Source organism: Plectropomus leopardus, chromosome 11, assembly GCF_008729295.1.
Source record: "Plectropomus leopardus isolate mb chromosome 11, YSFRI_Pleo_2.0, whole genome shotgun sequence".
NCBI lineage: Eukaryota > Metazoa > Chordata > Actinopteri > Perciformes > Serranidae > Plectropomus > Plectropomus leopardus.
Window position 1 is genome coordinate 26194748 of NC_056473.1, and position 72089 is coordinate 26266836.

A 72089-nucleotide genomic window follows, 5' to 3' on the forward strand; every position below is an offset into this window, starting at 1 on the left:
CTCGAAGCTTTTGGACATCCGCTCGTACCTGGAGAGAGTGGCAGCGGGAAAACTTCCCATCAACCACCAGATCATCTACCAGCTGCAGGATGTCTTCAACTTGCTGCCAGACGTTAATCTACTGGTAAGTTGTTTGTGTTTTAGGGGCGTTTACTCTGTATTTAATTAGAATAATCAGGGAAATTAGTGTCTTTTGAATTGTAGAGCTTCTAATTACACTTATTTTTAAGCGATATCTGGTTTATTTTCCTTTATCAAAGGTGACTGAGAGCTGGATTTTTACAATGAATCAAAGCAATTACTCATTATTAGTTATATTAAAATTTCCTGATAGAATTGTAAACACACGCCCTCCGTTTCCATCTTCGGTCTGACATTGCGATGTCAGTGAGAGAAGGGGGATTCGATCTTTCCTAACCAATCAAAAGAGACCTGTGCATCCACCTCATTTTAAGTCTTCACTGATGTTTCGTCATGTCAGCTTTCTTATTGTGACCCAGTTCTGAGAGTGGAGGGGAGTGAAGTCAAACTGCATTGTCAGGCGACATTGAGAAGACGATGTGTGTCGTCGTAGAGCAGCCTTGACAGCAGCGTCAGTGTTGTCTGTAGCGCTCGTCGTCGTTTTTTTCTCCTCATTGGTTCTGGCACCATGTTTGACAATGGCGCTCGTCCCGCCCATAGCACTGATTGGCTAGTTGTTTCCCCATGCAGCGCTCATTGATAGTCTTTCATGTAACTCATTAATTTAGTGAACAAGAGAGATTGTAATTAAAAACTTGATCTGAAAATATAAAATCTAGATCTAGTGAGAGTCAAGCAGCTTACAGCTTCAACTGACGAAATTCATCAAGTCTTTGTATGGATTTATTTGGGTGTTGGAAAGGGTTAAAAGCTAACTGGTTGTCCAAATTAAATATTATAATGAAATTTGAACTTTTCACTTTCATATGAAAATTGGAGTTCAGCCGTATCAAGTCGATTAACTGATAAAATAATCATCCACCAAAATGATTAATTAAATTAATTTGATTTTGACATTTTTCTGGTACAGGATGCAAATCCTCCACACCAGACTCACTTATTACAACAACAAAAAAGCATACAAAGAAACAATATCACTATTATATTATTATTATACAAGTATTCTTGGTTGCAGTCCACATAATTACAGAAGTTGTTGGAGATAAATACTAAGGCTGCCCCTTAAACGTCAGAGATTCGAATCATCAGTTGGAGACGTCTCAGTCCACTGAGACTGCTTTGAGTCATGCAGTCAGGTTTTTTTGTTATTTAGTGTGCTGTGCAGTGTGGGTATGTTTTGGTCTCCACATTTTGAAGGGGAGTGAGAAAACACTGTTTTCTCTCTTCTGCTGAGATGAGGTGAATTTACATCTCACAACAAGCTCAGACGTGACAGATGCTGGCTTTTGTTTAATATCAGGTGTCAGTGTAAGATGTTGCACACTGCTGATCCACCATTAGCTTGTTTACCGCATTACATGAATAAGATAAGATAATCCTTTATTCGTCCCACAACAGGGAAATTTGCATTGTTACAGCAGCAAAGGGAAATCAAAGCAGGCGTGTACAAGATAAATAGAGCAAAAAGAACAATATAAATAGTAGAAAAACAAGACGTAAAACTGAAAATAGAAAAAAAAGAAATAGAAAAAAGAAATAGAGAGAGCAAAAATAACAGTATAAATAGTAAAAAAAAAAAACATGCAACACTCAGTAAAAATACATATATACACCGTTGCACATTGTTATAAATGCTGCTGTTTCACTGAACGTCCCACTTAACGTTACACTGAACCCCGTTCAAACTTTTAAAATTTAAATGAAAAACAAAACAAATTGTGGAATATTTGTATTGAACAGACAAATCTGATTGGACGAACATAATTCTGCGTCGGGTGCAGCTCTAACAGATACCTGCTTTTTTCATATCTGGATAAGATTCCAGCTATGTGTTTGAAATATGGCTCATCTTTTTATCTTTAACACTTTTTTGGTAAAGTTTCTACATCCCTGCCTAAAATTGAATCACATAAATCATTTTACCTCTCATCTCACTTTTTTAAAAATTATTGACCCACCCAACTCTTGTGCATTTCACATTATTTTAGACGCGGTTTGTGTTGCTGAATATCCCGTTTCTGTCTTCGCAGGAGTTCACAAAAGCCTTCTACCTGAAGACCAACGACCAGATGCTGGTGGTCTACCTGGCCTCGCTCATACGCTCCGTGGTGGCTCTGCACAACCTGATCAACAACAAGATTTCCAACCGAGACGCAGAGAAGAAGGAAGGACAGGAGAAGGAGGAGGGCAAGAAAGAGAAGAAAGACGACAAAGAGAAAAAAGACGATAAGGACAAAGACAAGGAGAAGGAGAAAGCGGACGGTGCCAAGAAAGACGAAAAGAAGAAAAAATGAGGCTTCTTCCTTTAAGGTCTTTTCTCAGATCGCGCCATCTTCATCCGCATGGTGCTCCACTTTCTGCCCGCTGTTGCAGCTCTGTATGTGGGTCTCAGGCTAAAAGTAGGACTCTATATGGGGAATGGTGTCATTTGAGATTTGGCCTCACGGTCGCAAGTGGCGCTCTTAAAGACTGTTATTATCGTACAGAGATGATGATGTTTGCGTCTTTGGTTTTCTGAACTGTGAGAACATGTTCACTCTGTTTTCATGGTCGCCGTGCTCCTGGTGCTATACGACACCTGGGGTTGATTTTTTTGTAAGATGGAAAAAATGTTTTGTTTCTGTATCACTCATTAAATTGGGATCATATTAAAAACGGGTTGTTTTTGCAGTTTTCACACTGTTAATATTTCATCTTTATAGATTTACTGTTAAATGTTATGCAGTAGACGTGGCTGTAGGCAAATGTTTTGATAATGATTGTTTTTAGTTTGTTCTTAACATGGAGTTATGGAGAGAGGGCAAACTTTGTCTCACACAGCCTGTGCCACTTCACTGCTGTGTTTTTGTCCAGAGACTGAGTGGATTTTCGTCACGGGGCGGTTTGAACTCAGTCAGATTGCCAAATTGAAGACTGAAATAAAAAGAGGACGCGTTATGTTACTGAGACTCTGCTTTAGACGGAGCTATTAAAAGTGATACAGCACTAACACTGACAATATTACAGACTTTAAATAAAAGCAAACAACATCAAAATGCAACAAAACGTAAAATACTGCAATACCACTTTATAAAAAGCTGAAAATCAGTTAGAATCTAACTCAAATTTGCAATTGGTTTATTGGTATGACAGTTAAGTAAAGGATTAAAAAAAAATTTAATATAAAATTTAAAAAAGGAAATTTGAATGTTTTAATACGACTGAAAGCTCCAGAACATACATCGACCTGAGATTAACAACAAATAAAATGCTTACAGCTCAATAGAAAACAACAATCTCTTGAAAAAAAATACAGGATGATTGAATAGTGATGTCCAAGGAACATTTACACTTTATAATATTATTTGTCAGTAATAATATACAAGCCTTATAAGAATCTTCTAAACTTTTTCTATTTGGAGATAGATCAGAGTTACCATCGGTAATATTTACCAGAATTTACAGACAGTGTTATGCTGATGATTGATAATGTTTTCTTTGAAATAATAATAATAATAAGGTTCAGTGAAAACAAAAAAAATGTTACCTGATCGTGGATCATTTTAAGATTTATGTATCACTGCATCTTGTGTGTGTATTTATTTATTTATTAGGGCCCCCGAGCACCCAAAACGGTGCGAGGACCCTCTTGAAATCATTAAAATTGTTATTATTTATTTAGATTAAATTAAATATTAAAAATCCAGTGCAGTTAAAAACTCACTACAACAGATGCAATTTTAATGAAAATTTATTTTTAAAAAATTAGATATAAAGATAAAATATTAAATAATCATCATGAATTATCTAATTTTTTTGGTAGATTCCCTTTGCGGATGACCCTGATTATGACCATACAAAGGTTCATGTGATATTACTGTACAATTTTTTCCTCAAATTACATTATAACACATTACATTTTTAATGACTTTTTTCAACATACTATGACAATTTTTTCCATAATCTCTTTTTGTTATACTTTACTAGGACATTTTTCTTTCAACTTACTACCCAATGACATTTTTATAACTGTTTTTTGACATACTATACAATGACATTTTTATGATGTTTTTTCATCATGCATAATGACATACATACATTATGACACTATCATATATTTCCATAATCTTTTTTCGACATACTACACTAGGACATTTTTGTGTTGTTTGTTTTTCAACATACTATGCTACAACGTTTTTATGATTATTTTTCGACATACTATACTATGACACTTTTTTCATAACCTTTTTTTGACAGACAATACTTTGACATTTAATTTTTTTACTTACTATATGCTGACATTTGTTATGATTTTGTAAAAATATACTATACAATGACATTTTTATGATGTTTTTTCAACATGCATTATGACACTATAATTTTTTTCCATAATCTTTCTTCGACACGAGGACATTTTTGTGTTGTTTTTCAACATACCATCCTACGACATTTTTATGACTATTTTTTATACATACTATACTATGACATTTTTTCATAACCTTTTTTTGACAGGCAATACTATGACATTTAATGATATTTGTTTGACATACTATACTATGACATTTGTTATGAATTTTGTAAAAATATACTATACAATGACATTTTTATGATGTTTTTCAACATGCATTATGACACTGTGATTTTTCCATAATCTTTCTTCGACATTCTACACTAGGACATTTTTGTGTAGATTGTTTTCAACATACCATCCTACGACATTTTTATGACTATTTTTTCGACATACTATACTATGACATTTTTTCCATAACCTTTTTTTGACAGACAATACTATGACATTTAATGGTATTTTTTGCAACATACTATACTATGACATTTTTTATGATGTTTTTGTACGACTATGACATTGCTGTTTTATGTGCCCCTTTTAAACTTGGCGCACCAGCCCCCTTAAATCTCTCTGCACGGCCCTGCCACAGATGCACACAGGGAGCAGTGTGGTGCTTTCAGAGAGGAGAGGCGGAACTGTCCTCCGTTACATTTTTAAAACTGCGTCATCTGCGGCTCCTCCACACCGCTCGCGATCGCATCGCTGCCACAGTCACCAAAACACACTGTAGTAGTAGTAGTGACTAATATAGCGCATTTTAATCTCAGGTTGTGCCTCGCAAATCAGATTATTGGGAAGGTAAACTGGATTCTGACGTCAAGGGCTTAAACACCGTCAGAGGAGCATCGCATGTGCTGCTCGCGCCCGCTCAGCAGCAGTCGGTGAAGAGGAGAGCAGCGCGTGCCACCTCCAGTCAACAAACCCTCCTCCTCCTCCTCCTCCTCCTCCTCCTCTTTCTCCTCCTCTCTCTCTCTCCGGACCTGAGCATGACTTCTCAGACATTTCACTGCGACTGAAAGGGACGGACGGCAACATGGCTTCTTATCTGGAGGTGAGGCTGGAAACTGGTCGCTGCTGCCATGTTATTTGGTATTTTTGGATAACTTATGCACTTGTCGGGGTGTGGTTGTGCCGCGTGCACTGTAGGCCTGTTTTGAGAGACGGCAGGTGGCGCGAGCTTTCCAATCAATATTTGAGTGTTTGAATTTTGCTCCGCCACATGAGCGTTTGATGTCCAAAATCTCAATGGTGTGCATGTGCGCGGGGATAAACAGGTGGTTGACAGGCTCAGTGTTGCCAGGGGCGCGAGGAACGGCGTGACTTTGACTTATCTTTGGCGCACGTTATCTGTCAGTGCCAACCGGTTTGTGCTGAGTTGAAGAGAGATGGCTTCTTGTTGTTCCAGATCGCTGATGATGAGAAAGGCCACGAGTTGGATCTTTTCTGTGTCCCCAGACATTATGAGAATGATTTGGACAAGGTGATCATCCCTCATGGACTCATCATGGACAGGTAAAAACAGCCAATGAAAATGAAACATATTTTTGTCGAGTCATAAAAATGAACAAAAAAAAAGCCATAGTATTTTATGTTATAAAACATGTCATAGGATAGTATGCCATAGAAATAATAGAAAAAGCCATAGCATTGTATGTTATAAAAATGTCATAGTATAGTATATTGAAAAGTCATAGTATTGCATGTCATCTAAATGAAAAAAAACAAACATTGTCAGTCATTTAAAAATCATAGTAGCCTATAATATTTCAAAAAAAGTCACTATCAGTATTGCATTGCATCTGAATGAAAAAAAATTATACTATAGTATGTCAGAAAAAATGTCATAGTAAACAATGTTGAAAAAAGTCACAGAATGTTGTAGAAATGAAAGGAAAAGTCATAGTATTGCATTTAATCTACTGAAAAAAAACCCAAACCATACTATAGTATGTCCTAAAAAAATGTCATAGTATAGCATGTCAAAATAAAGTCATGTTATAGTATGACATAAAAATGAAATCGTATAGTATGTCAAAATAAAGTTATAGTATAGTATGACAAAAAATGTAATAAGTACAGTATGTTAAAAAGACTCAAAGTATAGTATATAAAAATGACAAAAAGTCAAATAATGTCATAGTACAATATGTCCAAAAGAAAAGTCAGTATAGTGTGTCATAAAATACGTTATAGTGTAGTATGTTAAAGAAACCCTCGTGGTATAATATGTCGTAAAAATGACAGTAACGTCGGAGTATAGTGAGTCGGAATAAAGTCATAGAATCTTTCTGTTTTCACTGTCTCTGACACACACATTCAAACTGGGTTGTGCTATTTTAGTTGTGCACTGCGCTGCATTTGGTTGACAAATCACTGTTGGCCACATCCTACAGTGCATTTGAATGTGGATTTGTGAGGCAGGGGTTAAATGTCCGGCGCTGTGAAATGCATCGTAAGCAATTACGCTTAAGTGCAATATCATGTAAACCATCCCCTCCCTTCTGGGAAGAACTGCACTGCATCTGCACCGTTTAGTTTTATTTGCACCTACATGAGTAATGAAAAGACATCGGGGGAAGAGACATTGACTGTCTTGGATAGAAATGTCCCACAAATTGCAAATATTAGGTAAAAGGTGACAAGAAAATGACCTGAAAATGTGTTGATTTATGAGAAAATTATCAAAAACAAGGGAACATTTTTGAGAAAAATATTTTTAAAATTTGTATAATTGTATATTCAAAAATTATGATACAGAAAAATGTAGGATAGATATTTTTTTTTTTATTTTCCTTTTTAACTTTCCTCAAGTTAAATAACTATAATCATTCATAAAAAGAAAAGGATAAAAACAAAGATTACATAATTGATCCAAATTTGAAGTCTAAGCAGTAATACAAAGTTGCTAAAAAAACATTTGTATATGCAAAGTAAAATGTGTTACAAATGAATCAGTGAAGTACTGCGAATCTTTTGCATATTAGAGTCCTTTCAGATGCTTTTTGAATAACGATGATGTAAATGCTGGTTGTAGTAATTTCAAGATCCAAGATAATTTTATTTGTCCCAAGGGAGTTTTATTCTTGAATATAAAAAAAACACACACACACAGTGCAGACACAGATGTAAAGTGCGCAGCTCAGACAAGTGCAGACATAAAGTGCATTCAAATACATGCGACACCGTCCGTCATTTTACACCCTCCTTATTTCCTGAGTTCATCTGATAGATGTATGAAAGAATTTTTATACCTACTCAGACGTCTCCTCCTGTTTTTTAATTGCGACCACATAACGTCCACCTAATGGAAGCAGTTTGTATTGTGAATACAGATCATGGGAGGGGTCTGCGATGATTATCGTAGCCGTAGCCTGACGATGCATCGGTTTCTCTTTCTCTCTGCTCCAGGACAGAGCGTCTAGCCCGGGACATAATCCGGGACATGGGGGGACACCACATTGTGGCTTTGTGTGTGCTAAAAGGTGGCTACAAATTCTTCGCAGACCTCCTGGACTACATTAAAGCACTGAACCAGAACAGCGATAAATCAGTCCCCCTGACAGTGGATTTCATTAGGGTGAAGAGCTACTGTGTAAGCTTCCTTTTCTCATTTAATTTCCAGGAACCACTTGTGCTAATGTGAGGTCTGTGATATGGGGTTAGGAATAAGAGCAGCCGTCTTCAGTCAGAAATGGGCCACTGCAGTATTCACAGTGTGCAGAGTGTGCAAGAAATGCACAGACATTTGGAAATGTAATGTAGATTTGTGGTGAGAATTTTCCTGTGGTTCTCTAAACAGAAACTAATCCAAACTTATTCTGTAACCACACTGAGGTAATGTCTCCTCTTTGTGTCCCCCAGAATGACAAGTCCACAAACAACGTCAAAGTCATAGGAGGGGATGAGCTGTCCAATCTCTCAGGCAAGGTTAGTCCACTGGTGTTTGTCGGGCAGGCACACTAAGCACTCTTGTGTGGCTGAATATTTCATAAAATGTCCAGAGTTACCACGGTCATGGAAAACCTGGAAAAGTAGAAAAAAAATCAATGAAAATTTGGGAAAAATCAAAGAAATTTGTTGTGTGTAATAAATTAAATTATATTAATGTAACATAACAGTGAATTTATTTTCTGTGCCTAACGACATAACGTAGCTTTAATTTGCGTCGACGTCTGACACCATTTTCGTTATGTTTTTTTAAATTTGTTCATCACGTACATTTCCTCATCTTCTCTGCGTGCTCCGTCTTGCCCCTCATGTATCCCCACCAGGCAGGTCAAATAATTTTTTAAGCACTTTTGGCTTCAGGGGAGCGGCATGTAACTTGAAATGGCTGTTTTTTGTATTTATTTTATTGTAATGTGTTTTTAAAAGAAAACACGTCAAAGGCTTTTTTGATTGTTCTCCTGTATTTTTTTGCGATTTGTACAGAAAACCATGGATTTGAAAGGCATTTTTATCTATTTTTTTGTCTTTTGATATCTGTACAGCCAAAAACTATAAAAACAGAAATAATTATTGTTGGATATTTACATTTCTGACAATCCTTGAACAAATTATGTTTAAATAGAGTTAGAATCTTGTATGTTTGAAAAAATGCTGGGTGAGTGGGACAAGGAAAAAACTATTTTGGGTCATTGAAAAGTCATGGAAAAATTTGCCCATGAAAATGTGTTGCAACCCTGACTGTCCTTTTATTTTCTTCCGCAGAATGTTTTGATTGTCGAGGTAAAACCTATTTTCTTTATTCTGTATTATGTTTGGGCAATATGGATAAAACTAGTATGTGTACATTTGTATATTAAATCAATATATCTCATGGTATTCAGTAAATTATATAGTTGACAAATCAAGTTGCTTTATAAAAACAATGCAGAAATACTCATTTAACTCCAATCTGATATTGTATTACATGAGTCCTGCTCACTGATTTGCAATATTGTTCATGTTGATATTAATACCTTGGCGTAAACAATATGAATTAATCTCTTTATGGTTGAAAAATTCACGTAATCTCACTGTACACGTCGTCATGCATGTGTCTGCACCAGTTAAGCCTCAGACATAATAATAATAATAATTTTAGATACAATATCAAAGTCTGTTGTGTAAATGTCATATTTTAAGTCATGCCTCTTTTTGTTTATGCTTCCTCTTTAATGTGACTGTTTCCTGTGTCCTGCATTGTAAAAAGGATATCGTAGAGACTGGAAGGACGATGCAGACGCTACTTTCCCTGCTGAGTGAATGCAATCCCAAAATGGTTAAAGTTGTAAGGTAAGCACCATCGTCTGCAGTCTGCAGGAGGCTGAATTATAGACCTGTGCTGTAAATGACTGGTATGTCTGCAGAGAAAGTGCATGTAACCGTGCTCTTAGCTAATGGACAGTCTCCTTTAGGACTGTATTAGAGATGTAATGTGATGGAGGAAGGGAGCAGCTTAAGAGTTAATCTGCTGCACCATTAACTGCACTGTGGAGATAGTGGCCATCTCTCTGGTGTAGGCTTGAAACAGGAAATGTGTTGAGGCAATGTGGGTTTCCTTTGATGCTTGCATAAAAGAGACATATGTGAAATACAATCACATTTATATTTGACCCTTTGAAACCTGGGCAAATCGAGTTTTCTTTTGGTTTTGTTTTGTTTTTTTTTTTCAAAAACATGGGGGGAAAGTAATGAACAACAAAAGAAGAAATGATCCAGAAGTAAGAAATGTTTACATCTCGCGCTGTCACAAGCGCGAGACGCACGCTTCCCTCTGTGCAGTGACGCCGTTGGCGGGTGTAGTTCGGTAGAAAGGAAATAGTTCCTGCACAAAACTGCTCACGACAGGATCTGTGGATTATCTTTAATAACCAGGTCGTGGTTTCTGGAAAGAGACATTGCTGTTGAAGGCAGGCATCTCTGCGGCCGATATCTCCAACACTCAGAAACTCACACCAAAACAATCTAGAGAAATAAACAGCTCTACAGGTAAAAGGAAGAAAATGCATTTTTTTTTGTTTTGGGGTGAACTTTCCCTTTATGAGGAAATAAAGGTAACGCTTGCGCACTTCGTGCCACGCAACTTTATTCAAGACAGTGTTTCGATCCTCCTCGGATCTTCGTCTGGACAAAATGTTTTGAGGAAAAATATATAAAAATATATTTGTCAGGTCAAACAAAAAAGATCCAAATAGGATCGAAACTTGTGTGACATGGAGTAAGTGTGCAGGCGTTACCTTTTTTCCTCATGCAAGTGGATGTGCGTATATGCCCCCTGTTTGAACTTCCCCTTAAACCATTGCATCACCCACAAAAAGTTGATGATTTTTTTTTTCATTCTGTGAATTAAGCTTTCAGACAGCTTTTCATTTGCATCACTTAGCCTGTACTCTAATATTACATCCATGTATGTAAAAAAGGCTTGAAGCACAGAAGTTGGTCTTAAATGGTGAACAGGCATTTGTTTGGCCACGTTGTTGTGCGGGTGTACCAAGACAATCGTCGCCATCTGTCAGGATTAAAACCTGCACGGAAAAGGTCGCAGCGACAACTGCTCTTTATCTTCGACGTGTTAATTTCTCTTTGAAGGCTTTGTTTAATTTCTCCTGTATTTTCTGCATTTGTAATTCTAGCCTCCTGGTGAAGAGGACACCAAGGAGTTCAGGATACAGACCAGACTGTGAGTGCTTCTTTACTCACTTCACGCTCAGACATGTTATCTATGGAGTGCAGTCATGTGTAGTGCCAGTCACTCTCATGTGCGTCCTTGAAGAGCTGATAAAGAGTTATTTAATAAAGCTTGTGTTTTTCATGCAGGATTAACAGTCATATCAGAAAAATGTACTCTAGATGTTGCAGAGCCTACCACTTACGCTCTAACGCATGCTGGGTAACCCCTTGCTCACACTGTCTCCGATTATGTAACGCTTTTAGTTGGATAATCTCTTTAAGATTGTCCCTCAAGGACAGCTGTTACTGTAAGCAGTCTGACTTCCCACTGCAGCGTGGACGGCTTTAGTACAACCTCACACAGACAGTAAAAGAGCATCAATTAGTTCACTACAGAGCTTAACAGGAAATGTTCCCACATGTCATTTCAGGTCCGCCTGAGAGTTTTACTTCCACCGTACTCAAAAGAGGTTGTTTGTTTTCTTTATATGACTCACAGTGCTGGTTTCTATATTTATTTCAGACATTGGTTTTGAGGTGCCTGATGCCTTTCTCGTGGGCTACGCTTTGGACTACAATGAGTACTTCAGAGATCTCAGTGTAAGTTTGCTGCACTTGAGTACTCCAGATCAAGTATGGAGTCAGAAATCCTATCAAATATCTGCGTTCCATTTTCATGCTTGTTATTATGTCAAAACATAAAAATAATGTGGAAAAAAAACTATTTTGGTGGCAAAATCCTTATTCCTTCAGTTACTATTAAATATTACTATTTTCATAGTAAAGGTCCAATTTAACCATGCTAATTTTAAAAAAAGGAGAAGCTTATAAAATATCTAACCTATTTTTTTTTTAAATTAAATCTGTCACATTTATCTTTCAATACAGAAGACATGACCTCCGTCAGCGCTAGTTATTCAAAATGTTGAATTTAAGCAGGAAATCAAATTCCTGGACAACAGAAATGCATTAAACATGAATTGCTTGTCCTTTGTGTATTTTCATTTGTTTCACAGCACATCTGTATACTGAATGATCAAGCCAAGGAGAAGTACAAAGTGTGAGCAGACGAAGTGCTGCAGAGGCGATGACTGAAATCAATGACGACTAGGACCACTGTGATGCTCCTTCTTAGCTTTACTGTGTTTTGAATCTTATTTATTTTTCTACATAAGAATCCACAAAATGTGAATTGTGGGTTGTAAATAACTTAAAGAACATGTAATTTCTCCCCTGTTGAAGATGTGGGATCAATTCTGTATATTCTGAATATTTTGGTTGTTACATTTTAATTTATTAATTTTACATGTATAGACTTTACCTGTAAATTGCAGTTTTATCTCTGAGATAGAAAAAAAAATGTCATTTGTTCAGATCACACGTCTCAGGCTACTTCATGTTCAGTGAGCTGTCAGTCATATTTAAGTAGCCTTCAGTTTGTTTCTGTTTCGACTTAAATGCGGATATATCCTTTCATTATGCCATAAAATGACTGACTTGGAATGTACTGTATGTTTTATTTCATATCTGATGTTTTCACCGAAGACCTGTTTACAGCAATATAAATCTTGTTGAAACCTTGAATGCTGTTGTTTTTTTCTCTTTCTTTTGCACTTTTGCAGTTTTCCCAGAAGAGGGAGTAACGCTAATAATATTATAGCAATATATGTTCAAGTAAAATAGCATTCATTTTCTGTCAACTTGTGATAATCTTTACAGTCACATTCAAGAAAAGCAAATATAAAATTGGCTTTAACTCTTTAACACCTGAAAAGACATCAGTTTTGTTGTGCTGCATTCAGAAACCTTTTACAAACATTTTAAACCTATAACACCTGAGAAAATTAATTTCGTTCAAAAATACGGGGAAAGCATATTTAGCAACTTGGCAAGAAATGTTCTGCAAACTGTAAACAATTCATAAAAACAAAATAAAAAGTAAATAATCTGTAAATGTATATTAGTACTGCACAAAAGCCCTAGGCCATCATAGATTTGTTGTTTTTGTTGCAGTGAAGATACTTAGTGTGACTACCTCCCATTACTTTTTTTAATGCTATTTTGGAAAACATACTATACTACACAGATGCTGAAAATTTTACATTATTTGGGGAAAATGTGGCGTTTGGCTTTCTCAATTACCCAAGAAAAGATTTTTTTAAATAATTTATTTGTTAATGATTTTAGGAAAATAAACATAAATGTAAGTTATGTGATTAAAAAACCCTAATAATGTCGATTTTCTGAAGGATATGTAATACATAAAATTACTCACTGATTAAAACAAAAAGTCTTCAAGGCACTTTTACATTTTTATGTCTCATAATATTATGTTTTTTTAATTTAATATCCCTTTGGCTTTTTGTTGCTTTGTAAATTGGATTTTTGTTAAACTCTGTTGTTTAAATAAAGAATTGAGGGGAAAAAAAACGTGTGACGTCAAATATGCGGGACAGCTCGAGCTCCCTCGGTTTAATAACAAAGCAGTAAACTGAATAGTTCACAGGTGTGCCGCAGAGTTACCGGATAACACAAACTGTGAGCTAATTAAGACTCAGCCTGACTTTAACCCCACAGTTTAATGCTCTACACGCGTGTCTCACACTCGTGGGACAAGTTGTCTTTCAGTTTGTTTATGTTTAAAGTCCAAACGGTGCGTTTGTTGTTGTTTTTTTAGTAGCTGTCGTGAATTTTTCTGCTTTTGTTTTGAAACCGGACACCTGCCATGAATATTAAAGAGGAGACGATAGCCACTTTAAAGCAGTTTGACGCTGGGGACAAGTCCTCCTCTCTGTCGGTGCTTCCCAAAGCGTCGGTGCTGATCCCGCTGTTTGTGAGGAGAGGACAGCTGTGCACCCTGATGACCCTGCGCGCAAAACAGGTAAGTCCAGCGGAGGACAACTGTGGGGGAAGGACAAGAAAAGGGACATTCACTTTGCTTTGCTTGGGGGCAGTGTTGGACAGTAACGAAGTATATTTACTTCAGCTGCACTTTTTCAGTTATTCCAGAAGAGGGAGTAACGCTAATAACATATTTCATGTTTTCTAATAAAGAAAAAATATCTAATTCATAGTTATATATATATATTCAAGTGAAATAGTATAATCTTTAAAAATCCCAATAACGAGAAACTAGATCTTATTGTTAGAAGCGATTGTATATATATATTTATCATGCTCTTTATTAAGATACAAAGAACACAGAGAACAAGTACAATGCATTAAAACTCCAAAAAGTCATTACAAACTGGTTTCTTCAGACTGAAGTTAATATTTAGTGGGACCTCCCTCCTAAGTTAAGCGTCACTGGGCTAACCTGTCTCTTTTTTCTAACTCACCTTTTCACTGACCTGTGTGTCTCTGCAGCTGAGGACCAGTGGCGGTGAGGTGTGTTTCCCGGGTGGGAAGAGAGACCTCAGTGACAGAGATGATGTGGACACAGCTCTGAGAGAGGCAGAGGAGGAGATAGGTCTACCTCCTAATGATGTCCAGGTGGTCTGCAGACTGGTCCCTATCATCGCTAAGGTAGGACAGCACAAATGATTCTTCTGTTTCAAGGCATCGGCTCCATCAGTGCATTCACGTCGTCTGGTTTGAATATTTAATTTAATTTAATTCAATTTTATACTCCTTTTAGAAGACTTACTATACTATGAATTTATTACATTATTACATTATTAATGCTATTTTTGAAGTCATTATGCTATGACTTTTTCATGTTATTTTGGATGACATGTTATACTATGACTTTTTTCAATGCTGTTTTGTGTAAGATTTTATTTTATGAATTTTTCACGCTATTTTGGACACACATACTATACTATGACTTTTTTATTCTATTTTGGATAACATGATACTGTGACTTTTTATGCTCTTTTAGATGATAGTATAGTATGTCTTCCAAAAAAAGCATAAAAAAATCAAAGTATAATACAAATGAGCATAAAAAGTCATAGTATACTATGTCGTCCAAAATAGCAAAAAAATTATAGTATAGTATGTTGTCCAAAATACCATATTGAAAAAAACCCAAAGTATAGTATCTTGTCAAAAATAGCCTAAAAATCATAGTATTATATCTTTTACAAAGGAGCATCAAATAGTCATAGTATAGTATATGTCGTCTAAAATAGCATAAAAATGTCATACTATAAAATGTGGTCCAAAATAACAAGAAAAACAACAACCAAAAAAAACCTTCGTAGTATACTATGTCGTCCAGAATGTTAAAAAAAAAAAAGTCATAGCATAATGACGTAAATGACATATAATGTAAAGCCCTCTGAGGCAAATTGTGTTTTGTGATAATGGGCTTTATAAATAAAATTGATATTGAATTGAATACTATGTTGTCCAAAATAACAAAAAAAACATCCAAGTATAGTATGTCACCAAGAAAAACATGAAATAGCAATACTGTAATATTTGATAAAAAATAGCAAAACAAACAAAAACAAAAAAATCATAGTCCAGTTTGCTTAAAAATTGCAATAAAAAAACATAGTATAGTATGCCATCCCAAAAAAAAAACGTGAAGTAGGCATACTATAATAAATAGCATAAAAAATTAATTGTACAATATCTTACACAAAGGAGCATAAAAAATTCATAGTATAGTATGTCGTCCAAAAAAACATAGTAAAGTCATAAATAGTTGTAGTTCAAAATTGTGTTGTTGAATTCTCTGCCCATATCTGATATGTCAGTATTTAACAAGTCATTTGGCAGATAAGCAATACTGATACTGACGTAACCATTTTCCCCACACCTAATTTTAGTGATCATCAAGTCTCCTCTTTAGTGGAATTAACGTCATATTGTGCATACTTGTATCATGACGGCCCACCAGCAGTTAAAAACATAAAATACATTGCTTTTCAATGTACGTAAAAATCAGTTATTGTACAAAAAAAGAAAGACACTTCGACTTGGGGTTGATGTTTTGTTCACTATCTCAATAAAAAAAGGATATGTCATTTTAAAACCAATATTGGCTGAACTGATGGTGTACAGATGTTACCGTCATATGAATAATGTTTTGCTTGATTCTCACACTTTGCTCCCTTCTGTCTCCCTTGACAGAATAACCTGTTGGTGACCCCGGTGGTCGGCTTCATCGATGAATCATTTCGTCCCTCTCCGAACCCATCTGAGGTTAGTGCCGTGTTCACAGTCCCTCTGGACTTCTTCACCTGTGACAAAGACCACTACGCTACCCATGATGCTGCTTGGAGGAAGGGGACAGAACACTCTTTTTATTTTGTGGACCCTGATTCAGGAAACCAGTATCACATATGGGGCCTGACTGCCGTAATTGCCATACTAGTCGCTGCCCTCGCTCTGAGGAAAAAACCTGAATTTGATGTTGTTTTTGACCCCGAGGATCCATTATCTGTCTTCCAAAAGATTCTACATAGAAGAATTAGTAAACTATGAGCGGCTGATGATGCCAGAATGGTTATACACCTGTAGTATATTAATTTACAGCATTAATTGTGAGGATAAAAGTAAAATGTGTAACTTTACTTACAGGAAGGATTTGTGTAATAAGGTTAATATAAAAACCTCTCAGCTATTTAAAAAAAAGATATATAATAAGTGCATTTAAAACGAATAGTGGGTAGAAAATAAGCAGATAAAGACGTTTAAATTTTTATTAATTCATTTAATGTAGCAGCAGGATTACAGATATAAACAGAAGAGTATACAAATGTCCAGACCAAGGCAAAGTACATGTTAATAATAGTTCAGATGTATGATAACACACTGGGGTTGACCTTTATCCCAACTGCAGGGTCTTAAGGCTAGATACTAAAGCTCAAGCTACACAGAACGGATACAACAGAACTGTTGGAGAATGTGAAATAGAAAGCGAACTAGGAAAAAGTGAGCAAACTGATAACACACAAGATACAGCTCACACTATTGGCAATTAACAGTTAATTTATCATGGTTGCTCCTTTTGATCAAGCATTTCACAGCAACAATAGTAATGTTGACAAGCACATCAACACAAGAAAGCTCTCCATAAAACAATCTCCACGGTCTCGTCCCTTTTACCTCACATGTACAAATCTCATGAGGCGTGAAAAACATTTTCAACATAAAGTAACAAACAAGTTGACAATTCACCGGTGAAGCTGCACAGTATTATGTTGAAAGTACTCAGTCCTGCGATGGATTTCCAAAGAGAAAATGCGGAAACTAAAATATATCTGAATGGGCTATGGTTATGCTTGTGTTTTGAAATAAAAATTCAATCACTGAAAAGTGTCCTGATGTTCAACAGTCCTAGAGAATAAAAAGGACAAGGAGCCAAATGGCAATGACACAAAAGGGACACCAGTAAACACAGCAGAGTAACAGTTAAGTTATCAAGGCACACAAAGTTCTGTTGAAAGCATCACAATTGAAATTCAAGATACCCCTGCAGTATATTTCACATTTAAATATACATGGATATTCATTTACATGACTGAAGGACAAAACTGATATTTTGTAAAGATTTGTGTGCTATCTTCACCACCGTTAAATTCACGTTTCACGTGGGTTTTTTCAGGTGGAAGTGGCTATTCGGAGAGTCAGACTGAGCATCCCGGATTGCTCAAAATGAAATGACTGGACGTGAAATGCACGAAATTACACCACAGTCCAAGACAAAACAATCTGACAAATGTACAGTGATACAAATGACAGTTGGTGCCACCCCACCCTCTCTGCCTCAAAATATATGTTCTCTAAAACTGTAATTGGTCCGATGTTAGATGTAGAGCAAGCTCTATGTCCACACCATGAGGTAAAATTTACATTCATGAAACTGAAGTCACAGGTTGGCTTTCTGTGTTGGTATGGCTTTAAGAGGCATTACTGTTCCGCACTTCTTCCCGCAACGTCATGTGCTCTTAAACTCCCCAAGAGGAATGGAATGCTTGGAAAACATCACTACTGCGCTCTAACCTGATCTACAGTCAATGGATGAGTCAAAGTGCCATTTGAGATGCATGACATAAAATAAAATAAGAAAAACAAAACACGCACACGCACACGCACACACACAAGAAAAACCTAGCCCATGTATTTTGTTATACAGGTTGGGTAAAGTCAATGTTAACAGTAGAATTAAGCTCCAACATATCTGCTTGATGTCCACTCGTTTTGCAGTCACACACTTCACAATGAACCTGCGCTTCATTTCAGGAAAACATACCAGCAATGATATTCTGTGCTATGAGCATAAACCAAAAAAAAAAAAAAAAAAAAAAAAAAAGTTTAGTTTTACAAAAATACTCTACATTTTTGATACATGGATACAAAATTCTAGAAAAGATAAGTTACTTTAAAATGGATCACTAACAGCTGCAGGACAAAATAGTATGACTATGAAAATGTAAACAAATGCATATGTGAGCAACACTATTCTAACATTTGAATTATTCTCAAAAAATTGGCTTTTTGATAGACGCCAAATTGGCTACGGTTGTAGATATGGAAAGTACAGCAGTGTTATTTTGCATTTTAAAAAAAAATAGAGCAATGTATCAAATCGGTGGAAATGTTAATGAGAGGTTAAACTGATCCATGAAGCAAAGTACCTTTACATATCTTTTATAAATCTTGTACTGAAAACAACATGCTGAATTACTATCCATGTTAAGAGCTGCATAATTTAAACGAGTAAGTACAAATGAGTAAACATTATGAGGGCATTTGCAAAGACAAGTATGAGACAAGATGACGGCGATTCACAACAGGAGCTTTGGTATGCCTGGGTGCACTCCAGTCTGACCCCACAACAACAGCCAGCTCTCTAGACTCCGCTTCAAAACTAACAATTAATGTCAGTGCTATTGATATATGTATAAACTTGTTAACATCACATCAGAAGTGCCCATCACTCCTGCACATAGCACCATAGATAGAATCAAAATGGCGGCCTCTATGTAACAGAGATTTCATTTACCAGTGAGCCCCCTGTTCACAACACAAGGGACGGGTACTGGGTGCCAACTTCACATGGCGCCGACCTGCACGCGGTACCAACACTGAGACAAAAACTTAAATATCTAACACAACACAAGGTAAAACAGTCTCAAGTGACAGATTGAACAGTAAATAGTACAAATAGCAATACGATGAAAAATCCTTCATTTCAATGCACAAACTAAATGACTCTGTATTTTAGGTGTTTTGTCAGTGAGTAAAACACAAAGGCCTGCTTACCACTCCAACACTGACAAACGACAATGCTTTTGTGGGAATGGCTGTTTTTGTTTTTTCGTTAGACAGACTTGACTGGACCACTGAGACTGAATACAAAGAGGAATTCAACAGTGAGTCGACATTCTGTACAAAGATGTCCAAGACCTCAAAAATATTCAGACATGAGAAAAATGTAAAAATGCTTGGTTAAGATGTGTTTACCTTTACAAAGACAACTGCTGTGTTTGTTCTCTTATTTTTTTTTTTTCAAACTGGACGTTTCAGAGTATAAATTCAGCTGGGTCAGTAGAGAGCTGTGGACGGATATAAGGATTAGCTAGAGGTTATAAAGTGCTTGAGATAAAATGTTTATAAAACCACACAACACTCCGTTTTCACTAGTGGAAATTTTTGCTTTCTATCCACATTAAATTTGGTAAAGGTTACCAACTTCTTCAAAACAAAACAAAAGATACACACACTACATAGTTGAATGCTTTTTAGAATTTCACCAAGAAAGCTTCTGAAAACCCAGTGACGACGATTAACCTTTGAAAACACTGGGAGGTGCCAAAACAAAGTCACATTATTCACCAGGGTGAATCTCATTTGCGAGTGTTTAACAGTCGCTCCTCTTTCTGCACGTGGGAGAAATCCCCTGCACGACCAGAATGTAATAATACCCATTTTAATGAGTTTCCTGATAACAATATTTTAAACTCTCCTCCTCCTGACAGAGTCTGCTCGTGTGCATACTCCAGCCGTGCCAGCAAATATGACGGAGGCGGAACATTCTACAAATGTACTTAATTTAATCGTTTTTACTCTTAGAGTAGATTTTGGTCAAATTGATGACAATTGCAAACAAATCTCGCAATATCCATGTCAAAAATTGAGTGGTGACATTAATTTGTTTTCAGGCCAGATAAGTGCCCCTCTATTTCCACATGATGGAAAGACAAAAACACATCTCACAGACTCTCAGAGTGAAATTGGAGTTTCCACACTCACAAAATGAGATTCAGCCTAAATCTAACACTTTAGTGCAATCTGATATTCACTCCATGGCCGGCTGGTTTATCATAGGGCTCGTCTCCATCACATTGCTATTCCCCCTGTTTTCCTGTCGTTGACATTCTTTAACCTTTTCCAGTTTTTCCACCAAATCTGGTAGGTTTTTATCTCTATCTTCATCTCTTCGGCTCACATTATTAAAACACTCTAACAACAAAACACTGCATTTCTGAGACTGATGGATAAAGCAGTTATTACAGGCCTCTCTGATCCTGCAAGAGGGGTAATAACAAAGGCGGATTCTTCGATTCAAGGACAATGGATGTATGAAGGCTATGAATAATTATAAATATTCAATAAAAACAAGGAGTTACATGAGCTCATAATTTGGGTTTTAGGTAAAAGGGGGCATTTAATTCTTAAATTGTGTGGCATTGGTACAAAACACCACATTTCTGTTTGTTGACGTAGGGATGGACAACTCTCGGCTACATATCACTCACTCTCCTTAGTGCCCACATGGTCCAAACATTTATCACTGCTTCTGTAAGCTTTCCAGTAGGTCCTCAATTTTATTCATGTTGGACGATGCAGATATTGATGCCTGCAGTTGATTCTGTAAGCTGCTCTGTATCTGGGTCTGTAGATTGGTCTGCATTGGAGTTGGCAGGCTTGTTTCTATGGAAGCCTGTAGACCGGACTGCAGAGCTGTTTGTGTGTTTGTCTGCAATGCGTTCTGTAGGCTGGTCTGCATGGCGTTCTCTAAGCTGGACCGCATTTGTGCCTGGAGGGTGTTCTGTAAGCTGCTGTGCATGGGGGCTGGCATTGTGGACGCAGCTTGGGCCATGGGCTGGTCCAACAGAGGCTGCATGTGACTGGAGTTTTGGGACTGGGCCTGAGCTGGCAGGGTGGGCCCAGAGGAATTGAGCAGCTGGGGCGAGTCTGGGAGGAAGAGAAAGTGGAAAAAATCACTATAATCAAACGTTAGGTAAAGGCACTGGCAATGGCATTCAGTCTCGTCTTTAAGTCTTGTTGTAACAACCTTTCAAAATACTATCCCGGGGTCCAGACCTCATATTGTGTACAGTGCTACAGTGGTGTGTTCCCCGTTGTTTGAACAGATCTGAATCCAAAAAAGCGTAGAAACTGCCATTTTACCACTTCCCTATCGATGAGAAAGAGTGGAGGAAAAGGCTGCAGCTGAGTTACAATTCTTAAATGAAGAAATCGTTTTAGTGCTTACACTAACTTTAGCTAATGTTAACTGCTGTTATTGCTAACCATTACCTGTTAGTTAAACCTTAAACCTTGCGGATAAAAGCTAGCTGCTTTATGCTGTGTTTTTTGTTCTAGCAAAGCAAGATCCCAGATCATATCGCTGTCTACAGCCTGTTAACATTCACTATATGTCAACATAAGTCAAAGTTTAAGCAGTCCTGTACGGTTATTAAGAAATGCCTAATTCACAACACGGAATAACGTCTAACCCTTAACGGTAGATGTCAACCAGCTAACTACGTATCCGCTACCTTCTGATTAACTTCAACCTTGTTAACTTTCTTTTTCTGTGATGTCTGGATGCTGCTATTTATTATACCCTCTGGCAGAACAGCTAACTCTCCCAGGTGTCTCACTAAAGAAAGACATGATTGTAGAAAGATTCACAGGTTCGGCCATTGGTTGTTTTTTTTTTTGACAGAACATTTGAACCCAGGAAAAGTCATTTTAAAGGGTATTAGCACTAGCTGTTGTTTGTTTTTATGATGTTCGGTTTTAATGATTCTACAAAAAGGAGGTTTTTCCACCATGATTGACAGCTGTGTGTGCCAATCCATGCGCTTGCATTTAATGTGGCTGCTTGCGATTGGTCGGACAGGTGTTTTGGCAGGAAGCATAGCGTGGATAAGTGGGGGTGCGTCATCTAGCTTTATACACAGTCTATGGTTCAAACAACAGGGAACACAGCACCGTAGCATTGTAAACAATATGATGTTTGGACCTGGAAATAGTATTTTTAAATAGTGTTTATATCAGACGTCAAGGCCGGATACAGTACTTATCTCAGATTTAATGTACTTCAGAGGTGCAGAAGACCAAAATGATCTTACCATTCTGGATGCCAAACACAAACAGGTTGGCCTGTCCTTGTGGAGCCACATTCCCACCCACAGCTGTCTGGAAAAGCTGCTCTGGAGGCTGCTGGCCAGGGTTGGCGACCACACCCACACCACCCTGTACCACGAAGATGGTTGTGCCAGGGGCTGGAGCCTGGTTGTTCAGCTCCTGTGAGCTAATAGTGCTCTGCAGGCCGGACAGAGATGTCTGAGGCAAGAACAGCTCCACTGGTTGACTGCTCGGCACGCTGCTGGAACTTGGGCCCACTTGCATTGGCTGCTGTTCCTGGAACAGGCTCTGCTGTTGGTTCTCAGTGGATGTTGAGTTGCTGCCTGTGGAGCTCTGGTCTTGGAAGGACATGGGCTCTGCTGGGTCTGGCTGGGGGATTCCAACACTAATGCTCCCTATAGGGGAAGGGCCCTGGGTCTGGGTACTGAAGAGAATAGCTGGGGGGATAGCCTGGGGGTTTAGGTCAGTGGTGCAGAGGAGGAGACCTGTCTGCTGGGGTTGGGAAAGTTGGCTCTGAGGGACAGGGTTAGACTGTGAGTGGTTTGGGATATTTTGGAACAAGGAGCCCTGCTGGCCCAATGGAAGCTGTGGTGGCTGTTGCTGGTTCTGCTGTGGAGACTGCTGCTGCTCCATGGGTGTGCTCTGTTGCTGCATTTGGGAAAGTTGAGCTTGGGGTTGGTTCTGAAACATTGCAACAGGTTGGGGTTGGCTGTTAGAAGTCTCCATGGAGGCGATAAATGCCAGCTGCTGCGGCTGTTGTTGGGGCTGAGGGTTTGGGGACAGATAAAGGGTCGACCCTGTAGGCTGCTGCTCTGAGTTGAGACTACCACTGGCCAGAACAATCTGCGCATTTTGGAGCAGGGCAGCCTGGACCTGCTGCTGGGAGCTCTGGGTCTCAGCCAGGGGCCGCGGCGATTGAAAAAGCTGCTGTGGGGGAGACGTGTGGGATGGAGGCTGTGTTGGGAAGCTGGTCTGAATGGTGAGCAGCTCTCCAGCCTGTTGAAGGAGGGACACTGGCTGCTGCACTTGTGGGGAGGAGTGGATCTGGGGCTGGAGCAACTCAGCCTGAAGTTGCTGTTGTAAATTTTCTAATACCTGCTGCTCTTGCAGTTGTTGTTGCTGTTGTAAGTTGCTCAATGTCTGATTTTGGTGCTGCTGTTGCAGCTGATGTTGTTGTAAATTGGTAAGTATTTGATTTTGTTGTTGCTGATCCTGAAGTTGGATGTTGTTAAGGACTTGTTGTTGCTGATTTTGTTGCAACTGTTGTTGTTGCTGTTGAATATTCTCCATGATTTGCTGCTGGTCTTGCGGCTGTAATATAAGTTGTTGTTGGATCTGCATGTTGCCAAGAACTTGCTGCTGCTGTTGCTGCTGCTGCTGTAAGTTTTGTTGTAGTTGCTGATGCTGTTGAAACTGTTGCTGTATTTGTTGTTGTTGTTGCTGTTGTATCTGTTGTTGCTGTTGAATCTGCTGTTGCTGTATCTGTTGATGCTGTTGTATCTGCTGTTGCTGTATTTGTTGCTGTTGTTGTATCTGTTGTTGCTGTATTTGTTGCTGTTGTATCTGCTGTTGCTGTATCTGTTGCTGTTGTTGTATCTGTTGTTGCTGTTGTATCTGCTGTTGCTGTTGTATCTGCTGTTGCTGTATTTGTTGCTGTTGTTGTATCTGCTGTTGCTGTTGCATCTGCTGTTGCTGTTGCATCTGTAGCTGTTGCTGTGGCGATAGTGAATTATCTGTGGTTCCCAATCTGAGGCTGTTCATGTTCTCCTGCACATGCTGCTGCAGGGAGTCTGCAGATGGAGTGGGGCTGTACAGCACAGAGTTGAGTTGCTGCTGGGCTACAGCCGCCTCCAACACCTGCTGGAGCGTGGTGTTACCTCCAGCCTGTAGCTCTCTCACTGCCCTCTCCAGCTGGGCCACCCCTTCCTGGGGGAACAGGGGAACCTGTGACTGCTGTGGCTGAGAGGGAGTTGTTATCTGGGGCATGGCTACAACCACGACCCCTCCACTATTACTGGAACTCTCAGGAGGTATGCTGTCCTGAGGGTCTCTGAGGAATTGCTGTGGGACTTCTGGTGTCACAGGGGGGATTGTAGTATCGCCCGGCACTGGGAAGGAGGTTGTGGGGGCGATGTCTGGCTTTTGTATGGTGCCGAGAGACTCTAGGCTGGGGAAGACAGGCGGCACCTGGGGAAGCTCCACATCTTCAGGTTGTAGGGGCATTGGGCTCTGAAAAGACTCACCACCTGGATGGGGACTAGAGCTGAGCTCCAGCGTCTGCTGCACTGCGACAAGGGGGTCAGGGGAGGGCTACGAACAGAGAGGAAGCATAAACATTACAAACTGCATCTCTGAAGCAGACATCTTGTTTCTGCTTTCTTGAGGATGAGGGGTATCTTACCTTAAAGACGTCTGTGGTTGGTGGATTGCTAGACACTTCCATTGGTGTGTCCTCTTGCCTTTTTGAAGGCGGGGCAGCACTGTCAGTTTGCTCAGAAGCTATAGATTCAATCTGGCCATCAAATATACATGTCTTGATGAGGGAGGGTCCCTCTGTTTTTATTGTTGGGACATTTAAGTTATCGGCTGTGGGAAGAATGGAAATATTGTCTGCGTTAAAACATTTATTAAATCTGGCACTTCAGCAAAACTAAAGCGTCTCATTTAAATGCATCTGCTGGAATCGAAAAAGTCTAGATATGGATTTTTACAACTAATGCAAGTAGAACTTTTGGTCACAGTATCTGAAAAATGGGATAACCATGCATGCGTGCTGGTGGCAGTACCTGAGTCTGGAGTGTAGGAGAAGGGTTGGGCGTCATGTGATTTACCGGCATTGGTCATCACGAAGATTCCCACAGAAACTGGAGAAGTGATTGACTGGTTGTGGAACGGAGGGACTGTCACTATCAAATGGTTCTGGAAAACATAAGAGAGCGAAAATCACAGTTACAGTAAAATCTCTTGAAGAGTATGTTCAGTGAAAGCAGGCAGGTTTGATGTGGCAGCTAATATAATTCCAGGAGAAACTGTGAAGTATGCATTTCAATCAGTTGCATTTACCTGATGGAAAAGGTCCATGTCAATTTTTGCCTCAGCTTGCCAAGAATTATCATCTGCAAATACAACAAAATTATATAATTTTTAATATCAGTCGGGGGTTTACATGCCTTTCTCAAAACAAATAACATTGAGCTTACAACAAAGGACAACACTAGCAACACCAAGCTGGCTACAGCACCTGCAATATTCTCCTGAAAAATAACTTTGGTTCCTTTGAGGAAATTCTTTCCGATGATAAAAACTTCTTCTCCTCCTCTCACTGAGCAGCTGTGCAGACTCTTCTTCAGGATCTCTGGCACTCCTGCTGGCTGGGCTGGAGAATGACAGAAGAGTCAAATGGATCATAGCTCACACTTTGAAACTGACGGCCAATGACAGGCTTAAACCCACAGTTTACATCCCGTGAGTCAGACTGCTGGAAACACAACATTTCCCAGCATTTAGCCTCGTGAAGTCCAGAGGTGGCTGTCACATTTGTAGCATTAGACAGGTGTTGATGTTTTTTTGCATCTTGTGACTGAACTACTTACTGCAGAGGATGGGTGATGAGGTGACCTGAAGAGTAAGGACCGATCCATCAGGTTGGGGGATGTTGACTCTGAAGGCCAGCCTGGCACGTGTACTCTTCTTCTTGGACCCTGCCACACCAATACGGGCCTCCACATCTGCATTACGCAGCTTCAAGATCCCCACACGGTCCACCCTGTAGATGGGGAATACATGACAAGATAATCACACTAACTACTTCTTATACACAAACACTGTTTAAGTGTTAATAGATCTACAATTATCTACAAAAAATAACCCCTTACGCGAGTGTCATGTCATTGCTGGGCTCCAGAGGGATCTCAATAACGGTGGTGCCCTCTATGTCCACCTCCTTGCAGGCAGTGGTGTTGCGTCCTGTCACTCTGCATGCCTGGTAGAAACCGTGAGGCTTCACTCTGCCTGCATCATTGGCTACAAACACCTGCAGCACAACTGGTTCACTCACACCTTCCAACTGAGGACAAAAAAAGAAACAGTTGTAAACAACTTGAATTGACCCTAACTGATAATAGAAATCCTAAAATTATTAAATAATTAAGTTTAAACCCAAAGGTGCTATTGCCAAATATAAAGTGAGTGGTGTTTTCTTACTAAAGCATTCACGAGAGTGCACAGAAAAACCGTGCCTTGTGAAAAGTGCAATGTCACGTACGGATCTTTGCCAGGTTTGCTGCAAAGAGTTCAATCTATTTTCACTGAGTGCTTCATACTTTACACACAATAACAGCTGGGAGGTGCTCAACACAGCCGCAGTTTTATCTGCTGGCCACTAAGCAGCCCCAGAGGAGCAGTTTAGGGTTAAGTACCTTATTGATGATGAAGGGCCAATGCTATTCCTTCACTTCCCTGCACAGATGTATCAGTAACAGGAAAAAGTTACTATAGGATGGTGTAGTTTTTAATTGGTTTCCCTCAAAAAATGGGTCTGTTGTTATTTTGTCAAAAAACTACGCACCACACAGAATTCAGCAGGCTACAATCTGTAAAATAAAGCTTGTAAAATAGCTCAAAGCAAACATGCTGATGCGCATTTGTTAGTGAGTGAATGCTTCTGATGCATCTGAACAGGCATAAGCATTCCCTTGTGGTGCACGGTACTCCACACTCCACGTCCTGTGTATATTTGGCCTTATTCAGTCAACTTGGGTTTTAATTAGGAATGCGTGATATTGGATTTTTTGCTCATATCCGTAGTTTTAATATGTTTCCTGTGCCAACACGCAGCCAGTGGCCTTCTTTGTCAAACCTTGACAGTGGGGAATCCCTGCTGTGTGCGGTCTTTGACAGAACCTCTGCTGCCCTCGGTCAGATAGCGAGCTCTGTGCTGGGTCTCTGGCTGCACCAGGATCTTTAGCTCTTTCCCATCACTCCTCGGGGGATACTGAGTAGACAGTGACCCACCCTTCACTGCAGTTCCTGACTCGAGAGAGCTGCAGGGCAACAAAAAACAACATTAGAATAAGTATGACATCTAGAAATTCAATTCCCCCAGACAAAATAAAATTAAACGACCTTTATTTTATTCCTACAGAAGGACAGGTGTACTCTTAAGTTAAAAATAACCCCACCTGGTTATGGGACTGTTCTTGTCTGTGCCCAGCTGGGATAGGACAAAGTGAGGGGCCTTGGCACTGTCAGCATCAAACACATCCATGCTGTCCTCCGGAGGAGCAGGTTTAGGACCAGGCCGCTGGCGAGGGGTGCGTTTCCTAGACTTGCGTGGCACCTCCGTGTTGTCATTGTAAGAGATAGAGCTGATCAAGCTGAAGTTGGAGACGGAGTCATCAGCCCACATGCTGCTGCTATGCTCTGAGTCTGGACCTGTTGGACCAGATACGGCAGGCTCCTCTTGGCAGGACATCTGGCTGTCGTCAAATAGGTCCTCAGGTGGCGGGGATATGCTCAACACAGGCCTCCGCTTTGATGGGGTGTTCTGAGGCTGCTGGACTCCTAACCCTGACAACACTCCTGACCCTACGTCTCCTGTTGCAGTGTTTGCTCCACTGTTGCCTCTGCTGGGGGCAGACACAGCACCCTCCATACCTTGAATCTCTGAAGCTCCAGCTCCATCCCCTCCGGTGGAGTGGAGATGCTGGGGAACCTTGAGATGGTCTGAGGTAGAGGAGCCAGTGGTTGGGGCTCCCATGGCCAGGGACGAAGAGGCAGAGGGGCTGGAGGTGGAAGAGGTGGCATCTGTGGTAGTATATACAGATAAATAAGTTAGTACAGATGTTCAGCACAGTGCAGGCTAGCAGTCCCATTCAAGCAGCTGAATTTGTGCATGATTTGTATTGATTTCCCCTCTTCCCAACTCTAATTTCAACAGACTGTTGTGGGTTATATGCTCTCACTGTGCATGCGAGAGCTGTCAAGCATTGATCAAATATTTTGAAGTTAAAGTTGAGAAGGGTACTATAGGTCCCACAATGTTTTGATTCCTACAAAACCTTTCTCAATTAAAATCAATGTGACAAAACTGACATGCTTTGTTTACAAAAACAAAAGCAAGCTACAAATTGTTACATACACATTGCCAGAAAGAAACATAAAAAAATCTGGTCAAACTTTCTTGTACAGCCAAATTTGCAAGCTGGTAATGTGGCGCCAAATTAAATTTTGCCAGGGTTACAGTACAGTTTGTGCAATGTGCATTCAGTAGTAAACAGTAGTTTGCGCATGCCAATTGGAAGATTTGGTTGGGACTGAGCGTAGCCATGGAGACAGAATAAACAAGCCTCTGACCTATGGAGCAGTGAACTGCAGACCATTTTATATGCAGACACTCCCTGCCTCAGAGGGAACTTCCTGCAATAAAAACGAGACAGCCAATGAGCAACAAGAGAGCTGATCATTCAAGATTCAACTTCTGTCAATCAGTAAATTGGATGAGTTCATGTACTGAAGAAGGAGTAACTTTTGAAGTTGATCATTTATAGACATTTTGAAGCACGTGTAATTGGTTAATGATGATCTGACGGACATTACAGTAGTCATGCTTTTGATCAGCACTGCTTAGGGCCAGCTGGGTCAGACAGGAGAGTTAAAAGGTAGCGTTAACAAAAGCGCTCTCTCCAACGCTGTTGTCCAGTTAGTTTGCTCTCTAGATGAAACTCAAGACTACAATTCTTTTAGAGTTTTAGCTGATGTTGGCTTCCCTGAACCATGATCCAAGATCAGATCATATTCCTTTGGTTTGATAAAAGGTATTTAAAAGACAGTCAAACGATTGCTAGGGGCAACTTCACTGTTTCATAAAGAGACAGACCCTTCAGAATTACCAACAATGTCAGCTGATCTGAAACATGTGAGTAGATTAATCATTTAGCTGGAAAGCTCACACAGTTTGAGACCTCAGTAAATTATCTGATGACCTTCTGTTGTATGAGTGTTCAAAAAAGTATGTGAGAATGACAAATGTGCAGGCTGTTTCTGCTTTCGGCACTTGTAAAATATTTAAAAATAAAACCTGTAAAAAGTTTACTGACACCTTCAGAGAGATGTGCTAATACATAGACTGAAACACAATATAATGTAACATGAGGGATGTTTGGGATGACTGCTTAAGGCAAAGGATAGTATCTGGATCAGCAGTACTGTGGTTTTGCTGCGTCTCTAAAGCTGAATCACCTGAAAAGATTTTTAACTGCCTTAGAGTGAAGAAAAGCATTAAGCACAAGCATGACAGGGGGGGGTGCTGCTGAAAAAATGAGTGAAATGAGAAAGAACAAGCTATGTTAGCATGCTTTTAATGCAAACTTGCCATTTATTGGAGCTGTGATTTAGAGCAAAGCTTAAAAAGAGGACTGTGTATGACCTTCTCTATATAGAAGATTCCCTCTCACTAGCAAGGTATAAATGAATTAGATAATGACTGAGTTTAGAAGTTGGTCTATAACTATATTCAGCGATTTTAAATATATCTTTTTTAGTCAGTTTTATAATATGAACTGGTTTGATGAAGAGCTGCAGGCACTTCATGCAGGTGTAGTTTGGGTGACTATATCCCCAACACACAGAGTCAAGGTGAGCAATGCCTATTCCCATGCTGCTACTGAGCTTATAAGAGTCCCTGACAGGGTCACCTATCACCATGTCTTCAAGGCAACAACAGGACTAACTGGAACAACACCACAATAGATATTCACTAATTGATGGTTCCTGTAATATAGCTTGGAAAAATTGAGAAACCCAAAATATATTTAAATACAGTTCAAGTCCAACTGTAAAAAATAACCTTTAACACTCTGCACCAACCCTTATTAGTTTGTACCAATATAGCTTTGTGGAGCCAGCGAAACCCCTATTATACCCATTTGAAATCTAACACGACTGTGCCTTGCTATGCCGGCAGTATCAAAATAACAAATATAAAAACCATCATAACTCATATCATCTCAAACAGTCACAAATATTGTCTCAGAAACTGGTGAAAGGGTGAAGTTGCCCCCAGACACTAATACAAGGCCATTTGAGTTTCTTCACCCCTACCGTCTTGGAGAATAGTTTGGCAAGGGGAAACTGATCCCAGATCATGGTTTTCATGGACTGAGCAGGTAGCTCACCTGAGGCCACGGCTGCAGAGGGGGGAGGTCCCGCCTCTCCCCCACTCTTCTGGCTCATGGTGGGTGGATCTGTCTGGGTGGACGACGGCTGGAGCTGGAGCTCTTTGGGGAGGAGGTCATATACCGACTCTGTCATAAAGGAAGAGCAGGAGAGGATAAATTAGGTTCTGGGAAAAAAAAGAAATCAGATTGTTGTTTATTACAGGACCATGTAACAAAAAAAGAGTCTTCAGCCAAAATCAAAAACACACATTTTTCCTCTTACTTGTAGTGCTGTTTATTTAACTAGGTTGTTTTGGTGTGTGTTGCCAGTTGTTGGAGATATCTGTACTGAAGATGTCTGTCATTGCTGTTGAGTTTTTAAAATGTTTTTTGGCACTTGGAGCACCACAAGTCAGGTTCCATCTAGTTCCATTATATTGAAAAAAGGCAGACATCTCTACAGTCTATATTTCCAACACAGCAAGATAATCTTTACAAATGAACACCACTTGCAGGATTTTTGAAGCCCTTAATGCAACCGCCGGAATTAAAAAACTAAGCTAGGCTGAACCAAACTACACTACGGTTGTGTTGCCAAACACGGCTGTAAACCCGTGTTTGCCGCGGTTCAGCATCATGACAAGGGGGCTATTTCCACACGTATTTTACATCGTAGAACAAAATGTATCTCCAGTTGGTGTTAACAACAGACCTTATTTCAGGCCTCTATCCGAAAACCTCTTCAAAAAACCACCTGACGTCGAGGTGAGGGAACCGGAGATGCTAATATTCCAACAGATTTCCGGTATTTCGGACTCATTACTTGGGTTCTCTACGACAGCTGGACACTGGCTGCGCTGAGCTACATTAAGACCCAAGTTCTCGTTAGTTTCACTTGTTCTAATGCTGTCCTGCTGGTAATACCAAAACCTGATGATGACACTAACTGCACACATTGTGCTTGTGGCACCGATGATGATGATGGTGAAAGGGTGACAGTAACAGTACATATTGTACTTGTAGTATTGATGATGTTGATGATGTCGATGATTGGGGGACAGTAATAGTACATATTGTATTGTAGTATTGATGATGTTAATGTGAGTGATCGTACCAGTGCATACTGTACTCGCCATTCTGCAGCATCAGACCTATGGTGCTGGTCCGGTTGCTGCATCACTGAGACCGTCATGACCTGTCTATGGTCATGTATGTTGTACTGGAAATGGTTTACGTATTAGGAGCTGTTTGTCATATTTAATGCTCACTAAATTATTATTGGCCCTATGGAGTTATGGTGGACACTTATTAATCTGCTCCAGTGCAGCCTGAATGTGCACAGGTGCAGGTCACCCTGTGCACAGATTAATGTCAACTGATGAATGTGTCTTTGTCATATTGTTTGTGCTTTATGTGTTTATATTATGTTTTTTACCACATCCTGCAACACAAATTGTCCTCTGGGACAAAAAACAAAAATTGAATTGAATCCAACGGTAAAACCTCTACTGTATCTCTCGCTCATGCACTGGTTGTTTCCTTTTCAAAAGTTAGCAGAAGCAATCCCCGAACTAGACTGAAAGCAAACCTGGGTCTCATGACCAGTGTTTTTGACCCATATACAAAAAATTCTGCTGTCAACACTAACTTCACACAGGCTATCTTATGATGAACTAAATTAACCTCCCACAGGGTTTAGTGTAATAAGAGCCATGGAGACATTCCTTGATATTTGATGGTAGTATTCCTAGAAGACTAAAATCAACCACTGCAGCTGCACTGGAATAAAATGCGTTCGGTGGCAGATAAACACATGATTAGGTAGTCTGGTTGCTAAGAAACAGGGACCCATCAAGACCCTGACATGGATATTTCAGCTGTGCATCGGCAGCACTCAGCATGTGTAGTAGTCATCTGACACTTAGCTATGACTTAGCACCAGCAGAATGGTGAAACTGACAGGACACATGATCTTGCACCTCTGTGACGTCAGCGATGCCGTTGAGGGAGTGACAACACAAAGTCACCACAGTTCACACAAAGAGCTACACAGTGCTCTAGTTCACACAGACAGGCCGAGCTTAAAGCATCAATGGAGGCCAGCTCCATGCTCTATTGTTTATCCATAGCTAATCTCTCTTTAAGGGATAGTTCCCTTCCAAAATACAATAAAAGTTGTTTATCCATCCAGAGGGCTTGGAGCTGTAGCCTGCAGCAAATCCCATTACAGCTGAGCTGAAGAGCATTGGGTTTGTGGTGCTCCAAGTGCCAAAAAATTACATTTGAGAAACTCATCTGCAATCTTTCTCTCCAAATATAGAAAATGTGATAATTCGCAGACCTTGCTGTGACTCTGCCGAGTGCAAGAAGAATGTAAAACGTTCCTCTGAGAAAACTGCATAAAATGTCATCTGAAGATTATTGTCAGTAATCGTGCTGAGTGAACCGTCCCTTTAAAACCAAACAAACCATAACAGTGTATTTACACAACTTCCAAGTCAAACAAAAGATCCCTATGAACCTATCTGTCTTGGATAGAAGCCCATGTAAAAAACTTTAATGTGGTCTCCAAGCACATAGCAAAGTGTGCACGATTCTCATGGTAACACTCCATCTGTGTCTGTTGTGCTTTGTTCATGGTGTGAAGAGAGAGAGTCTTTGTGCATGGATGCATTACAGATTGACTGGTAACCCGACATGACCTCAGTCTTGACTATTTCACCCTTTTCAGTCGGCAGATGCGTGTGTGATGTGAGTTTTCTGAATGCATGTGCAACCTGCCTGGAGCATATTCATGTGCATCGAAGAGCATGCCATTCACATATAAACGAATGACGTTCGCAGACTCACACTACATCTGCAGCAGGCGGCTACATACCCCAAAACAGACTTGTATTACATAATAAAGATAACTGACATGCTTGTTCAGTGAGCTGTGCATCTTCCGACCCAGACTGGAAGGAGGGTCACAAAGCCAGGTTGGATGACATGCACTGGCCAGAATAAAATGAAAACACTGGGTTAAACTATGTCACTGTGCTGGTCTGAATAAGTCACTCACTCTCTGACTGCCTGCAGATCACAGAGCAAACCAGCACAAGCACAGAAATGTAATTCTGAGATGTTATTTTCGATGAATTCGTAGTTTTTCCTTACATGCATTTCCTCCCTGCAAATAAGGTTTACCCCAAACATTTACTCTATGGTATGTTTAAAATATTCACAGTAATCAATTAGATTAGATTAGATTAGATTTAATAGTGTCAATATGTTTAAAAAAACTCACATTTGCCTGTCACATTCTGAGTATACTTGTTCACATGTGGACTAATAGGTTTAGTATAGCTACATATAATACTTTGTCTACTTATCTTAAACACATAGGGCTGACAGACAGTGCAAGCACAAATTGATTAGTGTTGCTTAATCATTCATGTTATTTGGGTATGAAAATGCACAGCCTGGATTTTACTCAGTGTTTTGATTTCAGTCAGTGCCTGACTGCCCAGTGAGAAAACAGTAGGCAAAACAGTGTTCGTATAAACACTGTGGCATGGGTTGTGGTGGTGGAAAATTACAGAAAAATATTGAACACTTTGTAACACTTGTCTGATACTGATAATATTGCAATACTTAAGTTTTAGTACCGATATCAGGACAATACTTTACTAAGTATAAACATATTACCTATAAAAAAAAAAAGTTTCAGCATAAGGTAAAAAAGCCAAAAATCTTAAATGTATGTTTTTATTGTTGTCAAACCGCTGTACATAGGCTACGTGTTGCTCACTTTTGGTACGTGATGGTTTTATATATTTTTATTCTACAACACATTTGCAACTCAAAAAAGTGTTGAGCTTTGATGCAAAGCGCCGTCCATTTTCCTTGTCCTATTTTTCTGACAGAGGGTGCTTTCTCTGGGTCACCGAATCAAACACATAATATTATTTCTGGTTAAATTACTATACGGTTAACCATGTAAACTTTTTAATCAAATGGTTTAATTGACACAGAATCAAAGGGATACTTGGCTGATTTTTAACCAGCTTTGTGTCATCACAATGTGGGTGGTTTATGTAAATGAACTGTGGTACACTTCCCCTGATCTTACCAGCGCCCAGATCTCCCTGATCAGCACCCAGCTCAAATATGACAGATTTTGTCTGGCTCTATGGCTGTTGTTTGAACTACAGATTTTACTTCCAAATTTTCCTATGCTTGCTATTACGGACACAAAGAGTATATAGAAGCGGAAAGGGAGAGAGACAAGCCCCCTTCTCTCTTAGACTCAGACGAAACAGATCAAATTAAAATTCTGTTACTGTATTGCCTTTTTCTCACCTAAAAGGTCTTCAGAAACATATTTTGGTGTACTGTTCTACCTTCATATGAGAACAGTAAAACCAAGCAGAACTGGTCAAATATAAACCAAGATTCTGTTACCGCATTGCCTATTTTTCACCTAAAATCTTCAGAAGCATACTTATACTGTTTAACTGTAATTTGAAATCCTTTGCTACCAGCAGGCCACCATATTGTTTCCTGGTTATAAACAACCAAGCTTGAACTGGGCCACCCACCAGTGGGAGCATTTATTAGTCTGGACCTCTGTGGTGCATACTGGTAGTTGTAGGTTTTCCACCTCTTTGTAAAAAGCAAATGCCACATCCCTTTTTCTGTTTTCTCTGGTCATGTAGCATGAATTTCAAAAGTATTTGCTTCTTTTTACTGCATAGACAGCTTAGTCTGATTATGCGACCATCTTTTCAGCAGTGAAATGCTTCTTTAATTGACAGAGGAGAGCTTAAAAAGAGTAACTTCCCACTGCTCCCTATTGAATACTAGACACAGATAATGTTGAGGGATTTTGGTGTTGGTCTCCATTTGCTTTTACACAAGTCAGATGACATCTGTATGAGTTTATGTGCACAGCCCCTGCAAGCTTTGTCTGAGTATGCCCAAAAAAGAAGGCTGCAACACACGAGCCAGCGAGGGGGCGGACTGAGTTAAACCTACACTTAGAACAATTAAATTACCTCATCTCAAAGTTATGCACCGCTCACATTACACATGCCTTAAAGCTTTTGCCAAATGGCAAGGTCACCAGTCCATTTTTATTCTTTGCAGCTGGCTTGGGGATAAGATGGGGGATGACAGATGAATAGACAATGCATGAGGGCTATGTTTTTGTTGCAAATGAAAAAATATGCAGACCAAGAATGTGTCTCAGTGCCCAATAATGGCTCCTTTAATTACAATCTTGAACTCGTAACAATATGCTCAAGCCAGAGTGCAGACAATAGAGCTACTCACAGCACTCAAACCACAAAGAATGCCATTTTTGGCGATTTGTACCATCTCTGTTTACCTTGAAACTGAATTATACTGGCAACAAATGGCTGCATACTCTATTTGATTCTTATGTATGAAAAAAGAAACAGATCAGTGGTTTCAGCTTAACATATAACCCAATTAGTACCATGTACATCTAGTTTCCATTTCCATAAGAGATACAGCACTGCATGATATGTATTTTGACATTTGTAGGACACAAGTTTTGTGCTTGCTAGTCAACCAAGCCTAAACTCAACCACTGTAAGCTTACAAAGGTGCAGTGAATAAACAAATATACATGGATGTGTCAATAAATGTTATGAGGCAGCATGCTTTTAAAGGATTATTTCCAGGGGGCACTTTCATTTCTTCTCATGTGCCTCAGGTGACTGACAGTAATGGGAGTCTAATGGATGTATGTACCAAAATGAATACATTCACTTCAGGCATAATGATATAATAATAGAGCGGAAAAAACCTCTGATTTCTTATGTAACATGATGAACTATATGCTTTGCACGGTTGCTCTCATAATGTACAGAAATAAAAAATGTACACTACAATGTTATTCTACAATCAGACCACATCTATACTGAGCTGCAATACTGCATTAGTGTCTCACAGTGGAATCACACACACTGATGCTCCAACTCAAGTTTCTCACACTGATAAGGTGATGCAAGATTTCCTTTCGCACTGACTAAGACTAAACTGTCTTTTGGGATTTTCTCTCCATCTAATGAAAACACAGAGAAAACGGGGAGCGGGATAAAATAAACTATGTAATAAAATATTTCTGCAATAAAACTAACATGCAAAATCACAATACATCTCCACTTCAAGTTGAGGGGAAAGAAATATTTTTGATGTCAAAGAGACAACCCTTTGGCAAGTGTCGAAGCAGCACACATTTTTTCTTTTAGTGAATATTTTAGTCTTCATGGGATGTTGGGATGTGACTAAATTATGTAAATAAAATAAATCAGACTTCCTTCTAAGGATGGATATAAATAATTATGCTGGAATAATGTGGGCGAACAGCAGGAAAAAGTAACAAACCCTAACTTAAATCAAAACTGAACTGAATGTTTGTGTGTTTTGAAAAGTGTTGATAATATCTTGGTAATGTGTATTTTAAGCACTATACTATATAAAAAAGATCTGTTATGGTTTGCATTTGTACAACAAGTAGAGTGGTCTGAAAGTCTTTGCCATTCACACTAACACATGGTAAACACCAAATCACTGTCATTCGTTTCAATTACAGAGTTGGAAATCCTACAGAAGATTCCTGGAGTCAGAGTGGGCAAATGGGGTCTCTGCAAAAAGATGCTGCACCAAAATATTTATTATTTAATTATCATATTACTATTATTATTTACTTTCCAGTTTAAAGATATCAAGGTTCTTCACAACAGAGGTTTTGCATTCCTCATTTTGTGCCAAAACCAACTAAATGGTGCAATACTGACTTGGCAGGCCAAACGGCAACTTAGCCAGCTGTCCCTCCTCTCACTTGCAGTCTGATATACATGAGGTCTCCCACTCGATCGTTGATGAGCATGTCTGCTACCTTGACCTCAACACAAGCGCACACCCAATTGCTGAGATATAAATAAACAGTCATCATGTGATACAGTGTGACCATATGGTAGGCTCAACTGAGCATTTCAGGGTCACATAGCAGCGCTTTCTGCCAGCTCATGGGCATCCTATACATAGCAGCCAGACAGATGTGAGAGCAGCAGTTCCAACAGTAACCAGGTAAAAATTGCATTGGGTATAAATCTTATTTTTTAACCATCAAAGTGTGGGCTATATCTGAGACGTGGTGGTAAAAAAAAAAAAAGGAAAAAAGATAAAACCCTGCTGTCCACCACTGTCCTTTCAAAATGCAGGAATCCAAGCATCTCAGGTTACAGCTTTAAAGGGGAACACCCCCTTAATTAAGATGTGTTATTTCCATAGTCTGGGAAAGTTCAATCAATATTTGTAAACATGAGCTACTCTCTCTCAAAGCCACAAACCAGAGAAATAAGTCTCAAACTTGTGATGCCATAGTTATGAAGTCTGAAGCTGCTCCGTGGGCAGTGTTTCCCACAGAATTAGACAGTGTGTGTATGTTTCCTTGTGTGTTTCCCTTTCTTTTTATCATTGTGTCTTATCTAAATATGGACGTATTTGCAGATTCATGAACAAAGTGCAGCAGTTTGAGGAGGTGAATCACTGATTGGATAGTTTATCTGTTGAGCCGCTCAGAGCCAACCAGATCGGATCGATGGATGAGAGGTGCAGCTGCTGCAGAGGTGAGTGGAAGGAAACTTTTGGACCCAGCGCAATAAACACTGAAGTTTTCATTTCGTTTACTGTGAATGATATCCTGCTGCTCTGTCTGTGCCCAGAGTACACTCTGCACTGAGAGTCTGGAGCAAAGACGGTTTATAAATTCCAACAGCGCACCTAATGAATGAACTACAAAAAAATAAAGCGTCGGAAACCCTGATGAATGGGAGATTGATTTTGTGGACCCAAACAATGTTTGATTTTTTTTGTTTCTTTACCCAAAAAAGCTCTATTGTAGTGTTTTCAGTTCTCAGACAGACATGTACCCTTATACTGAGAACTCTGCTCTCAGTGTCATCAAGAACATCTTTTCCTATTCGCTGCTTATGGAACAGCTCCAGACTTTATACTCTATAACATCATACATTTAAGCTTTAGCAGTCTAGCTTTTGGATTTGGGAAGAGAGTTGTTCATTTCTACTAACATTTTGCAATTGCCTTAAACCATATAAATAACATGTAAGAATTTTGAAAATGGGAGTAGTTCCATTTGAGGGAAATAAAAAACAACACACAAAGCAATAGCACAACAGATGCAAGTGTTGAACATTAAATTTGGACAGTTTCACACATTAAGTTGTTACACTTGTTGACAGGAAGGAAATTAACCTGCAAGCAAAGTGCTGCTGAAAGCCAATGCACCTTAGTTACTTGTTTTTACACTCTGGTAAAGCTCTAGATTGTTTACTGCAGATCTTATTTTCTGCAATGATCCAAAATCCCATGGAAAAATCTCACAGGCTTTTTGGCCAGGGAACCAAGGCGACATTAGCTTCTAGATAGGCCTTCAGAAAAATGTCATCCCTGCGGCACTCTATTGTTATTATTAGTCATGTCTCCACTATCAATATACACATATGACTATTATCGCCACATACATAAACTACAACATTTGCATGCAATATTACATGCTATCATAAATTACATTTAATAATTTTTATGTCTATTACTATTCATATGTTATTACTAGCATTGTTGCAGTGTATCCCTTCCTCTATTTTTCTCTCTTTCCTATACATTATTTTGTCATCTACTGTAATTTAATTGTTTTTTTTTTTACAACATCTATTGCACATCTGTCCATCCTGGAAGAGGGATCCCCTCTCAGTTGCTCTTACTAAGGTTTCTACCATTTTTTCCCCCGTTCTAGTTTTTCCTTAGTCGATGTGAGGGTCTAAGGACAGAGGGGCGTCATATGCTGTAAAGCCCTCTGAGGCAAATTTTGATTTGTGATAATGTGCTTTATAAATAGTATTGAACTGAACTGATTTCTACAGCTTATATCTCCAGCACCATGCAACTCACACCAAAACAATCTAGACTGATTAACAGCTGTGCAGGTAAGAGGAAAAATATGTATTTTTGATACGGGGGTGAAATTAACCTTTAAATAAAAACAACATAACATGTTAAAGACATAGCAGGATCAAGGACAAATGTAATTTAGGTTGTTTTTTTAAAACCTTGCTTGATCTATCTTGTTAATCTGACCCAGGTGAACACAACAAGAGTTAACGGTCTAGTTCCTTGTTGATGTAGCAACACCCTCCTTACACTAAACAGTTGCCTGACTCGTGTCCAAAGCGTATTATTGAATGCTGGCACTGGTGGCCCCCGTGGCAGCTCCCCCTTATCCTGACAGGGAGACTGCCATGCCTGAGCTTTCAAGTGCCAGGAGCTGCATTCTTCCTGAGAAACCAGAGATTGTGAGGGGGACAACTCTGGCTCAATCCCACCCTTAAACCAAAACAACAGAGAGACTGTCACCAAACACAACTGAACAAGGAGGATACACAAAACAACACGCGTGTACTCTCTCGCGATATAAACACGATATACACACACACCCCTCTGCAGGACCCCACTAAGACTTTAGTATGTTAAACCACTGAACAATGTGGGGACCAGAAACAAGCGTCCTCACGAAGCTGAGGCTAGCTAACAGTACCTGACCTAATGCTAACCATCAGTCCACTAAAAGACAAATCGATATGATCGCACGTATCCTTGTTATAATTAGACTAGCAGCCTAGCGTATCATGGTCCTCCACGCATGTGACACGGACTGCTAACCAACCAGCTACAAATGCAGCTAACTAACTAAGCTAGCTAGGTTGGCTAACAGCAAAAAAGAAGCTAACTACTGCTAGCTAGCAGCTTAACATGAGCCATCAGGACATTATTTCCGATCAAACCAGGACAAACGGGTTAGTGTCTGTATAGAAGCCTTTTTTAGTAGAAATCTTACCTTTAGAGTATAGAGATTTGGGGGAATTGAGGTCGAGATCCGAGCTAAGGAGGGATATAAAATCAGAGGGCATCGCAGCGCTTCATCGAGGGGAGGGGAAGCGGACACTCTTTAGTAGAAACGAAGTCGGCAGCTCTTGGCCAAATGAATTTTTGCAAGCGGAATGTTTTTTTTAATATACAGAGAATAACATCGAAAACAATGTCAAGCCGACAAAAACAAAACTTTCAATATCAAAAACCGTTAACTATCACGTCCCACGTTAGTGTGTGTGTCTTTGCTGAGAGGAGACACATTTCGTGCTACGTTGAGACGAACACACACAAACACACACACACACACACACACATACACACACATACACACTTGCCTACAGTTGGTCGGCCCACCTCCTGGCCCCTCCTCCTCCCGCTGCCCAGGGGCATGCGCTGTGGCCCCTGGATGAGACTAAAGTGAACCATCACAGAGGTCAGATATGTCTTTACATTGTATTTATGTGGCATTTCGTCATTGGAGTGATTTTGTCAATGACATTGACTGGATGAAAAAAGATAAAAAATTTAAAAAACTTTATTGTCTGTCATATAGTGACAGAAAATTGCATTGGATTTGGGCAGGGGTCAGCAATCTTTGATATTAAAAGAGCCATTTTTGCACCCCCCCTAAAAAAACAGTCTGTCTGGAGCCACAAAACACATTTGATACTTAAAATAAAGGTAACACAACACATTTAGTCAAAATTAGCCTACTAGTATAGTGTATAGTATAGTACAGTATTATTATTCTTATTTTTTTATGTATGTCTCTGTATGTCTTACGTGCCAAGCTGCTGTGACAACTAAATTTCCCTCCGGGGATCAATAAAGTCATCTAAGTCTAAGTCTAAGTCTAAGTCTAGTATTATAAATTGGTCTACATGAGCATTCATTCATGTGTTTTAACACTATTTATTATTTTCTGTTACATTAACTTTGCAGCGTTGGTGGTAAAAATTAACAGATCTGTCCATACACTATTAACTTCCCCAGGACCGCCCACCACTTATGAAATTTGGCAAAATTTAGCAGAAAAGGCACCAAGGCCACAGAAATATGATGCATATTTTGGTTAATGAAATGCTAATACATTTTTATATTCTGTACTCTTGTGCAGGCTTCATATCTTTGCAGTTGAAAAATGCAAGAGTAATTTTAGGCTTAAACAATGATAAAATTGAATGAAAATCTTTAAAAAATGTTCACTATTCATTTCCATATAATTTTTATTCAGAGACACAGGAGCCACGGGGGCTAACGAGCCACATGGTTGCCTAGTCGTCGTACCAGGATGCCATGTTAAATGTGAGGACTGATTCAGTGAGTGATCGGCATGCTGCTGTTAAAATGTCCTGTCTGACATTAAAACTTTTCAGCCTCCTCAGGAGAAACATGCACTGTTGGGCCTTTTTGTAAACCCTGTCTGCATGTTGTGCTATGGACAGGTGGTTATTGATCTCTGTGCCCAGGTACCTAAACACATTGACCTTTTCACCACCTGCCCTCCCAGCTTGGGTGGCCCAGACAGAGGGTGGGGGGTGTCGGGGGCTGGGTGTCCCCCACAGAACAGCTCCTTGGTTTTGGAGATGTTTAGCTCCTGGAACCAGAGGGTGACAGTATGGTCCTCCCCACAAAAAGTGTCTTGTAACAAATAAGGTGAAAGAGGTGTCATTTCAACTGATCCTCAGATTTTATCCTATGAAGCATTTCTTTAAAAAAGTAAAGGACAACACTGATGTGAATTGCTCCTTTTGTGAATCATATCCTGAAACAGGCTCTCATTTATTCTGGTCACGTAGTCTTTCATTTGTGCTGTGGAAAGATATTTCTAAATTTGAAGTTGACAACATAATCTCAGATTTCACTGTTTACTTTAGAAATATTTTTATTTGGGTGTTATTCTGCTTGACATCCACACTAAACTCCCCAAAGGCATCAGACTTTTATGCAAAATGTGAAAAAAAAATCACTTCAGGTCATTGAAAAAACACTTTCACTGGAATAATTTAAGAAAAGCTGGTTTGCAAAGACACAAAGAGACAAACAGTTACCCAAGACATAATATCTGAAGATATTAAATACAATGATTAATACAAAATGTCTGTATAAACATATGAAAAATGAATCAATGTGTGTTTTCTCATACTAAGAGCCCAGTTTTTTTCAGTTATCAAAGGTTTCTCCTCAAGTGTCCCATGACTGAAGCAGCTAAATGGAAATCAGCCATCGCTAATTTTGGTTCTTTTCCAGCTGTTAGATATCAAAATGTTTCCATGAGAAATGCCAATACAAACACTGTTTGATTACAATTATTTAGTTTCAGTACATAGACGTAATGGGGAAGTTAGTCATCTTTCCTGTATTTCTGCTTTACTCATTAGCAATCAGTAGGCCTAGTGATATCTGTATTTGTATTAATTGTTTTTTCATTTTAAGTTAAAGGGGCACATTGATGTCAATTCCTCCTTTTGTGAATTATATCCTAAAACATCCTCTTATTTATTTTGGTCATGTAGTTTCACATTTGTGCTGTGGAAAGATATTTCTAAATTTATAGTTAGAATTATCTCAGATTTTACTGTTACTGTAGAAATATTGTATTTGGGAGCTATGATTATTATAATGCATTTCAATAATCTAATTTTTCTTCTCGCCAAATTTCCCATTCAGAAATGTAAATGTACAAACAAAAAAAACAACTAATTTCTCTGTATTTATGAAGGAAATGGACCAATACTTGTCAACAATTTCTTCACCACAAAACAAAAAAGCCATTAAAATGATATATGTATGCACTCTTTACAAAATCCTCAAGTGAACCTTTTGTCACAAGTCTTATGCATTGTTATGTTAACTTTCATTTTTGTTACATTTGTTTTGCTTTTATTGTCCTTTTTTGTTTGATATTGCTTTTAGTTTTGTTGTCCAAATTATTCATTTGTATGTGTTATAAAGTTCACAATGTGTTTCTACGTTGTATTTTATAAGAACAGAATATACTGTAAAATCTTGATCTGCACTCATTATACAGTGCATTGGTGTAAAAAGTCAAATTCCCCTGAAAATTTTAATAAAATAGAAATACTCAAGAAAAGTACAAGTGCATCAACATTGTATTCATCGAGGCTATAGTAACATCTGGTAGCTTTTAGAAATATGCAACTTTTTGTTACACAACTTCTCCCCTTGAGCATTAGAGTTCAGCTCAACGGAGCAAACACTGTCTGCTGATGAAGATGATGTGATGCAGTTAAAAGCTCATGAAAAAGACGGAAACTGGACCATGAGTCAAGATTATTTTGTCAATCAACACCTTCCATGTGTCTCACACAGGGTCACCGTGAAAAAGCTCTCTGACAGACACACCAGAGCAGCTGAACGTGAGAAAATGGGCTCTGTCTTGGAGGAATTTGTTGAAGAGCACTGAATAAGTTGTTCATCAGGTCTCGCAACTTGTCATTGCTAACATTTTTTCTTTTTGTAAGCAGTCGTAGGGACAGTAAATGGGGCATGCAGAACTATTTTGTCAAGTAACTGTTTTCTCAGTTACATAAGCTCTGTATTGTAGTCTGAAGTATCATACATTCTTGTGACTCTGCCATTGTGATTAGCTCGTAGATAACAGTATGATCCTTATTCTGTAGTTCATCAGCAACTTGACCTCTGCTCCACATGTTTGGGAAGGTGGGGAAGAGCCAAGGGGGTCTCATATGTAATTCTCTGAAAGGAAAACTAGAGCAGGAGAAATTCTCAGAATCCATTTGCAATAAGAAAAATGAAAGTAAGCAAATTTGCAGTCAATTACATGAAACCTGGTGCCTGGATGAACAAGCGCAGCAGATTTTCAAAACCAGCACAATAAAGCAGTCAAGTGTCTCATATTTCAATACAAAATAGAAAACACTTTTAATAACAGAAACTGCCCACTGAGCAATATGTGTCATTTTGTCTCCAAGACCATATTTTAGAATATATAAAAAATACATAAAAAACCTGAAAATAATTAACAAAAGTACTGCATACCCCCACAAATACATTAGAAATGTTTATTTTTTGTCATATACACAGATTCTGTTTACTCTTTCATAGGCTAAGACATCTACTAAACCTTCACTTCTCACCCTCAAATAACCAAAAACGAAACACTTAAAGACAACAAAATCTAAACATCTAAAGACATATAGATGGACATTAGACATTTAACAGACGTCTTTTTAATGTCAGATTGCTCAGTGGTTGATACTTAAAACAGTAGTTGAATCACTACACTAACAAACAGGAGTGGAACAAGTAGAACTGAGGAAAGATGCCAAAAGTGCAGGGCAACTTTTCTATGAGTACGTGACATGTACGTGACAATGCTGCTCTTGATGATGTGTTAGGGGGCAAGTAGCAGGCTTCAAAGCACAGAGTGTATAAAGCTTCTTTGTGTATGCTTATGTGGCCCTCATTGTAACTTTCTGCTTGACAGCCACATTAAACTCCAGAAAATGTGAAAAAAATCATTTCAGTTCAATGAAAAACACTTTTATTGGGGTAATTTAATAAAAGCTGGTTTGTAAAGACACAAAGAGACAAACAGTTTAGTCAAGATATAATATCTAAAGATATTAAATACAAATATTAATACAAAATGTTTGTATAAGCATATGAAAGAAAGAATGAATGTGTTTTCTTATAGTAAGACACCAGAGGTGTTTTCAGTTAACAAAGGTTTTCTCCTCAAGTGTCTCATGACTGAAGCAGCTAAATGGAAATCAGCCATCACTAATTTGGGTGCTTTTCTATCCGTTACATGTCAAAATGTTTTCCATGAGAAACGCCAACACAAACACTGTTTGAATACAGGTTTTTAGTTTCAGTACATAGACCTAATGGGGAAGTCAGTCATCTTCCCCGTATTTCTACTGTACTGATTAGAAGTGGATAGACCTAGTGATATGTAAATTTCTCATTTTATTTTATTTCTTGTTTTACAGGTGACCTGTTCCCTAATAATAGGCTCAACAGACAGACAGGACACCTGCAGCAGGTAACTAAACTGGTTAACAGGCAGGTAAAATCACAGGAACAAGGGGAACATTGCTGCCTTTGCATACAAAAGAGCTAATGAGCTGAAGGGGAACAGCTGTAGGCTGGTGGCAGTTCACACAGGCACGTTTGGAAAATTAACACAAAACACCAGCCAATTACTTGTGTCTTCTTGCAGTACTGTGAAAGAAAGAGAAGGCTGAGCCAGGGTGGCAAATCTGAACGGACTAAAAACCACCCCTGCTGGATCGGGCTGAAAATAACAAAAAAACAAAACAAAACTCAAAACTATGAAAAAAGTGAGACAGAGAAAAAACAAACAAGAAAATGACTTAAATGTTTATCAAAATAATTGCCAATTATTTTCTGTCGACTTATCATTTAAAAAAAAATAAATGTTTTTTTACATTGATTTTATATTTTTTGATGAAAACAATGTAGGCTAAAGTAACTAACAAAAGCTTTCAGATGAATGCAGTGAAGTAGAAAGTACAGTTTTTTACTCTGAAATGTAGTAGTGTAAAAGTATGATGTGGTATGAAAAGAAAAAAACTCAAATAAAGTACATGTACATGAAATTTGCATAGAAGTAGCCTACAGTAACTAAGTAGGCTAAATGTTCGTAGTTACAATCCATCACTGGCTATAAGGGATACTGTTATGAATTAAGGATCATTATATTTTGACTTTGAAAGGTATTATTCCAGTTATACTTTTAAAATAGCAACAAAAGTTTACAATACAGTTTACAATACAACAAAAAACCGCAGCACGTTATTTTTAAACTCAATTTCCCAAAAGGCAATTCGGTCAGCGTCACCGTGTTGTTGCGGAAGTGCCGGTCGACAAACGCTGTGCGGGTAATTCTCAAGGCTGACAGTTGCATTCATTCTTCAGAGCAGATTTTACTCACTGGTTTTGTGTTTTTAGCGCCGTCGTTTGCGTAAAAAAAAAAAGAAACAAAAACGTGAGTTATGGCGGCTTTAAAATACGCGGGTATGGACGATACAGATAGTGAGGACGAGTTACCTCCCGGATGGGAAGAGAGGTCCACGAAAGATGGTTGGGTCTACTATGCAAAGTGAGTGGAAACCCTAATCTTAACCATCAACACCAATATGTCTGATTTTAGGAGTTTAAATTCAGCTGTGTTCACAACCAATAGTTTATTTTGGTGTTGTCATTTTGTGGCTAACGCTCCTTGCTAGCTAAACCAGTTTAGATTAGCTGTGATGTTTTGATAGCATGAAGTCTGCAGAGCTCAGAGCACGGTAGGTTTTCAATAAATCGGTGCTTGAGACATATTTAGAGGTGGATGAAGTACCTGAAAGCCATACTTGAGTAAAAGTGCAGATTTAAAAAAAAAAAAAAATTTACAAAAGGAAATCACTTTGATAGAAATTAAAAAATAACTTATAAGCTTTATTTACAAAGTGCTTCGACAAACAAGGCAAAACAGAAGCAAGAAGGGTTTCTTGCAGAGGCAACATTACTATAAGTACCAAACAATAATGCCAAACTAAGGCCAGACAAAATTACAAAACAAAAATAAAAACAACAACCCATACCAATAAGACTAAATACAAGTCAGCAGGAAAACAGAAATAATACTACTAATAATAGAATTAAACACAAAAGGGACAGAAGAAAATAATACATTGAAAGATAAAGTAGAAGACAAACTAAAAGAGATGAATTTAAAATAGATGACATCACATCAAAGCAAGTCTATAAAAATGTGTTTTAAGAAGTGATTTAAAAGTCACTGATTTACTGATTAAGTCACTGAGTAAAGTCACATTTTAGAATATTACTTGAGTTAAAGTCTTTAAGTATCTGATATTTACTGTACTTCAGTATCAAAAGTAATTTTATAAAATTAAATGTGCTTAAGTATTGATATTAAAATTTCAAGTTAATGCTGTTAATAAACTGTAACAGTTAATTTTGAGGCCAGGTTGACAGTTTGACCTCTTTGTCTTGTTCCTCGGGCCATTCCTGAGCAGTTTTTACGCTGTAGTACGGCACATTGCCATGCTGAAGGTGCCACTGCCATCAGGAGTGCTGTTACCATGATGGGATGTACTTGGTCTGCAGTAATGCTTGGGTGAAGCGTATCGAGTGGCATCCACATGAATGCCAGAACCCAGGGTTTCCCAGTATAACGTTGTAACTGTAACAGGATGATCAGCGTTATTCTCTTCACCTGCCAGTGGTGCTAATGGTTTGGTTGATCAATGTACGTGCATTTTAATGTCCTTTTTCCTTTTTTTAATTTACAACAACAACAACAGACTAAGAGGCTCCAGATAAAAATGAGCCTTTTGGCTAAATCTGGCACAATTCCACATCTCATCAATGTGTGTTGTCCCCAGTTGTTATATTAATTAATTAATGAGTTGTCTCTGTGTACCAACAGCCACGATGAGATGAAGACACAGTGGGAGCACCCCAAGACTGGAAAGAAGAAACGTTGTGCCGGAGGTTTGTTTTATTCGTTTTTGTTTTGGGGTCTTGCATATTTCTGTCTGTTTGAGAGTCACACATGCATGCAAGAAATATGTTCTAACCTTTTACTTTATAACCATCAAATTTGAGAAGTGACTTCTTAAAAGCCATGCATCCTTGTTTTAAGTAACTTTGATTGTGAAAGTGCCACATGAATTAATGTAATTCTGTAATATTCTCCTATCGTAAAGATACTCATTTTGTTCTTACACATTCTGGCTGTTGAAGAAAAATAATGTATTGTCTTGTCCTACAGATTTACCGTATGGTTGGGAGCAAGAAACGGATGAAAAAGGACAAATAATTTATGTTGAGTAAGTAGAACGATAATTTAACCCCGGCTTGGTTAACAGAGGAAACAAACAAGCTTGTTTAAGCTTCACTGAATATGCCTGTATGACTGTACAAATGTGGGATGAAGTTTCTATTATAACATCCTGTTTCCTCTGTTTTTTTCAGTCACATTAACAAGCGAAACACATACTTTGACCCGCGGCAGGCTTTTACAGTAGAGGATGTGGTGGTGAAGCCAAAACGGTACGATGGCAACACAGCTGCTCTCGAGATCCTGCAGGGTCGTGATTTGTCTGATAAGGTTGTCCTCATCACTGGAGGCAACTCTGGCATTGGTGAGTTTCATAAAATCCTGATCTGTTTTACCAATTCAATAATGTTTTATTTGAAGTCCTCAAAGTGCAGTAAAGTGTGTTTCCATGATGACACCACTAGGTGGTGATGTGGTATAAGCGCTGTTACAGAGGGACGCTTGACAAGCGCTTCTCTGCTCCCTGCAAGTCCCCATCGCTCCACTACCAGACATTCATCAACATTAGCCTCCAAAATGATACACTTAGACTCAACAAATCACTCCTTAATACAGAACATGATTGTATTGAAGTTCATTAGCTGGGCTGAATTGGATGTCATTGTTAACTGTAATGAATGGTGTCCATTTGTACCCAGCAAATGCATGGCTCACTATATAATGGTCTGGAAACAAATGTATTTCCTCTTTCCTTTAGTTTAAATTAGCACAAGTAGTGGCCATTTGTTCAGACTTGCTGCTTTGTTCGGGATAGATAATGACAGCATGAGGGAAATCAAATAAACATAAAATCGTTAATTGTCTTTATATTCAAATTCTTTGTCCCAAGGAAAGTCACAGCAGTGTAATTGCTGTGTGTGTATTGAGAGATGCTGCAGAGCGACACCGTCGTACACAGATTTACAGCAGCCTGGGGACCTTCACTGAGCTTGTGAACTTAAATGACTCCCTGACCTTGATGTTCTTTTTTTCTATCCGTCTCTTTATTCATATACATAGTCGTCATATAGAAATAATACATAGCCAAATGTTATTGTCCTTGAAAATAGTCTTGTATAATGTATGCTTTCAAGTTATTATTGCGCTTTTTAAACATTAAATTATAATTATATATATATATTATATATATATTAACAAACCGTATACAAACACAAACATACAGTATGTTCCTTATAAACAGCGTCATTATTATTATTAAACAAATTAGACATTGACTAAATAAATATATTAAGGGATCAACACTAACCTTTAAAAGTAGTTGCCAGGCAGGCAACCAGGCGTCAGCTTATGTTGTTTTAGTCACTTTAGATTTTAAGTAATTAGATACAATGTAGTTTTTGTCAGCTTAATATTAAAAATGTGACATAAAATCATGTTTACAAGCTATATTACATTACCAAATAAATTATTTGTAATTTTTTTTCTGATACTTTAAAGAATTTGAATTTTGCGTTATCAATTAACACTTCCGACCTCAATTCCCTGTAAACAAAACAGCACAGGGTACATTTTGCGCATGCGAGAAAACTCGATTGCAGCATCGTCAGGCACAGTGTAGTCTGTTCCCTTTTCTAACTAACAGCAATATTTAGATTTCACTATCACTAATGCAACAAATACATATAAAAAAATGGGGTGCACATCTTGCTGTTCTGTTTTTGTTTTGCTTTCCCTGTTTTTTTTATGTTACAAAGTGGTTGCCAGTGATGCCAGCCAAAGACCAAGAATTGGTTGCCAGTTTCTCAAAATAGTTGCAAATAGCAACCTGGCAACCATTACTGTTGGCTGGCAGGTTTCTGAATAACTCAGATAGCTGAACTAAATAATGGAACTGAACTCAGATTACTGTGTTTCCTTTTGAGTAGGTTTTGTAAAAATTAGAATAATAAATAACAATCATGGAACATTCATGCAAATAAACATTCAGTTACTGTTTGGACCCAGGATACATGTAACAAAAATACCAAAGGCCAACATATAAAACAGAAAGTAATAAGGAGGGTTACTAATAACTCCCCCGAAAATAGTGGCATTGGCCCGATACAAAAAAATCCTAGTCAAAGATTGGAGGAAGGTCTTAGAGATTAATCAAACTTGAACCTTGTGGATGCACATGGAGAACTTGTGTAGAGATGGCTGCGTGAAAAGTTAAACCCTAGAAATAAAATGTAATCCTTTAAATCAGTATTAAACTTTTAAATGAATTTGATTCGTGTAGATGTTTCACTTCCTCAGGAGTTTGACTTGCAATTGAATATTTGACTTCTCTTCTGAACTGAAGTTGTGTAAAAGTGAATTCATAATTTTTCAACAAAACAATGACCCCCCCCCCAAAAAATCATCATATGTAAGGGAGGCCAGTTTGAATATAAATAATTACAAAAAATGGATGCTATCTGAACTAAATGACCCCAAGCTTAGAAAATGTTTAATGTGGGAAATGGTGAAAGCACACAAGACTCTCTGATACGCTTTGAAAAACTGCAGGAATATTTTTGACTCTGAAATAAAACCAAATAATTGGTCCTTCTCATCAAATGTGGTGAGAAATAATTCTAAAGGGAGAAAGGCGAAAATTGCAAATACTTTTTTTTCTTTTTTTTACCACAAGAGGGCACAGGAGGTCCACGATGTCACTGCTGTTAGGGTATTAAAACGTTATCATATTAAATGCTTTACATGGGCCCGGGTTTATGCCTTAGTTTAAAAACTATATAATGAAAAAGATAATCCACATTTAAGTTTTGTTGCAATGTATTTAGTAAATGAAAATGTGTTCATCTGAAAAAAAAGCAGCTTTTCTCAAAAGAATGCATCAAATAGCTCCAACACAGAGACATTTTTATAGTGTGTGAATGCTTAATAAGCCCATATTAACATAACCTTTGTTTTACTTTACCACATATTAAATATGCAGCACCAATAATTAACAGTATTCTAATAGTAATTGCTACTACTGGTGTGCTCCTTTGACATTCCACTAGTGAAATGTGGTTATGCCAATTGGTTGGACCCACTTAGCATTTTAATGGCATCAATAGTGTTTTAATCCAAGTGTCAAGGCTATTTCCATTCTCTTCAGTGCTTCTTTCCTCCACAGGAAATGTGACATTTTTATTAGCAATGGTGGGATATTATTTAATTAACACATTTACATTTCAGCTCTTTAATTTAGTTCTTAATGCACAAAGCACATATATGAGTTTATTTATGCGTAAAATGTCATAGTCTGTGGTTTTGTGACCAGCCTTGAGGCTCCCTTGCAACAGCGCTGGGAGGCGAGACAGTAATGTGGTTTGTCTTGCCGATGCGATCGCTGTGCTCGGTTCACAACATCAGTCTTCCTCTCTCTGCTTTCTTTTGTAAATTAAAAACCAGTACCAACCTGAACAGTGTTTTTAATTGTGATAATGGAAATGAATGATCGCAGTTTCTTTTCCCTCCTTATTTCTACTTCTCTCCCTCTCGCCCCCCCCTCTCTCTAAAGGTTTTCTTACTCTTATAGACCTGTGGTTGTACACCTGTACCTCTGCATTGATTCCTAAGCGGCTTTGACCCAGGCCTGAGCCTCCTATCCATCCCCATTACACACTCCTGCTCTGGCTCTAATTCCCCTCCTATCAACTAACTCTCAGGTTATTTACTGGGGTCCATGGAACAGTTGTCCTTAAAGGGCCATTGTCGGGATATCTCTGGCACCCACTGGGTCCAAAGACAGAATTCTTTCAACATTGTTTTTGAAATTTGAAATCTAACAGTTTTATTGTGTATTTTTTTCCCACACTAATCTTTAAATCTGAAAAGCTGCACTTGTCCTAAAATATTTTTGTTCTTTTGAGGCATGAGTATATTTGTATTGTGCTCTTCTTGCACATGCAGTCATCTTTGCCCGATGACATTTCTTTTGGGACCTATGTGTAAATGCATATATGTGTAACTGCATATATGTGTCCCCCTCTATACCTGGGGAGCAGCTTCAGTCTCTTAGGCTCTTAGAGCAGGTGCCATGTTGTCAGCATGACGTATGTTGGGTAGCGGTCAGATATAACACACTGACCCTCTGTCTTACTTAAATAAAACATTCAGGGCAACACAACTGTCTTCCATGTGCTACTTTAGTAGCATGGTAGTATTTCTGCTGTATGACAGAAAACCTATATTTAGCTGTGGTTTTACTTTTAACCCTCTGTGGTACCATGTTGCCTTTATGTAACGCACCATTTTTGACAGTTTTTACTCATACAGTACATCCTCAATTATGTTGCAAAAAAGAGCAAGTCCCCCCTAAGCACTGTTAATATTATCAGATGACTGTCTGGAAATTATGTTGAGTCCCTTTTTTGGGGCCTTCCTCACATGGTTCCTTCATCTCTCAGCAAAAAAAAATGGTTTTAAAACAATGTGGAAAAATGGATTCACATTAGTAGATTAGTAAAGTTGAATTTTGTGTTGTTTAATGTACTTTATTTGATAATTAATGACATTTTCTGGTATTGTGTAGGCTGTTCAAATGCAATAATTTAGGTTGTTCAAAAGAATGAACAGTCATCATCATTTTTAATCATCACACTGTAAAAAGAAACAAATTGTTTTAAATTAAAAAAGCTTGTGTCTGGGCTGTATTAAAATTTTCAGTGGAATTTGACAGGACGAGTTTAGGTTATTTTATAATGATTGATTCTGGACAACTTGACTTCTCAAATGCGGTCAACTTCAACAATTTACAGAAACCTGAACACTAGCTTTTTTAACGTGAAACATATAGTCTCTTTTTTATTTCTTGCCTTCATAGTACTATGTTTTTTCAAGGTAACGCACCCAAAAGTTTACTAAAAAGTTCTTTAAAAAATCATGCTTATTTGGTCTATTTTACAACAAAAAATGGGCATCCTAATGCATAACATAGACCTGTTTTGCTATTTCTAGAATTTTAATGGTTTGTTTTTTTGGTCATAGTTTATATTATCCTACATTTGCAGTGTTTATTCTTTTTATGTGGACATGTTTAGAATTTCATCTGAACTTTTTTGGCTCGTTTGTACAGTGGCTTGTTGTGAAGCAGTGCCTGCAATTGCAAAGCTGTACTCAATCTAAATGCATGCACTGAATTCCACATGGCATTGTTTGTTTAGGTTCAGGGTCAATGCTGGAATAAGAAGCAGAAAAAAACTCCAGACAGGGAATAGCAAGGATTTGGAAAGAAGCGCTCCATAATGTTTCAGTATCTCTATGCATCGTCTCTGCAGTGTTTTAGGACTTTGAATGTTATTCTTATTCATGAAAGACTAACATTGTTCTATGTTTGTGTTGATCCCAGTGTTGTGTTGGGAGGATTAAGTGTCAGGCCGGTGCTCTCCTCTCTCTGGATGGAGAGATCCCTAAGCATATTCAGTGAGTCGCAGAGCTGGGGGAGCCTCTGTGTGCAGATTAAACCCATAGCCTAGCTTTGTGGCTGATCATTAGATTGAGGCAGATTTGTTAAGCATAACTGCCATTAAATTGGCTGCAAAGCTCTGGTATTTACTGCGCTGCTGTTTATGAATAAGGACCCCCTTAAAGACCCGCGCAGCGATGCGTTAAACCCGAGCCTCGGTAAGGAGGGAAATGCATTATTCATAGTGGGAGGAATTAGATGGATAAAAAGATGTTCCTGGTGAGGGTGGCATGCGGTGCCTGTGTCCCAGTGTGTGTGTCTCTGAGCATCTCTGAGTGGCTGTGTGTGGTTTAGATGACATCCAGAGTGCATCTGTGTTTATATTCAGGAGTCTGATAGTATTTTGTGTGTGTGTGTGTGTGTGTGTGTGTCTGTGTGTGTGTGTGTCCGCTGGGGGAGCGGCCGGCCCGTGTCCTGCTCTGTCTCCTCTACATCAGCTTGTGAGCCACTGAGGAAATCGAAGGAGAGTTTTATTTCTTTTTTCAACGGGCATTTCATGTCCTCTCTGATGAATGTGTTTATTGGCTACGTAATGAGAACCAGTTATGGTTGGTTAGTCAAATTATTTAACTTTATTAACCTTGGATGAAATTTGCTATGCAGACCCAAACTGGTGTAACATGCAAAGAGTGTTATGCTGGAGGCCAGAAGGGTTCAATAATGATTACAGCTCTAATATAATAGAAGTGAAGTGGTTAGAGCGGGAGGATGGAATACATATATGTGCTTAAAGGCTGTAGGTAAAATAAAATGAAAGGGTACTGGGTTATTGTGTGTAGTCAAGTAGTTTATAGACCTATCGAGTTTACAGTCTGCGCATGATGAGGGGATGAAAGTTACATGATGGGGGGGATTTTGATGACAGTGATGAAAATAGCCTCAACGCTCAGGAGATGTGTGTGCATGCTTCTGTGGTCTGTGTTTATCCTTGTGCGACTTGGTGTGTGTTTATCAAGTTTACTGGCCTGTGTGTATATGTGTGTCTGTGTGTGTGTGTGTGTGAGGTAGTCAGGTAAGGCTGGCTGCGGGAGGAGCAGGGGTGACCAGTGTGATGTGAGGCCATGATGAGAGATTGTGTAGGGAGTTGGAGGTTGACACAGAGGGTCAGAGGCAGCGAGGGGGGTTGGAAGGGTGGGGGGTGTTAGATAGGGCGGCATGGATGGTGCAACAGCAGTGGGGGGGTAAGAGGGAGGCAGAAGGGGACAGGGAGGGGTAATAGAACCACTCCAGTGCTCTCGCCTGGAACAGCTCAACCTTGGGCTGTAATTACTAACCATACATCCCACTTTTGGGGTGACATCTCCCTCCTCTTGGACTAATGGTGGGGAATTAGAGGGGATCTTAAAAGTCAGAAAGACTGGGGGGGGTTGTGTAGTTCCTCACTTCTCGGGACAAAAAATACACAGCAGCAGCAGGAACAGGTGCACCAAGGCGGTCAGGAGTTAGCCTGTGTCCGACTCTTTCACTCATTTACTACTTTCTTCATAAAAAGACACTAAATAGTTTGTTATTTTGTAGGGTTGCAGCGATACGCTGATTTCAAGGTTTTCTGCCGTTTTAAAGTTGTACCGTGTACACTTACTTATCTATGGTAAAAAAAAAATGCAGTCGAACCGAGAATCACCCTTTCGCATCTCCTTCTCCCCTCGACTTCCTTTTTACGTATACATACAGTGTATAGTTTCAATTAGTTTCAATTACAGTAACAATAACAACACTTATAATAATAACAATGTAATGATTATGTAATACTGTATGCTGTGATTTTCAGAGACATGAAAATCTCATACTGTTACAAAACCACTATATAGTAAACTGTAAAGTTCTTGGACACTTATGCATCATCATCCTTTTGCGCCATCACAGTCAGGTGTAGGGTCACACAACTGCAATATTTCCATCTAAAATGAGGAATTGTCAGCAGAATGTCATAATACAACAAATAAAGGAAAAACATTTATTTTGCTGAATATATGATCAAAAACAAAAAGTTATAAATAACACAAATAGTCTTAAATGTCATGATTTTAGAGGATCACGTGTTTCATATTCTCTATCAATAGTATAAGTTATTATGTTTACATTATTTATTTACATTTATGTTTGTCCATTTCAGTAGACATGTTAGCACCTTTTGAGTACCATTGTGTTGCATTGTCACTGTACTCTGCTGATCCACGCCTTACTAGTGTTCTTCGTGCCACTGTGTGTGTGTCTGTTTGCGCACAAAGTTATTATAAAATTTTTCTCTTTTTCTATATTGTGATTTTTTTAAAACCTAAATTAGGAAAACTGCTAGCAGTGCACCCATTGTTTTTTTTTTCATTTTTTTTTTAAAATTGTGATGGTACAAATATAGTAGGTGACAAATTAGACAAAGGTGTAACGATGTACAAAACATTTTTGGATTTGAATATGGTGCAGATTTTGCACCCTTTTTGGACTCTGCCTTTGTTTTTTGTGGGTAAACTATTGATTTGTTGTTATGTTGAAGTGGAAAAGTGAAATAGTTGAAGATAGATCACAACGCTGAAGAATCTAGCAGTTGGCGGGTTTACACACAACAGATATTGAACCACTGCGACAAATCTTTGCATGTAAACTATTACTTAAAAATCACTCGTCTTTCTAAGGACCAATACATATTATCGCAATACTCAAGAGTATTGATACATTCTTATAACCGTATGGACATTACTTTTTCTTTCCATTGTGAGAATGTTTCAGGGCGCTATACATTTCACACTCTGAATTATGGCACTCAGATAAGTTTCCTTACAGTGTAATGCAATAAATTTAATAGTAAAGTTCAGACACAACCTTAGAGTTAAGATGGGATGAGATATGATTTGGGGGTAAAAGGGAGGAATTTATAAAGTGAAGTGCAGTGGCAACATTGGATCAGATGGAGGGGATCTGCAGCGTGATCCACATCACCCTCAGTTTATCTGCAAATTCATATACACCAAACCAGTCAACAGATTTTGATGCATAAATCAGCTTGAATGCACTACATTAAACAAGATAGAGATACACAAACTTAAACACTTTAATTAGCAGTCACATATTTATCATATTATTTACTTCTTCAGAAACATAACACACACACAACATATTTTTTTATTTTGTGCATCACCGTCAAAAATGCCATATAATTCATTGGAGGTGCGGTTATATGTAGCCTGCTCATGATCTGTGTTGCTCTTGTGTTTTTTTTCTGAGCACAAATTGAGCTCTGTCGAAAAGGGGATTGTGGGAACCATGTCTGTTTACCCACAGGTCTTGTAATGATCTGAATTGACTTCTGTTTGCCCAATTGTACTACGGAGCTTATTTTAGTTAAATGCCTCTTTGGATGCAGATCAAGAGAGAGAAGGAGCAGGCAGCTCCGTTTGCCAAATAAACACGTTTACTGACGAGGCTGGTAATGATCTCATTACATTGAGCCAATACACCTGTGTACGAGGGGGATCCAGAGAGGGGCGGCGGGCCAGGGAGGACAAACAAAGCGTGAAATCACTAAATCACACTCATTATTGGGGGATATCAGTAGGGCCAGGATCCTAATGTACCATGAAGAGCATTCACTGCTTAATGGACATTTTACACAATTTTTTATGCATTTTATACATTACACTAAAAACAAATTTTCAACAATAGCTGAGCCACTTATTGTATTCTTGTAATGTTGAGAATCATCAGATTGAACAAGCACACAATCAAAGGTTCTGGTTTCACCAGGCTGAATTGTGTTATCTTCATCTCCCAGCTTTTTAAAAATGTTCTCCGTGCTCTTCTTATACGTCTGTTTTGCCAAGTTGTTAGACAAAAGAACCTAAAAGATCGTCACAGCCCGGCGTAACAGTCAGGCTTCCTGTGTGTTGTAAAACAGCTTATGGCGTCTGTCGATCCACCAGAGCAAAAGAAACCGCTGTCTGACCTCTTGTCATGTTCCACCATCAGCGTACAACGCCGAAACAGATTCGCATTGTTGTACACCTGACCAGGAACTAATTTCAGCACGGCCCTCTCTACCGGCAACATGGGTGAGAGGGCGTGGAGTCTCTGTTACAGCAACGCCACTCTCGTTATTTCACAATTAATGTCAAGCCCTTGTTATTTGTCATTGGAAATACATGGCTTCGGTGCTGCTGCTGTTGTTGCTGCCATATTCTAATTTGTTCTCCATTATGGAAAACACTGGTGTCGATTAATTTCACTTTCATGGTTTGTACACACAACAAGTGAGTGTGAGGTGGTTTTGTTTACCAGCAGCCTTGTCCAATTTATAAAGGCCGGAAAAAAAACGCTTTTATATGACGGCATGTTTGGAATCCTTTTTTTTTACCATTTGCAAATTTAGTAGCTGCTTAAGGATTGTGTCTGTTACATATTTTGAATATGCTGTGATATTAATTGAAGACACATCTGTAGCCTTCCACAGGTTATTATTTTTATCATTAGTTTTGATAAAATTATATTTTTTTTGGTATGTGTGTTTTATTTACTTTCACAAAAACAGACAGATAAAAGTTCGTTTTTTGCTTCCTCTGCCCACATACGCTCTACAACCACCCTACAACCAATGGTGCAGCATCGAGGAGTTGATAAAAAAACAATACAGCACAGTGTAGTATTGATGTTTTCATTTTATTATTTATAAAAATTATAAATACATCTTTTGGTAACCTATGAGGATAATAAAAACGATAGCTTTCCAGTCCACTAGATACACTTTGCTTCAATAAAAATGACTGAAATTTTTATTTCATTTTTATTTCATAACATAAAACAGATAATGATAAGAGTTTTCCGTTGGGGTCCTAGTTTTCAGTTCCAAAAAAAGGCAATAAATTGCAATATATTGCAACATATGTTATTTCAATACTCAGTGTTCTAAAAAATGTCTAAAATCACTGTGATGTTATATCATGACTTGACTATTTTGATAATATTGTATTATGGGGCTTCTTGGGATTCCCACCCCATGGCAAATCAATGCCCCAAAAAAGGTAATTAAATAAAAAAAATTAACAATCATAAAGAATTTAAAGAAAGAGAGAAAAAAACCCAACGATATAAAAAAAAAAAACTCCACAAAAGTTTCAAAGATTTGCATCGTTTGACATTTTGACAGTAATGAAGCTTTGCCATATTAAAAGCTAAACATTGCCATATATCGCCACAAACACCAAATGCATCATAACACAACCTATCGCCCAATAATACCTGAAGAAGATTAAATTATAGTGAAAATACAGCCATTCTGTATGTGGTTGAAAAGATTTTAAGACATCTTTTTCCTATAGGCGGCTTCTCCACCTGCAAAATCAAAACGCATATTTTCTCCAGCAGTCACACCGCTCGTTTTTCTCTGTCATGTTGTTTTTATTTTCATTTCCATTTCCTGTGAGTGAAATGATCTTCGCTCACAGCCACAGTCCCCTCCATTACACCTAATAAGGTGTCATATAATTTAATTCCATGCTTCACTTGTCAGAGAGGGCTTCCAATCCGACTCCAATTTTGAGTTTTAATAGATATTAGTCCTTAACACTCTCCTCACAATTAGGCCTCCCAGTTTTGCTCTTAATGAAAATCAGATTAAGACATATAATCTAATTACAGTTCATATTAATCCACCCTCTGATACACTCTGCCTCTCAGACCCTCTTTGCCACTATCAGTTATTGTGCCCGTCAGTTCGTCAATCAGGGCGCTCACACACCGTCCTGTATATGTGTGTCTGACTGTGCTTTGTATTTACCGTAGAGGTGGGACTGAAAAATGGGACACCGCTCAGTGCGGTTGAACTTTGAAGGATAGTAAATGTCACAGGAAATAAAAATACGGTGATGAAAAAAGTTAATCTCATAAATTAATTCAACCTATGGGTTGAAATGACCCATTTAGACTTGTAATTTAGAAATGGACTTCTCTCCCTCTATCTTCGTTTTTTGTCAGTTTTATCGTGACTGCATGATTTGGATGGAGCCATGAAGTAGTCTTGGACTGATAAATTCTGTGTGTATCCGCGGACCTCGTTTCATGGGAGAAATGTCCTTATCAGAGGCCCTTTGATGTGCTGAAATATCACACAGTTTGAATGTTACGTGTGTTCGATTGTTCATCTGACTCCCTCTATTATGAGCCTTGTTTTCATAATTACTGCCATCATTGTGTAATTACCAACATAATTAACAACCAGCATCCCTTTCTCTTACCCAGCACGAGCAGAGGTACCTTCTCGAGAGCCGGCGGTCAGATCCAAAACTTTATCTAAGAAGAGAGGAAGAAGTCTTGAACCACAATAATTCAATCAGTTTCATCACTTCAGAGAGAAATGATTAACTCCCTCTACTAGACCACTGGGTTACTCAATGAAAGAAATTATATGGAAAATTGATAGGGATTTTAACTTGCACCCCCACCATCACCACCCCCAACACCCCATTAGATTCAACCCCTGAGAATCAAAGTTATCTTCAGAAAAAACTAATCTTTGAAGCATTGCTCGCTTTCATTCGTTTTTTTCCCCTCTCTCTCTGTGTCCGTCTGTCTTTCTGTCTGTCTGTCTCTGTGATCGTGTCTCAGGCTTCGAGACAGCCAGGTCTTTTGCTCTTCATGGCGCCCATGTGATCCTGGCGTGTCGAAACCTATCCCGGGCTGGCAAGGCAGTTAGCCTCATTCAGGAGGAATGGGTAAGTTGTGCCTGAGCTCTTTAAAGTGTGAGCCTGATGATGTCAATGATTTCCATGAAAAAACAACAGCCAAAACCAACAATGAGTTGCTCCTGCTGACAAGTAGTTGTGGGCGATATGTTCAAAATCTTTTATCATGGTATATGTGATTTTATATCACGGTAATGGTATAGATCACAATGCAGTAATTGTTCTGTGAATTCACTTAAAAACTGCATTAAAATAACCACACTGTAGTTCGTCACATTTAATCACTTTCTTCTTTTATTTATAACTTTTATACAACCAAAAATAACCCTGTAATAAACTGTCTCACATGAGATGAAACTAAAAAACTACTAACATAGAACAGTAAAACTAATATTCTTTCAAAATGCAAGCTTTAAGGTTCTTTAGAACAAAAATTTGAAGTAGTACAGGTTTCTATATTTACAACTTTGCTCTCCTCCTCCACGTTTGCCCGACTCACAGTAGGGTTGTAAGATTTTCTCTGAGATTTTCTCAGAATTTATTTTTGTTTAATTATATTCTTCTTCTTCTTCTTCTTCTTCTTCTTCTTCTTCTTCTTCTTCTTCTTCTTCTTCTTCTTCATCTTCTTCTTCTTCTTCTTCTTCTTCTTCTTCTTCTTCTTCTTCTTCTTCTTCTTCTTCTTCTTTTCTTCTTCTTCTTTCTTATTTATTATTATTATTATTATTATTATTATAATTATAATTATTAATTATCATATTCTTTGTAGACCCTTGATTTAGTTAAAAAATCGAGAATCTTAAGGGAAAAGGTGGATGTTGTCAGATAACAAAGCTCTTTGAAACAAATTTGTGATTTGGGGCTGTAAAAATAAAAATTCACTCAACTTGTTTCAGTGTAAACAGCGGATGCATGACTCAATGCTGCATTAATTCATGATCAATGACATGAAATAAATTATCCAAATGTCTGTATGATATAGTTTTGTTAAAAGTATTGATTCATCATTACATGTAGCTTCTGAATATTTAAAACAGTTTTAAAACCTGTTTTCTGCAGCAACAATGCACTAACATCAGCTGCAATTTCTGGCTTTCCTTTATTTTTAACGTTTGCTATAGTCATTCTGCTGTTCTCTGCAACTAACCAAGAAATAACATCCTCATGATCATCTTATAGCCTTGTTATATCTATCTTTTAATGACATTTTTTAAAGATTATTTTTGGCTCTTTTTGCCTTTATTAGATAGGACAGCTTTAAGCGTGAAAGGGGCAGAGAGGGGATGACATGCAGCAAAGGGGCTGGAAGTCTAGAATCAAACCTGCGGCCGCTGCAGTGAGGACGTAGCCTCTGTGCATGGGGTGCCCACTCTGCCAGCTGAGCCACTGGGTGTCCCCTTTTTTAAATTTACTGGCCTCAATGCCAGTTTTTCCTATGGTATCAAAAGGGTTTGTATCGATATTGAAAATGTCAGTATTGTGACAACACTAATATGATCCACATATTCAGGTGTACCTTAAAGAGAAAAGCTTCCCTAAATTAAAGAAAAAGTTGAGCTAGTCCCATTTTGCTTCTCAGAAACTGCCTGCACTCTTCCCAGGAAAGGTGAAGAAACTGTATGGGTGTCTCTGCTTAAAGCGTGTGAGAGAAAGAGAGAGAGAGTTAAAGGGAGTAAGAGAGAGAGAGAGAAAGTGAGAGAGGGCATCTGATAATTACCTGAGATTATTGCTCTAATATCGCCGCGCTTGTGACGCGTCCCCAGATTTACGAGTGTGGGAAAATAAACAAGTGAAATGTGGGTGCTGGAGCAGAAAGAATAAGCCATTAGCACTGGGTTGATTACAGAGAGCAGGACTTGAAGAAGAAGGAGAGAGTGCTCAGTGCAGATATGGAGAGAGAAAGAAAGAGAGAGAGAGAGAGAGAGAGAGAGAGAGAGAGAGAGACGAGCGGGAGGAAAAGAGGGGGAGTGAGAGAGGGAGACAAACGCCTTTGAGCGAGAGTAGATCTGCAGTGTTTAAACTCACCCAAGTCTCTAATTGAAGTATGCCCCTGGGGCTGTCAGTGCTGCTCCACAGTGCGAAATCCAGTGTACAGATCTATTAATGTAGCTGCTTTGTCTAAACGAGTGAAGAAAAGCTCCGATCCAATTGCCAGATTTTGTAGTCAAATTGATTTCCAAGCTTCACACCTGCCACAGAGTTATCCAAGATGTTGTTAAATGTTAACAAATGGAATCTGCTCAGACTTGCTTCGAAAGATTAAATGATCGCTGACCTCTGTGTCGTAAATGATAATCTTCCCTATGTTTGTGTTTCATGTGCGGACTGGTAGCAAATTAAATCATTAAGTTAATACAGTTCTGTGTAGTTCAAACGGAGCATGAGCAGTGAATTAGCATGCCCTAAGCTCACTCCATATTTCCTTCTTAAGGAATCCCCCTGTTATAGGCTAATGAATAAAAGTCACAATATCAGAATAAATCTTTGCTGCAAATTCTCCCCTCTGGCGACATTATTAATAGATTTAGGAGAAGAATAGAGAGGAGGATTAATCTTTAAGATGATGGATGGACTCTGCTCGCCTTCCCATGCTCCTGCGTTAAGGTCATTTTGATAAGAGGGTATATTTTGGGGTCCTCTGTACAAAAGGTCATCATATCTACTTCCAGGTCCCTCTCAGAGTTCCGCTCTGGCTGCCAGGAGTGGAACTGCTGTCCCGATTGCACAGGACCTCTGACCTCCAACTACCTGCTTACTATTACTCTGAACTCTCTTTTTCTAACTCTCTGGCTGTGTGGGCCAGAGTCGCTCTTCAGAGGTGAGAGCGGTGGCTCATCCGCAGCGCAGGGCGGGCGCTGCCGCTCAGCGTAGCATCGTGTACTGACAGTGGGTATAATAGTGGGGTCACCGATGGATAATGGGCAGGTCAGAACAGCCACTGGCTGTTAGGAAGTGCAGGGTCAGAGGGCTCATCCTTCCCAGCCAATCATACTGTGCTCTGCCAGGAACGGCTACTGTATAAACAGAACAAAATACTTCACAGAGGATTCCTTGTACTTCTATGAAAAGGAATTCTTCACCCCCCGCTCTAATGACCATTCGTGTTTCAGCTACTCACCTTGTGTTACGTTGAATTTGTAGAGAAGATTTCGTTTTTATTTCATGCCTCTGTGGTGAGAAAAAAATTCTAAAACAAATGCTGAAATTAAATAATGACCCCGCTTAACAACAAGATTATATGAAACGTCAGTTAAACTCTCCCAAAACTCGTGCAGTATAATCCAAGTCTCATTTTTCAAGCCGTATGCTCAGTACTTCCCAAACACATGCATTTTTGCTGAAACCTTCAGCAAACCTTATCTAAAACTCTTCTGCATTAACAACGTAGGTATGCTACTAGTGTGTGCTTGAGATTGTTAATGCAGAGGTGTTTTAAATTTATGTGAAAATTTGTCTGACAAGTACTGAGCGTACAACATTGTATCAATATATGGATTGATTTTTTTTTTTCTCACAGAGTGAAAGTTTCAGTTTCAGTTCAGCTCTATCTTAGCAGATAAAACAGATGTCGACATAGTTTTCCTTTTAGTGCGTAATTTGCAGTTGAAAAGGTACAAATTGCAGTACATCTTATCCCAATACTCAGCATATTGCAAAACGTTTAAAATCACAATAATGTATCATGCCTTAAGTATCATGATGACATTGTGTCGTGACTTACGTATCGCAACAATATTGTATCATGACTGAATGAATGGTGATAATATCATATTGTGAGGCCTCTGGTGATTCCCACCCCTAGGATAAATGAGACTTGAAATATACCGTTTGATATAGTTTTGCTGATGTTAATTACTGACAATCTGCAACTTAAATTCGTCATGAACTTTCTTTTTTTTTGCATTCTTCGCTCGTTGTGGACACACGTGAGCAAAAACACTTTCATTGGTGAATTCAGTGTAACTGGAGGTAAATAATTGATATACATGTGGTCATTTAGGGGTGAAGTATTCCTTTAATGTTCATCTAATATGAAAATATTTGTTTTTATATTGAACACATTCAACAGCTCACACTTTCATGCTTGACATTTTAGAGCTTGTTTGGCACTGAAGAGATTGTCTTACCTGTTTGTTCTTTTGCTGACTTTTTTTTATCATGAAATTAGTTTCTTGCTGTGTTTATGTTACATACTGTTTTCATGATGGGACTTCAGCTCCATTTCCACCGCAGGCCTAATCTGGGCAGAATGTGTTATTTTCTCTCCCTCTATCCGCGCTGCGAGGTGAAACCCCTCCAGCAGGCTCATTAGGGGAGTTTAGAGTGGCGGAGAGGGGATAAACATTTACCTTATGATTGTGTTTTACAATAAGCCTGATGCTGGTTGCCTTTATAGGGTTCAAAGGGGGCTGTTTTTACAGGCTGTGATGAAGCCACAGTAAAACCAGGAGGGGATTAAGCAGCAGATGGGTGCTGGGAGAGATGGAGCGAGAGCAGGTGGAGATAGGTAGAGAAAGAAAAAAGGAAAAAAAAAGAGTGTTTTGCACCAAAAAGAGACAAAGCAGATACATACACGTCCACTAATACTTTTAATTTTGTGGATTATACTGTATTTTGCATCTTATTTTTGTCATAGAGTCCCTCAGGTAACTCTACTATGCACATATTTTAGCTCTGCAGCGTCTGTCCTCTGCCCCATGACTTAACTGCATGCTGTTTTCCCACAGTCCCTTACCCATCCATCTCCTATTCCGCTCACAGTACAGGCAGGTTAAGTTGCTGGTTAACAACCAAAGTGTTGCCTGCGTGCCAGAGATTTATTTTTCCTGATTGCCTTTAAAATTCTGCTTATCTTTGACTCCAGTGTCTCCCTCAGAGAGCTGTAATGGACTCCCCTGAGATACAGTAGGCCAACCAAGGCCCTTGGCCCCTGAGTAGAATACAATACACACACATACACACTCATGCAGCCCGGTCTTATTTTGTAATTTCTTTCCCTTTTTTTTTAATCCAAAATGCTTATTTCCCCCACTGCCCCTCTCTGCAACACATGCTAATGAGATGCTTTGTAAGGGCGTTAATTAGTGAGCTAGTCACTGATTGCTGTGCTTGTTTTTGTGTGTGTGTGTGTGTGTGTGTGTGTGGCAGGGGGGTATTAATATGGCTGTGTGCCGCTGAGGAGAGTTCTGTCAGGGTCTGCTCTGGAACCAATTAGGCTAAAGCTCAGTGTCCACTGAGGCTGCTGGGAGAAAAAAGCCTGCTGCTTGCAATGTCAAACAGCAACATTAACACAGGCCAGAGCGAGACAGGCGGACTGAGAGCTGATAAGCAGCGGTCACTCATACAGGCAGACAGACAAGTCCTCTGCTAGACGTGAAAATCAGACACACCTTTACCGTTATTATCAGATTTAAGCCTTTGCCTCTATAGAAATATATAAAGGGTTCCCACGGTCATGGAACACCAGGCCTAGAAAAATCATGGAATTAATAAAAAAAAATCATAAAAAGTTTTTAAAAGTTGTCATGGAATTTTGTTGTGTGTAATAAAATTGTTACAATATTCAAGGGATGGAAATCACCAGAGGCCCCATAAAACAATATCACAATAATTCAGTCACGATAATATTATTGCAATTTTAAACCTGTTGCAATATGATGAGTATTGCGATAACACATATTTTGCGACTGTAAATTATGTTCCCAAAGCAAAACTTTTCCAACATCTGTTTTATCTAATGAGACAAAGTTTCAAAGATGTTTTTCATACAGAAAATTTTATCTAGTGGGTTGATTTTTATTATTCTAGAAGGCTACCAGTTGTTTAAGTTGTATTTGTAGTATTAATAATTTAAATTAAAAAACCAAAAAAAAAACCAAAAGTAAAATAACAAAGTGGATGTTTGTGTTTTATTGATACGATATTGCCATGCTAAAATATTGTGATACTATATCGACTTTTCATCCCTGCACCTAATATAACCATTCGTAGTATGTAACATAGCTTCTTTTTTTTTGTGGCTGTCAATGTAACATCGCTCTAATATGTGTCAACATGTGACGTTTTGTGTATCATCACGTACATTTCTTAATTTTCTCCCCATGTTCTGTCTCTCCGTCCATGTCCATGAGTTTGAATCTTATAGGTTTGAAAAACAAGTGGGGCAAGAAATGTATTTTTTATTATTATGAGCCCTTTAAAACTCATGGAAAAGTTTTGAAATTATGTCCATGAAAATGTGTGGGAACTCTGTATATATTATATCTATAGAGATAATTTACCCATGTGCTGTAGATATTCTTTCACCGATTCTTATGTTTAGTATTGAGTAGCATCAGATTCAATGATATGCAGTGATATTTCAGGTGAAATGTCTGGTTTATCTTTTCTTTTGAGGTGGAAAAGGTCTTCGATGACAGACAGGAAGAAGGCAGTCTCTGTTGTTGCATGTTTATGCGTCATGGCCTATATGCACTTTAGGTGGCAAAGTTCTGGATGAGTCCCTTATTTCTTATAAAAAACTTTCTTCCGACCCCTTTCTGTGTCACCCTCACTCTACCGTAAACCCGATCCACACTTGTTTGCACAGGAAAAAAGTGCTGCATGTGTGTGTGGATGCATGTGGGCCTGCATTTGTCCGTTTGCCTGGTGCATAACCTCCTCTGTCAGTCTGACAGGCCCTGTGCCCCGCTGGCCACTATGCCATGCCACGCTCCTCCCGCTGAGGCCAACAGGAAGTGACACATGTGAAATGCTGACCTGGTCGGTTGCAGCCCCCTCCAGGCCCTCAGGATGCTGCTCTTTTAGTCACTCTTTCTGCCTCTCTCCCTGGCTCTTCCTTTTTTCATCTTTCAGAAAGGCCTCAAAAGACTTTTGTCCCCCTCCATTCAACCTTTAATTCCTTTAGATCCCCTTTCCCCCCCTCTTCTTTTCCCTCCCACAATGATTAAGGAAATTGCAACCCATTTCCCAGGTCAGTGAGCAGGTCTGTAGTACTCTTTTCTGCTGCCAGAGAACCCAATAGATCATAGTTAGTCAGTTGTCGCTCTTATATCTTGCAGGATTTCAAACTATATCGTGTTTTCCTTATAATTTTTTCTTGATGTGACTTTAAAACAGCTTTAAGTGTTTCAATATCCTGTCATAACAAACTTAAATTTCTGTTTTGACTGAAACTGTTTTGACTTAAACAACAGTTTCACTCAGTCGCTTTAAGGGTCCAGTGAGCAGGTCCTCTTCCACAGAGTTCGGCATGTTGCACCACCATGTTTCTACAGTAGTCCAGAACGGACAAATCTCACACTGTCTCAGGGCCATTCACGTTTTGGCTTTGGCCTCCACAGTTGGCAGCCCCTCAACAACAACCAGCATCGGAAAAACACAGATTTTCCACACTAAACTGCTTTATTCATTGTTTTTACCAGTTTAAATCACCTGGTCTGTTTTGGAGTGAAAGCACTGCGGACAATTTGGCTCCCAGTAAAAACCTCCTGAACATCTGGATCATAACTTATCAGAATAAAATATTGGACACACATCAGCAGGTGCTGGATGTCTGTGAGAAGCTGAACAAAATCAGGGAAACACTGATTTGTAATATGACACTGTTTTTACAGTATTTTTTATCGGTTTTAATCACCTGGCCTGTTTGTTTTGGAGAGGAAAAGAACTCTGTGGATAATTTGGCTCCTGGTAAAAACCTCCTTAACAATGAACACTGAAGGAATCCTAATGGGGAGTTTAGTATTTGCACATGGGAAAACTTTCAGCTGGTTGCAGTCTGTAATTCTTACCACTAGATGCCACTAAATCCTGGACCCTGCTCCTTTAATTAAAACATGCATACCTTTTTATGGTTTAGGATGCCTCACATGGTGCACGCTCTTTCATTAAAAAGCAGCAGCAGAAGTAATTTTTTTTTGCGTGTGGTTTTGCTGACACACCACTGTTTAAGCTCCGATAAATCCAGTGGATATTGTTGTTGGTGATGTCGACGCTTGTACTTAAGCAGCCCTAGAGCCCCTTTTCAGATTGTCCCCAGACTATACCGACATTACACCTGCACTTTCCATCTCTTGGTGCTCTCCCAATCCTCTCCTCCAATCTCAGGTGCATCCACTGAATCATTGAGGGAGTGGCTGTGCTTCCTTATTTCTGCGATGAGGCATCGTGCAAATCGCTCTGTTTCCTTGCATATTAGTAGCATGCGTCCACCTCTCCGGGGAGCCCTTCTCATCTCTTTTTATTTACTTATTTATTAGTTTGCTTCCTACCTGCATTCTGTCTGTAAACTGGGAATAAAAAGGTCCCACTTCCCCAACTACGGCCTACATTGGCTTGGCGGTGAAGAGAGCAGAAAGGATGGATGGAATAAGGGTGGAATTGCGATATGTAAATTTGATGAGGAAACACCCTTTTTCTCAAAATTTATCTCGCTTTGATGCCTCAAACAAGCGACCACACAAAGCTCGGGAACCACTATAGGATTTACTGTAATATACCATTGAGGATTTCTTTACATTACACAGGTGACGGTTACAATGCAGCTCATGGGAATACTAAAAGAGGCTTTGTGTTGTAAAGACTGTTAGTATAAACGTGTAAGAGTTTGAATACCTTGAGGTTTTACAGTAGTAAGCATTTTTTGTGTGTGTGTATGTGGGTGTGTGTGTGTATGATTTTGCGTCTACGTGATACACGCCAAAAGTACAGTACGTGTGCACATGTACATGCACGTTGCACATGCCCATCCACATGGTGTGTATTTAAATGCTTGATTATGCATTTTGCATAGCTTTGGGACATGCATCACTCTTCCCAGACTGCTAATAAAGTGACCAGGGAGATGGGGAACCTAAATGAATCCTAAAGTGCCTGGCTTGCATTCCTCACTCCCTCACTCTCCCTCACTGCTCTGCTTAGTTATTCCAGCCCGTCGTGAAAAGCGGTGCGCAGCGCTCAGCTCTCCTCCTCCTTATGTCTGTCTGCTACAGCCAGGTGCTCTGTCTCCTGAAGAGGTGTGGCCTGCTCCTAATTGCCTGGACCACAGTGAACTATGGGCAAATGCTCTCTGTGAAGGAGCACCGCGGAGGAATAATTTTGAATAAATCACATAGTTAGCCGGGTGGTATTTTCTGCTAAATAAGCAGTTCAGCAGCCGTCTCACATGGAGGTGTGAGCGTTGGAATGACGGGTCACTTGCCATAGGTCATGTTGGGGAGGATTTAAATGATTTAAATGATGTCACTGCCACTGAAGGGGACAGGTTGAGGAAGGATGTGTAAGGCAGCACCTCTTTGTTGTTTGAACCTGACAGACTCTCATCCTTCACTCTTTCACTCTCCCCTCTGAAGGAGGGCTCATAGCCCTGGGACGAGGGCTTCTTATGATGAGAGAGGTGAGAGGTTGCTTGGATCTCTTTCACTCTTTCTCCCCCTCTTTCTCTCTCTGCCAGCAGAGAATGTTTTTATTGAAGTCTGAGAAGTGCTGACCACAGAGAGACAAGTCCAGCACACACACACCCAACTACCCACACACACACGCACACAGACACACACACACACACACACACACACACACACACACAGACACACACACACACTGACAGACACACTATAATAGTTTAAATCAGGAGATGAGCCAGTTGTAATAAGCTGCAGCCAAATAGACTGAGGCTTAGTTGATGTCTGCCAAACAAGCAAACACAGTAATGTTGTATGCAGGAACCATCTGGCAACTCGCTATAACATTTATCCGATATTACCCCGAGCTCTTTTAGCATCTTTAGCACAGTTTGAAATTAGCACATGGCTCTCTGATCCCGTGATAAAGTTCATAGGAGATGCAAAAGGCTAATTAGATATAATTCTGTGTTTGATGTCTCTGTGAGATTTAAATTGTCTGATGCTGTCTCTCGTCATCTTTCATAACCAACCAGGAGTGTATTCAGACATGAGATGGGAACTTAATGAGTATGTGTGTGTTTGTGTCTGCACTGCATGCATTTCGTGCCCTACATGTCTGATGGTGTTTCACATATGACAGACGGGAAAATACAGAAGGAGAGGAGTTTGCATGCATGTACCCTGGTGTCAGTTTGAGTTTGTTATGAAGGACAAAGGGATTGTCCGCTAACAAACAGACCATTGCGTCACAACAAGTCAGCAGCTGCCAGGTCCAACCATTCTGACACCGTAAGTCATATATTTCAATGTCAGCTTGACCGAGAAAGTAAACTCTAGGCCTGTCACAACTTCTTTTGGTCAAAAATAGATAATTGTCCCATTATTAATTGTGATAAATGATATTTTTATCATTTCAAGACTGTTTTATGCCACTGATAGCATGATAATATTATTCTACAATTCTAAAATTTCATTTAGCAGACGCTTTTATCCAAAGCGACGTACAACACAAGCAAGAATTTAGACTTAAGGAAAAAACCCTTTATATTATAGTATAATATTGAAAGTACTCCTTTTTAGAGCAGAATAATCTTTTATTTCTCAGCTCTGTAAAGCCTGAACCATGCAATAATAGCCAGAAATTTCTATTTATTTTTTTTAAATGTATGTATTATGGGCCTTTTTGACAAAATTCAAAAAGAAAAAAAAAGAAAAAAATCTAATATACTATATATGATATATGGTAATAATTTTGGATCATGTTTGATATGTCTGGCTTTTATGGTAATTAATAGATCACAAAAAATGTCATTTTTTAGAAACAACACATTGATCATTGCAATTGGAACACTTCAAGTCGCTTTTTGGGATTTTTTCCTAAACAGGAACCTTTCTACCTCCTTTACAGTGCATTACAATGAGCAACAAAACAAGTTACTGTCCTTATTTAAGCAAAGATGGACTTAACATTTCACTCAGAAGACATTTTCAGGATGCCCAAGGTTTTTAATTTGTGATTGTTAAGTTTCAGGCTGTGATTATCCTTTAAGTCAGAACTGATCGTTTTATACAATGAGGTCAAGATTTCATACAACAGGGTTTTCAGGAAAGTATTGTTTATGTGTTTGACATGGAGGTCACAGAAAGTGGTTTATAAAATATGATATAAATGGCATTATAGGGTAAAGAATATTTAGACATTGGAATTGGAATGTAAAAAATGTTTTGAATCAACAAAACATAAATGAAATTAATCCACACAATCTAAACAGTAAATAACATGGACTTAAAGGCTCTGTTAAGGAAAATTGGACTTAAATATAAACATTTGCCACAGGGCTATAGAGAGTCATCTCTTAATTGGCAAAATACTGTCAAACCCTGCTGTTCATTCTGGCATCACATTGGCAAACATGTAAACAAACACACATGTAAACACATTGCAATGCTATGATATATGGATATTAACTCAATGATTTTAGCTAACTTTGATAAGTAGACATTGTAATTATCGTGAAAGGCTGTACTCTTTCTAAAGGCCCAGATTCACCAAACTGACATTAAAAATCTAGCAGCACTGAAGGCCAACTGTTGGGTCACCTCACATCATCAGAAAGTTGCACTTGAGCCAACAGCCACTAGCA

At 38.8% G+C, this 72089-nt stretch overlaps 5 protein-coding genes across 5 annotated transcripts in view; 4 read left to right on the forward strand and 1 right to left on the reverse strand.

Annotated features, from left to right (window-relative positions):
- The window catches only part of psmd7 (proteasome 26S subunit, non-ATPase 7), a 5749-nt gene extending 2953 nt beyond the window's left edge, over positions 1–2796 (forward strand). Inside the window, exons 7-8 of the mRNA XM_042496035.1 lie at positions 1–124; positions 2172–2796. The exon at positions 1–124 is cut by the window's left edge and continues 75 nt beyond it. Coding sequence (XP_042351969.1) covers positions 1–124; positions 2172–2435 — 388 coding nt within the window. The 3' untranslated portion in view covers positions 2436–2796. The remainder of the gene's footprint in view (positions 125–2171) is intronic.
- A 2377-nt stretch (positions 2797–5173) lies between these two features.
- On the forward strand, positions 5174–12706 carry hprt1l (hypoxanthine phosphoribosyltransferase 1, like). The gene is made up of 9 exons (XM_042496759.1): positions 5174–5519; positions 5874–5980; positions 7877–8060; positions 8330–8395; positions 9179–9196; positions 9663–9745; positions 11086–11132; positions 11646–11722; positions 12139–12706. The coding sequence occupies exons 1-9, from the start codon at positions 5502–5504 to the stop codon at positions 12184–12186; spliced, it is 648 nt and encodes a 215-aa protein (XP_042352693.1). The 5' UTR covers positions 5174–5501; the 3' UTR covers positions 12187–12706.
- An 885-nt stretch (positions 12707–13591) lies between these two features.
- On the forward strand, positions 13592–19466 carry nudt7 (nudix (nucleoside diphosphate linked moiety X)-type motif 7). The gene is made up of 3 exons (XM_042496821.1): positions 13592–14003; positions 14489–14647; positions 16205–19466. The coding sequence occupies exons 1-3, from the start codon at positions 13848–13850 to the stop codon at positions 16556–16558; spliced, it is 669 nt and encodes a 222-aa protein (XP_042352755.1). The 5' UTR covers positions 13592–13847; the 3' UTR covers positions 16559–19466.
- On the reverse strand, positions 16763–40870 carry nfat5a (nuclear factor of activated T cells 5a). The gene is made up of 13 exons (XM_042496822.1): positions 40541–40870; positions 30634–30762; positions 27640–28264; positions 27318–27501; positions 26335–26525; positions 26053–26225; positions 25701–25835; positions 25523–25575; positions 25246–25378; positions 24861–25045; positions 24053–24769; positions 22444–23935; positions 16763–21277 (listed from the first exon to the last, which is right to left on the reverse strand). The coding sequence occupies exons 1-13, from the start codon at positions 40611–40613 to the stop codon at positions 20871–20873; spliced, it is 4497 nt and encodes a 1498-aa protein (XP_042352756.1). The 5' UTR covers positions 40614–40870; the 3' UTR covers positions 16763–20870.
- A 5583-nt stretch (positions 40871–46453) lies between these two features.
- The window catches only part of wwox (WW domain containing oxidoreductase), a 153410-nt gene continuing 127774 nt past the window's right edge, over positions 46454–72089 (forward strand). The window contains exons 1-5 of the mRNA XM_042495782.1: positions 46454–46687; positions 48026–48090; positions 48371–48428; positions 48574–48743; positions 60468–60574. Coding sequence (XP_042351716.1) covers positions 46581–46687; positions 48026–48090; positions 48371–48428; positions 48574–48743; positions 60468–60574 — 507 coding nt within the window. The 5' untranslated portion in view covers positions 46454–46580. The remainder of the gene's footprint in view (positions 46688–48025; positions 48091–48370; positions 48429–48573; positions 48744–60467; positions 60575–72089) is intronic.

Coding starts and splice junctions, on each gene's coding strand:
- nfat5a (XM_042496822.1), bottom strand. CDS start 40,613: ATGCCCTCTGATTTTATATCCCTCCTTAGCTCGGATCTCGACCTCAAT. Junction 30,763..40,540: donor CAAATCTCTATACTCTAAAG/GTAAGATTTCTA, acceptor CCTTTATGACAG/AGTCGGTATATGACCTCCTC. Junction 23,936..24,052: donor TACAACAGCAACAACAGATA/CAACAACAGCAA, acceptor CAACAGATACAG/CAACAGCAGATTCAACAGCA.
- hprt1l (XM_042496759.1), top strand. Junction 8,061..8,329: donor TTAGGGTGAAGAGCTACTGT/GTAAGCTTCCTT, acceptor TGTGTCCCCCAG/AATGACAAGTCCACAAACAA. Junction 11,133..11,645: donor TTCAGGATACAGACCAGACT/GTGAGTGCTTCT, acceptor TATTTATTTCAG/ACATTGGTTTTGAGGTGCCT.
- nudt7 (XM_042496821.1), top strand. CDS start 13,848: ATGAATATTAAAGAGGAGACGATAGCCACTTTAAAGCAGTTTGACGCT. Junction 14,004..14,488: donor TGACCCTGCGCGCAAAACAG/GTAAGTCCAGCG, acceptor GTGTCTCTGCAG/CTGAGGACCAGTGGCGGTGA. Junction 14,648..16,204: donor TGGTCCCTATCATCGCTAAG/GTAGGACAGCAC, acceptor CTCCCTTGACAG/AATAACCTGTTGGTGACCCC.